General features: G+C 32.7%; 2 protein-coding genes, 1 non-coding gene and 1 pseudogene across 4 annotated transcripts; 2 read left to right on the forward strand and 2 right to left on the reverse strand.

Annotated features, from left to right (window-relative positions):
* The first annotated feature begins 35,828 nt into the window (after positions 1 to 35,828).
* Positions 35,829 to 37,383, forward strand: LOC139901243 (inactive leucine-rich repeat receptor-like protein kinase CORYNE; annotated as a pseudogene).
* A 922-nt stretch (positions 37,384 to 38,305) lies between these two features.
* On the forward strand, positions 38,306 to 39,297 carry LOC139897592 (light-regulated protein, chloroplastic-like). Its single transcript, XM_071880286.1, has 3 exons — positions 38,306 to 38,552; positions 38,857 to 39,015; positions 39,100 to 39,297. Exons 1-3 carry the CDS (start codon positions 38,365 to 38,367, stop codon positions 39,167 to 39,169), a joined length of 417 nt encoding a protein of 138 aa, XP_071736387.1. The 5' UTR covers positions 38,306 to 38,364; the 3' UTR covers positions 39,170 to 39,297.
* Positions 39,298 to 43,426: 4,129 nt separating this feature from the next.
* LOC139902813 (uncharacterized) lies at positions 43,427 to 48,046 on the reverse strand. 2 transcript variants are annotated; one of them, XR_011777713.1, is made up of 10 exons: positions 47,987 to 48,046; positions 47,725 to 47,854; positions 47,311 to 47,455; positions 46,733 to 47,221; positions 46,555 to 46,641; positions 45,957 to 46,027; positions 45,728 to 45,868; positions 44,236 to 45,158; positions 43,648 to 43,769; positions 43,427 to 43,560 (listed from the first exon to the last, which is right to left on the reverse strand). XR_011777713.1 is itself a non-coding variant. In XM_071885458.1 (7 exons), exons 4-7 carry the CDS (start codon positions 46,883 to 46,885, stop codon positions 45,835 to 45,837), a joined length of 345 nt encoding a protein of 114 aa, XP_071741559.1. In that variant the 5' UTR covers positions 46,886 to 47,221; positions 47,311 to 47,455; positions 47,725 to 47,854; positions 47,987 to 48,046; the 3' UTR covers positions 45,168 to 45,834. The 2 variants fall into 2 exon arrangements, 1 of the variants encoding a protein (XP_071741559.1); XM_071885458.1 differs by lacking the exons at positions 43,427 to 43,560; positions 43,648 to 43,769; positions 44,236 to 45,158 and having other exon boundaries at positions 45,168 to 45,868.
* Positions 48,047 to 62,247: 14,201 nt separating this feature from the next.
* On the reverse strand, positions 62,248 to 62,354 carry LOC139903182 (small nucleolar RNA R71). The gene has a single exon (XR_011778024.1). It is a non-coding gene; the product is annotated as a small nucleolar RNA R71 (small nucleolar RNA).
* Between the last annotated feature and the right edge of the window lie 9,735 nt (positions 62,355 to 72,089).

Below are 72,089 nucleotides of genomic sequence, written 5' to 3' on the forward strand. Positions count from 1 at the left end.
AATGAGATGCAAGAAATGCATAGGTTTATAGCTTCTCAGGAATACGAAAATGCTAGACAGAGAGCATTTGAAGATTGGCAAGTTCATCAGAACCAGATCATAGCTCATTGCCAACATATAGGTAGAAACTATATTCCTACACCGAAACCCATCTTCCCTCCTTGGTCGATAGAGATGCAGCCACCATATCCTACGTATGACCCTGCCGAAGCATTCTATAGCACTTATGGTTATGCCTGGAACCCCTATTGGTACCAATTTCATCCTTAGTTTACTTATTATTTTTTATTATTTTGTAATTTGTAATTATTGATACGTTTAATACTTTTGTTAATATTGTAATCATTTTTATAATTATCTAACTTTTATTCTTAGACTTTAATAATTTTTGAATGTGGGGTAATATACCAAACTTCAAAAATATGTATATATGTTTGCAGTTTATCTTATGTACACAACAGGGTAAAACAACGCATTTTCAAAGACTGGCATTAAGTTCAGCAAAAGCAACTAATTTTGACGACAAGATGCAAAATATATGTGAAATAACAACAAGACGGAATGAACAAATGATGTGCACCATTTATCATTCAGCAAACAAACGCCAATATATTTGGAAACTTTGGTAAAATTTAATCATTTTCACACAAATCACCCTCAATAATTTAAATTGTTACTGATTTCTTGCAAATGAGGGCATTGCAAGATCTTAAGTGTGGGAAGGGGTTAAATTCTTTCGGATTTTAAAATTTTTATATTAAACACTTGGTTACCATTAAAAATACTAGTAAAGCAGTAGTTGTATTAGAATCTAGTGCTCTCTGATAAAAAAGAACAGCCCTAGTCTTATATACTGACTACCCAATTCTAGTAAAATTTTTCAAAATTTTCAATTAAATGAATTCAAAATCATGTTTATACATATTTATGAACGATAAAACTAGGTTTTAACACCGAAATTATTGTTACCTCGGAAAGGACATAAATTAAGAAACAAACTAAAATGTTAAAATTCATTTAAAATGGAATAGAGGACGATAAAAAGGAAAATAAAAGCCAAGTGTGGGAAAATTTACCAAGTTATTTTAAACATATGTCACATATATCTGTAACAAATAACTGAAAATACTTTTGCTTTGGACTAAACTAAACTGTTTTACCCGATGAAAGAAAAGAAGAGATGGATCTACACGATGAATTAATTCCATCATTAAAAGGAAGTAAAGTCTTCTGAAAAAGATACGCGCTTCTTGATTTAGGTCATGAAGTTGTCGTCCAGACCAGCTGTAGGTTGACGAAAAATCTAGAAAAGTCATCACTAAAATCAGCAGGAAATCCACGGACCTCAGCATTAAACAGGGTCGCCAAGTGGTCAGATTTATCCTAACCATGAGAAGGATTTATCTCGTACAATGGGGGGGGGCACCATGCAAATTAGCTGGATAAGACTAATGAATCAGATCCCCAGAAAGGATAATCTCCTTAAAGATTAAAAATCAGCTTTTAAGACTGATATTACTCAATCCTAGAGATTGACCTTAAAGATTGAGAATTACAAACTCATGGAATTCGATGATATCTAAACTCGAGCTTAAACGAGAAAATATTTTGATCAAAATTATAAACCGATTTGTTTTCTGAAAACCCTATTTTCAATGCGTTCATTACCATTGAACATAAAATCCTAGGAATTCACCTGGAATTCATTAGGTCACCTGAACTAAATCGGGTGTCAACCGTAAGAACGGTGGTTGCATAGCATGGTCAAAGACAGGACCTTGTGCCAGGCCGAAAAATTATAAGGGTGAGCTTTACTATTGCTCCTACCAAGGATAGTAATTGCGTCCGACACGTTATAGACCATAATCAAAAGCATGTCACGGGACATTGCCTTAACAGTTGCTTGTTCAACGCTTTCCTTTCAATCGGACGGTAGTTTACCGAAAGGTAATATACGGGACAAGTAAACTGGACGTGTTGCTTTCCAAATACAAGGTTAGCAAGTGGGTGACACAAAACCGCAAGTTTTGAGCTAAAATTTTCAAATCTGAAACCCACCAAACCCACAAAAATATTTTGCAAACACCGGTAAAGGGTTATTCCGGAAAACTTATCTAGGGTAAAAACTAGATTTCAAAAAATCAAATGTTTTCATAAAGATCCAATTTCCTTAATGGATCTAAATTTTTATAGTCATGTGGGACTGTAAACCATATCGTTACTACCATTGTTTATACCGCCGTATAGAAATCACTGATGTACAAAGTGTGAAGAATAAAGAAGTGATTCTAGTATTTCAAGACAATATTGCTTGAGGACAAGCAACGCTCAAGTGTGGGAATATTTGATAATGCTAAAAACGAACATATATTTCATAGCATTATTCCTCAAGAAAGACAAGCTTTTAGTTGCAATTGTTCTATTTACAAGTGATATTCGTTTGTATAATAAAAGGTGAAGACAAAAGACAGATTCGACGAATTTTAGACGCAAACGACCAAAAAGCTCAAAAGTACAAAAGACAATCAAAAAGGTTCCAATTATTGATAAGAAACGTCTCGAAATTACAAAAGTACAAGATTCAAAACGCAAAGTACAAGATATTAAATTGTACGCGAGGACGTTCGAAAATCCGGAACCGGGACCAGAGTCAACTCTTAACGCTCGACGCAACGGACTAAAAATTACAAGTTAACTATGTATATAAATATAATATAATATATAATTAATTATATTAATTATATATATATTATATTTATAAATAAAAAACCGTCGGCAGAGAAAAACTCCAAGGACTGAGCTGTAAAAGTAACCTCCGCGACTCGTGGAGTTTGAAGAGGTTTTCATCGCGAGTCGCGGAGCCCCAAAATTGAAAACTGCCTATAAAGCCAACCGAATTCTGATCAAAATCATCATCTTTTTCTTCCTCATTCATACGTAAAATTTATATTTATATTTATAATTTATATTTTAATTTTAATTATAATTCTAATAATAAGGGTATGTTATCGAATATTGTAAGGGTGTAAGTCGAAATTCTGTCCGTGTAACGCTACGCTATTTTTAATCATTGTAAGTTATGTTCAACCTTTTTATATTAATGTCTCGTAGCTAAGTTATTATTATGCTTATTTAAAACGAAGTAATCATGATGTTGGGCTAATTACTAAAATTGGGTAATTGGGCTTTGTACCATAATTGGGGTTTGGATAAAAGAACGACACTTGTGGAAATTAGACTATGGGCTATTAATGGGCTTTATATTTGTTTAACTAAATGAAAGTTTGTTAATGTTAATATAAAGATTTACAATTGGGCGTCCCTATAAATTACCATATACACTCGATCGGACACGATGGGCGGGGTATTTATATGTACGAATAATCGTTCATTTAACCGGACACGGGAATGGATTAATAGCTACTAGAATAATTAAAACAGGGGTGAAATTACATTCAAGGGTAATTGGTGTAATTGTTAACAAAGTAGTAAAACCTTGGTTTACACGTAGTCGATAACCTGGTGTATTCATTAAACAAAGTATTAAAACCTTGTTACAATTCGAATCCCCAATTAGTTGGAATATTTAACTTCGGGTATAAGAATAATTTGATGAGGACACTCGCACTTTATATTTATGACTGATGGACTGTTATGGACAAAAACCAGACGGACATATTAAATAATCCAGGACAAAGGACAATTAACCCATGGGCATAAAACTAAAATCAACACGTCAAACATCATGATTACGGAAGTTTAAATAAGCATAATTCTTTTATTTCATATTTAATTTCCTTTATTTTATATTTAATTGCACTTCTAATTATCGCACTTTTATTTATTGTTGTTTAATCGCACTTTTAATTATCGTACTTTTTAATTATCGCAAGTTTACCGCACTTTTATTATTCGCAATTTCATTATCGTTATTTACTTTAAGTTTTAATTTAAGTCTTTTATTTATTTAATATTTTACATTAGGTTTTAACTGCGACTAAAGTTTTAAAATCGACAAACCGGTCATTAAATGGTAAAAACCCCCCTTTATAATAATAATATTACTTATATATATGTTTGTATTTTTATAAAAGTAAACTAATATAGCGTTGAGCTTTGTTTAAAGATTTCCCTGTGGAACGAACCGGACTTACTAAAAACTACACTACTGTACGATTAGGTACACTGCCTATAAGTGTTGTAGCAAGGTTTAAGTATATCCATTCTATAAATAAATAAATATCTTGTGTAAAATTGTATCGTATTTAATAGTGTTTTCTGCTAAAATTAATAACTATTTTATATACACCTCGCATAACATCAACAAGCATCCTATTTTCTCGAGCACTAGTCAGGGATACATTATTAATATGTAAAAATTAATTTACGAGTACTCACGTATCAATATTGAGGTTCAATATTGTAGGAAAGGTACGTAGACGCAACGGAGATGATAAACACTAAATTGACCTCGCGAGCATACCCGTAATCCATACCCATGACCTCCATAGTTATAACCCATAATTTTCTTAGCCCTATCCTACTCAAAAAAACTTATTTTGAAATTACGCGGGCAGGACCTCGTCATAGTATTTTATGTATAATACTAGTATTATTACTCCTAACAATACTAATACTAATAATAATAAGATTAATAATCTTAATAATAATAATAATAATAATAATAATAATAATAATAATAATAATAATAATAATAATAATAATAATAATAATAATAATTTAAATAAAAAATAATATACGGAGTATGTAATTTAGATAGAAAGATATAGATTAGATAGGAAGATAAAGATTATATGTGTGTGTGTTGTATCCTCTAAAGTTTAATACGTTTTATAGAAATCTGACCACTCCATCCATTCTATTCCTCCGTGATTTGTGGTTTTCAACTTTTACATCACATATGAATAAAAAAAAGAAAAAAAAACGTGGAATGTGTTCCGTGATTTGTGGCTAAAGTTCACATCATAAATAAAAAGAACGTGTAATGTTTTGCATAGTTTATATAATATTTAATATAATATATTATTTAATTTATATAATTACTTATATATTATATTATATTTATGTTCATGGTAAAAATGTAATTTTTACTCAAATGACTCGTACGTTGTCACTCGACTCATGTACCACTTTCGGTTTTTCGAGCGCACTTTCGTACGTTTAGAAAACTAGCCTTTTACGTTATGCGACGTGTACCTTTATTAATAATTAGACTTAAATTAATGGAAAACTAACCCACATAAAATGTAACTTAATCTTTTGAGTGTTTTGGCCATTTACTTCTATGAATCAAAGTCTCGTTAGTTATCAAAGCATAACTAATAGTATTTGTTTAAATCAAAACTTTTTTGCCTCAAGGTTAATATTATATTTTATCATTTTGTAAAAATATATAAGTATATAAATATTCATTTAGAAATATAACTTTATATATATTATAATTATTTATTGAATAATAATACCTTTAGTTTTTCAAATACTAGACACACTTCAAAGTATAATTTAAGATCGTCTATATAATTGAAAATATTATTTCATATGATGTTTATGCTTTTAAGAATATATTTCCTTTATGCGCCAACGTTTGTTTTAATATCCTTAGGCTTTCTAAATAATATATCTTGATATCAATCGAATCGAATGACAAGTGCTACTATCGTTTACTTAACTAATTTGAAATAATAATATATATTTAATATACATAACCACGTTGTAGACACACGTTGCACGTTATTTATATACTTAGCTTTACAATTACCATTTCGACCTATGTATATATTCAATTTACGTTATTTAAACAAAACCTTTTTAAATAACAAATTCTATCCTATCGAGAAACGTCTTCGTTTAATAAAGTTAAGTCACCTAATGCATAAGTCATAATGGTTCCCAGTTTCTAGATGAAAGTTCGTAAGGTTAAGCCTCAAGGATAATCAAACGTATATAATTATTTTAATGTAACGTATCGAATGGGTTTATCTAGTCGACGAACCTTATCTCAATTATTTCTTCTATATGATCAAGCATTATGAAAGTTAAATAATTAACTTAATAATAACACGAGAAAATTATTGTAAGATACGTATTAGAGATCAAACAGAAATTTCCACTAAATTTTGTCCAACTCTCGTTATGTGACACCTTGTTCTTACTTGTAAATTACTTTACCATTTATTCCGAATACCATTAAAAAAGAAAGGTTTCCTAGATCAAAGTGGACCTCATAACAGAGACTCGTAATCATAATTCAATGTATCTGATAATTCAACCACTTGATATTATCTTTTAATCTCGTCGATAAACTTACATCGAACAAATACGTTCATGTAAAGTATTATTCATTCAATACCTTGATAGCATTTCCAAGTTCATAAAATAGATCTCATAGCTTATATTCATATCAACTAATCCGTTCAATGTTTTATTAATATATATCTCAATTTAATAATCATTCAATTGTATATGTATACATAATTGTTCGTGAATCTTTAGGCATGGTCAAAGGGTAATTGATTACATGAATATAGTTTCAAAGCTTTCGAGACTCAACATTAGAGATTTTGCTCATCATGTCGGAAACATATAAAGATTAAAGTTTAAATTTGATCGGAAATTTTCGGGTCATCACAGTACCTACCCGTTAAAGAAATTTCGTCCCGAAATTTGATCGAGGTTGTCATGGCTAACTATAGAAATGTTTTCATGACGAATCTGAGTTGATAAATAGAGTTTTATCATTATTGAGTAATGTAGATAAAGCAATTTGATTACGCGAGGAGTATAAGTGAAGCTATCGCAAGATAATGAAATGAGTAAATATAGAATTGTTTTAGCTGATGACGTAGTTATGATTGATTTCCGAAATTCAAGGGATTTAAAAAAAATCTTCGTAATAAGATCTGGTTCTTCGGCGATTTAGGAAATCGGGATCTTCTTTGAATAAATGCAATAATCTATTCTGATTTCTCTGTCGTATATTTCACTATAAATCCACCCCTTCATTTCTTTATTTTCCACAACTCACACCTTCCATTCTTTCTCCTTAATTTATACTTTAAGAAATTCGTCAATATGCTCTATCCCATTCTGATCCTTGATATACTCTTAATTTTCACATCTATCATTCTTCTCTTTCATCTATCACCGGAGGATTTTATTTACTTCTACTATTATCTTGGGGTTATAGTGTTATTAATTTTCCCGTGCCTTTACGTGGCAATACGTATTGATATGCATGGTTTGTAATTTCTGGGTTGTTGTTGGGTTTTATATCTTTCCTTATATTTCGGTGTCCCTACTTCTGTCTCCCCTAATCATTGTCATCCACAGTTAATGCTCTCTCCTATTTGCTGCGATTTATACTCCAATCTCTATTTCGGAGTTTTTGTCCTTTCGTTTCTTCTTCTTGTGATTAAGCACCGCTTGTAATGGTCCAGAATTCACAGATATGAATTTCGAAATGAACATTGTTAATGTTCTAGGAAGGGAATCGTAATGGTACGATCTTGATTTGTCAAATTACTAGAATATCCCGGGAAAGACCGAATCATCAAGAAAAATATTTTCTTGATATGTTTAGAGATTAAATAGAATATAAGAGTCGTATAACATGGCACATGATGATGTTATGATCTGTGAATCATCACATTCCATTTAGAAACTCAGCATGACTTACTGTAATATAATCACGTTGATCAAGTGTCATTATATTATACTAATTCATGCTTCAGTTCCCAACACTACTTCAAAATATTCCTATTTTAAACTTGAATGTTTCAGAATTTAGAAACTAAAATAGTTTCTTTTATGATGTAATACAGATAGCACGAAGAGGTAAATGATTTCAAATAAGAAAAATTAAGAAAATATCTTCAGAAATATGGAGGATATTTATAATGAAAGATATGATGATATTTTAGAATTTCTAATATCAGAGGATGATGAAGAATATTATCCGCAGGGGTTTAGAGTCAGGAGCAAGGTATTCGTTAATGACTTCAGCAGGTACTGAATCATTTGGATCCTTTGAAGTCAGGTTCAGTCTTTGTAATTTGTCTACAGCCTCCTTCTTACTTTGCTCAATCCGTTTTCCAGTTCCAAAACTTCTCTTTTTCTGCGCTTTGCCAGCACACTTCATCATTATCATCCAGCTTTTACCGTTTAAAGTCGTTTATAGTTTTTGCTGCTTCATCAGCATTTTTTTTTATTTTCGGAGAACCAATTCGTAGTTCGGAGTGTTTTTCAGAAACTTCACATTCAAATTAAGTCCAGAAGATAGACGTTATATATACACATATAACTGTTGGCGTAGAAATGCTGCGAGATTTCAAAATACTGATTGCTAATTCCCAATGATTCGTATGGCAATTCTCATTACAAGATGAGAATGAGTAAATGATGGGGTTTCAATAAATAATTATAATGACTTTTTGGAGAGGCTAAAGTCAAAGGGTAATGAAGTTGTTGGTACATCTGCTAATAATGTGGTGGAATGTAAAAGGTTCCCTGGTAACGATGGTGTATATCTCAAGATTATAATAAGGTTAGTCTGACTAAAAAGTCAAAGTTGACTTGCTGGAGCTGTGACAAAACTGGCTACTTTGAATAGGAGTCGCAAAGTTATTTTTGCTAATAAATTCCAAAGAATCTGACGCGGATACGTTGTTTAAACTTTTACTTTGGTTTCAAGAGTTTTTTGGGTACATAGCTGTGGGTAACATGTGATTGGATCATCATCTCGATTGCTCATCATTCGAAGTGTCTTCAGAAATTTTCGAAGGGTTTGAACACAGATTATAATCGTTAACATACATTTGATGTTCTAACACAGTTTTGAAGTCAAAATATATAGCTTGTGAAAGATGTAAGGATCTAAGAGTGATGATTTTGGTCATATCTCGAGTTGAATTTTGAGATTTCAAAATCAGAATATGTAATTAAATTTTGGATGAGTATGGTTGTTTTGATTTCTATAAAAGAATGTATATTGTTGTGAAAGTAGGGAGTATAATGGATGATTTGCTGAATCAGATTCGAAGAATGTAACATATTATTTGTGAATTTATATATCTCTCGGGTATTACCTACCCGTTAAAAAAAATTCACAATTAATATTTTGTACAAAAGAATTTTATTACAGTCTTTATGAAAATATATATATGTATATATTCTCCTCAGATGTAACATAGATTTTAATGAGTTAATACTAAATTAAACTCATTCGATTTACGGTTGGAACTAGAATTGAATAATCCCTTGAAGTCTTTAAAGATTACATAAGTATTTCTTCAATAATATTGAAATTATGAATCAATACTTCGTTATTTGTTGAGACGTGATGTTGGTTTTCATTAAATTCTTGTGAACTTCGCAAAGTACAAATGATGTTATCTGAAAAGTTTCGGGTACATCGATGATGAAAGTGTAAAATCAAATATATACTTGATTTATTATGAATTGGAATTTGTTGAATTGAGACAGAGATTGTAGTTAACGCTGGTTAAGTTGCGGCTGAAGGACGTACATTATTGCATATTTGTAATATGAATTAACCGAGTAGTTAAGATTCACACACAATAGCTTAGCACAGAAAGATTTATTTCAAAATATATATATATATATATATATATATATATATATATATATATATATATATATATATATATATATATATATATATATATATATATATATATATATATATATATATATATATATATATATATATATATATATATATATATATATATGTATATAATATACATATAATTTCTTTAGAGGGAATGAGTTAATTCTTCATAACTCGTTGATACAATATACACGTTATTGATTCGTAATGATGTCCACAGTGATTCTTGAACTGACGGAGTTTGTGATGTTATCGGTGTTGTTGATTCGGATGTTGACTGTACTGACGATGCTGGTAACGCTGACGGTACTGTTGATGCTGTTGGTAAAGCAAGTTTAGCTTGTAAATCACACACCATTTTTGTCAGGGTTTCTACTCTTCCTTCTATTATTTTGGTTCACTTAACTGATTTATGGTTAGGGCTAGATTAGATACTCTCTAAGACTTTAGAGATTACATAATCGCCGCGGAATGTTTCTCCAATGAAATTATGAATTAATACTTCGTTAGTTATTGTTGTTGGTACTCCTTGGTATCTATGGTGCGTATGACGTTGATGCTCGTGGGACAGATTGTGAAGTTGAGGTTTACGACGCGGTTGTGGTTGGAGGTGGTCATGGTACTGTTGGCATTGATGATGGTGGTACTGGTTATGCTGCTGATGCTGCTGCTGGTGTTTGTAATCTCTGCACCATATTCTCCAAAGCCACTACCCGAGCGCGAAGCTCGTTGACTTCTTCTATTACACCGTGGTGATTGTCGGTTCGGACGAGCGGATAAATAAAATCTAAAATTAGATGTAATATATAATCGTGAAGAGATACTCTGGAAATGAGCGAGAAAATGATGTTTCGGACAGGTTCGTCGGTAATTGCTTCAGGTTCTTCGTCAAGAGGGCAATGTGGTGGATGGAAGGGATCACCTTCTTCTTGTCTCCAATGATTGAGGAGGCTATGAACCCATCCCCAATTCATCCAGAATAGGTGATGACTGATTGGTTAATCTATTCCGGTCACACTGCTTTCGGAGCTTGAATGGGATTCCATTTCAGAATCTGAGTGACTTGAACTGATGACGAATTCCATTTCGTACGATTGGATAAAGGATTTTTTTTTTTTGATATGAAATGATTTTGGCTAACGGATGGTATTCTAATTACATAGAATATATATATGTATATATATATGTATATATATAGATCAAAAGATTTCGTAGATTACGGAGGACTTTGCGGGATATGTCAGGCAAAGTTTAAAGTAACAGATACGATAAGATATGATTTAGCAGATATGCTAAGATATGAATTTTTGTCTATACACTATTCATGCAATCAATGCAGCAAGACGTGTCTTAGACTAAAAATGATAAGCAGGTAATTTCCTGAAGATGATAAGTAGTTAATTTTCGACACAAAATGATAAGCAAAACTTTTGACATGCAGACACGGTCGAAGTCCAGACTCACTAATGTATCCTATCGACTTATCAGTTAGACACACTAATGCAGATCTGGTTCCCTAAGACCACCGCTCTGATACCAACTGAAAGGACCCGTTCATATACATTATAAACGATTCATAATAGTTGATTACATTGCGAGGTATTTGACCTCTATATGATATATTTTACAAACATTGCATTCGTTTTTAAAAGGCAATCTTTCTTTACATTGAAAATTGACAGGCATGCATACCATTTCATAATATCCACTATCCAACTATAAATTGATTTAATAATAATCTTTGATGAACTCAATGACTCGAATGCAACGTTCTTTGAAATATGCTATGAAAGACTCCAAGTAATATCTTTAAAATGAGCAAATGCACAGCGGAAGATTTCTTTAACACCTGAGAATAAACATGCTTTAAAGTGTCAACCAAAAGGTTGGTGAGTTCATTAGTTTATCATAATCATTTATTTCCATCATTTTAATAGACCACAAGAATTTCATTTCCAGTTCTCATAAATATACGTCCCATGTATAGAGATAAAAATAATCATTCATATGGTGAACACCTGGTAATCGACATTAACTAGATACATATAAGAATATCCCCTATCATTCCGGGATCCTCCTTCGGACATGATATAAATTTCGAAGTACTAAAGCATCCGGTACTTTGGATGGGGTTTGTTAAGCCCAATAGATCTATCTTTAGGATTCACGTCAATTAGGGTGTCTGTTCCATAATTCTTAGATTACCAGACTTTAATAAAAAGAGGCATATTCGATTTTGATAATTCAACCATAGAATGTAGTTTCGATTACTTGTGTCTATTTTGTAAAGCATTTATAAAAGTTGTGCATGTATTCTCAGCCCAAAAATATAAAGGGTAAAAAGGCAAATGAAACTCACCATACTGTATTTCGTAGTAAAAATACATATAACGTCATTGAACAAGTGCAAGATTGGCTTCGGATTCACGAACCTATATTAATTATATATATTTATATGTTGGTCAATATTTGTCTAACAATTTAAGTCAAGTCATAGTGTACCACAATCCTAAAGCTCGAGACTAATATACCAAAGTTAACAAAAGTTAATTTGACTCAAAATGATTTCCAAAATTTGTACATGATTATTATATAGTTTAAATATCATCGTTTATATTTTTAAATATTTTTAAAAGATTTATTAGAGTAAATAATATAATTTATTTATAAATAAAACTTTATATATATAAAAATATACTTTTATATCTTAGATAATAAAATTTATAAAGTTGATTGAATATCATAAAAATGTTATGATAGGTTTTATTAAGGTAATTATATTATTTGTATTACATTTTTATTTAATAAAATAACATTGATAATAATAATAAGTAAAAGTTGTATTATTTTGTATTGATAATTATTATTATTCTAATAATAATAATAATAATATTTATATTTACGAAATTGGTATTATAACAATATGATAATTCTTATTAATAATGAAATTTTATATTATCAATGATATTCCTATTAAAATAATAATTTATGTAATGATGATATTCTTAATATTTACAATGATACTTTTAATAATAATAGTGGTAAAAATAATGAAGAATGATAATTTTATCTAGATCAATATCTTTAATTTTCATCATGATACTCATACTCATTATTTCCTAATTAATTTGTTAATAGCTTTTAAATCGTCTTTTATATCGCGTTCATTTTAATGATAGTAATAGTAATCATAATACTTAAGTGTTACTAATATTAGTTTTAATAATACTAATAATAATATTATGATAAGGATAATACTAATAACTATTTTAATGATAATAATAATAATAATACTAATTAAAATTTTAATGATAATAACGAGGGTTATAATAATAATAATAATAATTTATTCTTTTTTTAATACTTTTATTGATGATGATGATAATAATAATAATAATAATAATAATAATAATAATAATAATAATAATAATAATAATAATAATAATAATAATAATAATAATAATAATAATAATAATAGTAATAGTAGTAGTAATTGGATAAAAGTTAGAACGACGATAATAACGACGATAATAATAATCATTTTTACAAAAATTCAATTGACAATAACTTCTAATCCGTTCATCGAATCCATTCGATATCTAAAGGAAAAGTTCTTTATTTTTCACTAGCTTTCCAAGGACATGCATATCTTATACCTTATCTCAACCGCAGGTGTAACTAATTCAAGATTCAACAAAACCTATCTAAGGGCAATATCAAAAGTACAAGCATCCTATTTTCTCGAGCACTAGTCAGGGATACACTATTAATATGTAAAAATTAATTTACGAGTACTCACGTATCAATATTGAGGTTCAATATTGTAGGAAAGGTACGTAGACGCAACGGAGATGATAAACACTAAATTGACCTCGCGAGCATACCCGTAATCCATACCCATGACCTCCATAGTTATAACCCATAATTTTCTTAGCCCTATCCTACTCAAAAAAACTTATTTTTGAAATTACGCGGGCAGGACCTCGTCATAGTATTTTATGTATAATACTAGTATTATTACTCCTAACAATACTAATACTAATAATAATAAGATTAATAATCTTAATAATAATAATAATAATAATAATAATAATTTAAATAAAAAATAATATACGGAGTATGTAATTTAGATAGAAAGATATAGATTAGATAGGAAGATAAAGATTATATGTGTGTGTGTTGTATCCTCTAAAGTTTAATGCATTTTATAGAAATCTGACCACTCCATCCATTATATTCCTCCGTGATTTGTGGTTTTCAACTTTTACATCACATATGAATTTAAAAAAAAAGAAAAAAAAAATGTGGAATGTGTTCCGTGATTTGTGGCTAAAGTTCACATCATAAATAAAAAGAACGTGTAATGTTTTGCATAGTTTATATAATATTTAATATAATATATTTTTTAATTTATATAATTACTTATATATTATATTATATTTATGTTCATGGTAAAAATGCAATTTTTACTCAAATGACTCGTACGTTGTCACTCGACTCATGTACCACTTTCGGTTTTTCGAGCGCACTTTCGTACGTTTAGAAAACTAGCCTTTTACGTTACGCGACGTGTACCTTTATTAATAATTAGACTTAAATTAATGGAAAACTAACCCACATAAAATGTAACTTAATCTTTTGAGTGTTTTGGCCATTTACTTCTATGAATCAAAGTCTCGTTAGTTATCAAAGCATAACTAATAGTATTTGTTTAAATCAAAACGTTTTTACCTCAAGGTTAATATTATATTTTATCATTTTGTAAAAATATATAAGTATATAAATATTCATTTAGAAATATAACTTTATATATATTATAATTATTTATTGAATAATAATACCTTTAGTTTTTCAAATACTAGACACACTTCAAAGTATAATTTAAGATCGTCTATATAATTGAAAATATTATTTCATATGATGTTTATGCTTTTAAGAATATATTTCCTTTATGCGCCAACGTTTGTTTTAATATCCTTAGGCTTTCTAAATAATATATCTTGATATCAATCGAATCGAATGACAAGTGCTACTATCGTTTACTTAACTAATTTGAAATAATAATATATATTTAATATACATAACCACGTTGTAGACACACGTTGCACGTTATTTATATACTTAGCTTTACAATTACCATTTCGACCTATGTATATATTCAATTTACGTTATTTAAACAAAACCTTTTTAAATAACAAATTCTTTCCTATCGAGAAACGTCTTCGTTTAATAAAGTTAAGTCACCTAATGCATAAGTCATAATGGTCCCCAGTTTCTAGATGAAAGTTCGTAAGGTTAAGCCTCAAGGATAATCAAACGTATATAATTATTTTAATGTAACGTATCGAATGGGTTTATCTAGTCGACGAACCTTATCTCAATTATTTCTTCTATATGATCAAGCATTATGAAAGTTAAATAATTAACTTAATAATAACACGAGAAAATTATTGTAAGATACGTATTAGAGATCAAACAGAAATTTCCACTAACTTTTGTCCAACTCTCGTTATGTGACACCTTGTTCTTACTTGTAAATTACTTTACCATTTATTCCGAATACCATTAAAAAAAGAAAGGTTTCCTAGATCAAAGTGAACCTCATAACAGAGACTCATAATCATAATTCAATGTATCTGATAATTCAACCACTTGATATTATCTTTTAATCTCGTCGATAAACTTACATCGAACAAATACGTTCATGTAAAGTATTATTCATTCAATACCTTGATAGCATTTCCAAGTTCATAAAATAGATCTCATAGCTTATATTCATATCAACTAATCCGTTCAATGTTTTATTAATATATATCTCAATTTAATAATCACACAATTGTATATGTATACATAATTGTTCGTGAATCTTTAGGCATGGTCAAAGGGTAATTGATTACATGAATATAGTTTCAAAGCTTTCGAGACTCAACATTAGAGATTTTGCTCATCGTGTCGGAAACATATAAAGATTAAAGTTTAAATTTGATCGGAAATTTTTGGGTCATCACAGGATAGTGGAAGATTGAATCTCATAAAGACTCGATTGATCTATTTAGTTTCAAACGTACAAAAACGTTTTCAGTTTAAAAAGAACTTTATTATTAAAACGTATATAACTTTTATAAATATCTAGAACCACTTTTGACAACTCATTACTTAACTAGTATGATAAAGATAACGATATTTATATTTTATTTTATTAAATATATATAACGATTTAAATTAATATTATATATATTTATACGCGTATTATACGTACATAGTTTTATACTTTTACTATACTTAAACTTTACCTTTACTTTATTTTTACTTTACTTTAACTTTAATAATTCACTTTAATAATTCATACTTTAATAATTTACTTTAATAATTCATACTTTAATAATTCACTTTAATAATTCATACTTTAATAATTCACTTTAATAATTCAAAAATCTAGTTAATGTCGGTTACCAGGTGTTCACCATATGAATGATTATTTTTGTCTCTATGCATGGGACGTATATTTATGAGAACTGGAAATGAAATTCTTGTGGTCTATTAAAATGATGGAAATAAATGATTATGATAAACTAATGAACTCACCAACCTTTTGGTTTACACTTTAAAGCATGTTTATTCTCAGGTGTTAAAGAAATCTTTCGCTGTGCATTTGCTCATTTTAAAGATATTACTTGGAGTCTTTCATAGCATATTTCGAAGAACGTTGCATTCGAGTCATTGAGTTCATCAAAGATTATTATTAAATCAATTTATAGTTGGATTGTGGATATTATGAAATGGTATGCATGCCTGTCAATTTTCGATGTAAAGAAAGTTTGTCTTTTAAAAATGTAACATCCCGTTTTTCCCGTACGTATCGAAAGGTACATACCTAATCATTTGTACGTATGTAACTCGTTGTTTATGCGTAATTGTGTAGATATATATATATATATATATATATATATATATATATATATATATATATATATATATATATATATATATATATATATATGTACTTGTTAATGTGTGCGTAAATAAGTCTTAAAGGAGTTTCGGTTAGTGTTAAGTCTTGTGAGACTTAGATATGAGAGTTAGACGTGTATTGGAAGCTTGAACGAATTTAATGTTGTGTAAAACGATTTTTGTGTTTAAGATGGTCGAGCTGACCAGATCGTGCCTTAGGCCGCGCCGCGATAAATGGGTCTGTGCCGCGGCAAAGCAAGCAAACCAGGATCAGAAGTTGAGTTAAGAAGGGTCAATTTTTATGTTATATGTCGTGCCGCGACGAACTGGCCGCGCCAAACTATGAAATTTTCGAAAAACACCCCAAACTATGAAACTAGTTCTCTGAAATTGGAACAATGCTGATGAAGCAGCAAAAACTGTAAACGACCTTAACAGTCAAAAGTTTGACGATAAAGAATAGTATGGTGGTAAAGCTGAGAAAAAGAGAAGGTTTGAAACTGGAAAACGGATTGAGCAAAGTATGAAGGAGGGCTGTGGATAAATCACAAAGACTAAACCTGCCTTCAAAGAATACAAATGATTCAGTATCTGCTGAAGTCATTAACGAATACCTTGCTACTAACTCAAAATCCGTTACGAACAAATCTTCTTCATCATTCTTCGATATTAGAAATTCTAAGATATCATCGTATCTTTTATTATAAATATCCTCGATATTTCTGAAGATATTTTCATAAGCATTCTTATCTGAAATCATTCATCTCTTCGCGCTATCTGTATTACATCATAAAAGAAACTATTTTAGTTTCTAATTTCTGAAAATTTTGAAAAATGGATGTTTTTGAAGTAGTGTTGGGAACTGAAGCATGAGTTAGTATAATATAATGACACTTGATCAACGTGATTATATTACAGTAAGTCATGCTGAGTTTCTAATGGAACGTGATAAAGGTTCACAGATCCCACCCTCATAATGAACCATGTTACATAACTCTTTTATTCTATTTAACCTCTAAACATATCAAGAAAATATTTTCTTGATGATTTGGTCTTTTCCGGATATTCTGGTAATTTGACAAATCAAGATCGTGCCATTACGATTACCTTCTTAGAACATTAAATATGTTCATTCTGAAATGTATACCTACGAATTCTGGACCATTATTCGCTTGATTTAAAGTCGGGAAGATAAAACAAAAGCATGAAGCTTCAAAATATCAATGAGAGTATATATAAGTAAATTGGAGAGAGTATTAACTGTGGATGTCAATAATTATGGAAAGACAGAAGCAGAGACATCGAAATATAAGGGAAGATATAAAACCCAACAACTACCCAGAAATTACAAACCGTGTATATCAATGCGTATAGCAATATAAAGACACGGGAGAATGAAAAATACTATAACCCCAAGGTAATGGTAGAAGAAAATAACTTCCTCCGGTGGTAGATGAAAAAGAAGAATGACAGATATGAAAGTTAGGAGTATATCAAGAATCAGAACTGGATGAAGCATTTTTTTTACAATCTTTTGAAAATAGGAAATGAGGAAGAAGATGTAAGAGTGATGAAAATAATGAAACGGAAGAGGTCAATTTATAGCGAAATATCAAACATAGCAATCGAAGCAAATTACGCATTTAATCAAAGAAAATCCTAATTTCCGCAAATTTCGAAAAATCAAATCTTATTTAAATTATGAAGATTTTCTATTCCTTAAAATCCGGAAATCAATCGTTACTACATCAAGAGATAAGACGCATCTCTATTCTCCATTTCACTTGATTACGATAACTTCTCTCATACGCTTCGAGTAATTGGATTATTTTATCCATATTATTCAAACATAGATAAAACTCTATTATCAACTCATATTCGTCATTAAAACATTTTTATTGTTAGCCATGACGACCTCACTCAAATTTCGGGACGAAATTTCTTTAACGGGTAGGTACTGTGATGACCCGGAAATTTTTGACCAAATTTAAACTTAATCTTTGTATGATTAACATTTTCGACACGATAAGCAAAGTCTGTAAAACTGAATCTCAAAATTTTTGAACTACTTTTATATATTTAAATACCCTTCGGTTAATTTCGACGATTCGCGAACAATTATATGTAAATAGATACATATATACTATAACTTGAAAAGGTAACAATGTATTAATTATTTGATACCGTACATTAAATTTATTGGTTTAAATATCTATTTGAATATATATGATAAGTTGAAATATTTATTATTAAAATTTATTTATAAATAACTTCCAATGTGTATTTAAAAACTGATTTATGTATATAAAAAAAAAATATACATATATATAATTTCAAGTTATTTAGTAAACGATAGTAACATTTTCAAATTGCTACAGTACCCAAAATGCTACAGTGTTTTCGAAAATCACTATTTGCTACAGTGAAATTGACTTTGCTACAGTGAATTGCTATAGTAAAAATTGACTTTGCTACAGTAACTTTGCTACAGTAAACACTATTTTAAAATGTATTTCAAAAAAATAGTGAGACGATGATTTATAGAAGTAAATGACCAAAACACTCAAATGTATAAGTTATATTTTGAGAGGTATAATTTAGGGATAATCTAAGTCTATATTTTGACAAGTGTACGTGTTACAAAACGTAAAATGCTAGTTTTCTAAGCGTACGAAAATGCGTTTGAAAATCCGGAACCGGGACCCGAGTCAAGAAGAAACGCCCGACGCAACGGACCAAAAATATCTAGTCTACTATGCACAAGAATAAAATATAATATATAAATAATTATATTAATTATTTATATATTTATATTTATTTTATATTATGACGACAAGCTAGGAGCCAAAACAATGTGAGCTGTCCCTGGTCCTCATGCGAGTCGCATGGCCAGAAGGCCATTTCCATGCGAGTCGCATGACTCCAGATTTCAGGCCAGGTTCTATAAATTGCAACATTTTCTGCCGAGTAAAGAAAGAAAAAAAAAAACACACATACATATATTACTCCGTATTTATTATTATTATTATTATTATTATTATTATTATTATTATTATTATTATTATTATTATTATTATTAAGATTAATAATAATCTATTATTATTAGTATTATACCTAAAATACTACGACGAGGTCATGAGCGTGTCACTTTCAAAATATGTTTTCAAGCGGGATAGAGTTAAGGAAATTATGGGTTATTGCCATGGAGGTTATGGGTAATGTTCGAGGGTATTTTTGTGAATCAAACCTCGTGTTTATCATCTCCGATGCGTCTACGTGCTTTCCTACAATATTGTATATCAATATTAAACAGTGAGTTTCATATGATCCCTTTTACTCAATATATTTTTGGGCTGAGAATACATGCGACTGTTTATAAATACTGAAAATACTAGATTTATATGCGTGAGTTTCATATGATCCCTTTTACTCAATATATTTTTGGGCTGAGAATACATGCGACTGTTTATAAATACTGAAAATACTAGATTTATATAGTTTCATAAGATCCCTTTTACTCTCTACATTTTTGGGCTGAGAATACATGCAAATGCTTTATTAACCGATATACAATATTTATATGCGTGAGTTTCATTTGCTCCCTTTTTAATTGCTTTTGCAATATATATTTTTGGGCTGAGAATACATGCACTTTATTTTAAACGCAATGGATACAAGTACATACTAAATTCTACACTGAGTTTGAACCAAAAATCCCTTAGCTTTGGTAACTAGTAACTGCCAGTTATAAGAACTGGTGGGCGCGAGTAGTAGTATATGGATCCATAGGGCTTGATATCCCCGTCCGAGCTAGAGCGCTAGCCTTTTAACGGACGTATGCTATTTGAGAAGCGTACACGTTGGTTTGCGTGTATTATTAAGATGATTATACAAAGGGTACAAATTATATAAACGTTAAAGTTTAGTTACCAGGGTGCTCAATTTTGTAGAACCGATTGATAAACGTTTCGGATGAAACAACTGAAATCTTGTGATCCACCTTTTATGTAAAACCTATTGATAAACGTTTTGAATAAAACAACTGAACTTTTGTAATCCACATTGATATACGGATTATGTGTAATATTAAAACTATGAACTCACCAACCTTTGTGTTGACACTTGAAGCATGTTTATTCTCAGGTTTCTAGAAGTCTTCCGCTGTTTGCTTATATGTTAGACAAGCTATGTGCATGGAGTCATACATGGCATTTTTTTCAAGGAAACGTTGCATTCACCAAATCATCATCATGTATCTTATTTTGACTGTACTGTCAACGGAAGTACTATTGTAAACTATTATTTACAGTGATTGTCTATATGTAGAAATCATCAGATGTTGAAAACCTTTGATTTAAATATTCATTTATGGTGTGCCTTTTCAAAAGAATGCAATGTTTACAAAACGTATCATATAGAGGTCAAATACCTCGCAATGAAATCAATGAATGACGTATTGTCCATATGGATTTGGAGCGATCGTCACAGATTCCGAACTTAGATCTTTTTGAGGAGTTTTAAGGGGCAAAATAGTAAATTGACATGTGGATCTGATGGGAGCATTAACTCTCCACCACATATTCATTTAATTCATTTCTTTTTCTCTTTTCTCTCCATTTTCTCTCCCAAAACTTAAAACCCATTTGAATTATAAGTGAGATTTGAGAGTGAAGGATTGAGGGTTGATCTTTGGAGCGAGATTTAAAGTTGTTCCTTGTGTCTCTAGCTACGCGTTGATAGTCTCGGTAAGTTCTAACTCTAAGTTTTGAGTTTTAATTGGTTAATGACTAGGGTTTTGGGTACTAGAGATTTGTAAGACCCATTTGGTGGTAAAATGGGTGAGTTTGGGTTATGTTGTTGTAATGAAACCCTAATAGCCACAATCTAGGGTTTTGGCCTTGTGATTTGGAGTTGTAAGTGCCAAATGATGTTGTTAGTCACTAATGCACTTTAAGATTTATGAAAGAAGTGTAAATGGATAAGTTTGACTTGATTGTGAATCTAAGAAATATAAAATGGGTCAAAATGTACTAGTTGACCTAATTAGATGAAATGGGTATGGATTACCCTAAGTTTTGTGTTAATTGAAGTTAATAGACTTTAATTCACTAGTCTTAGTCATTAAAGTCGAGTCTTGGCCATTTATGGGCGGTGGTGTGTAGTTGAGTTATTTAATGCAAATTGGGTCATTAAATGCTCAAGTGGGAGTATTGTGGTTAATCCCACTAGTTGTGAAATTGAATGTGCACTTAATGATTTAGGTACATTGCGTTGAAGCTCGGAAGTGCTAAATCATCATCCTTGTGACAAGGTGAGTGGAATAATTATATATGCATGTATATGATTTATTTGCTTGTGGGGTATGGGTTAAAGTTCGATGTTGGCGATACCATACCCTAGTGTATTTGTTGATGAGGGTTTAAAGTTCGTTGTTGACAATACCTCATACGTATGGAATTAAAGTTCGATGTTAACGATGCCATACGATTATTGTAGTGACGTTGATGAGGGTTTAAAGTTCGTTGTTGACGATACCTCATATGTGGGTTTAAAGTTCGGTGTTGACGATACCACATTAATATAGGCGAATGGGATTTAAGTTCGATGTTGATGATACCATTCGTTGGGCTAGCCTTGAGATCTTGAGTACTACGGATGTTGTGAACATCATCGTTATACTTGTGTTTTAGCATATTGTATTGTTGTGATATAAGCTATTGTTATACTAGCCTTGTTATCGTGATACTTAGCGTTATACATGTGAAAGGTATGCTAATTAGGTAACTAGTATGTATGCGGATTTGGTAAGTGTTTGCAAGTAAGTAGGTTATATATATGTATGTATAATTGTTGCACTCACTAAGCCTTGCTTACCCTCTCGTTGTTTACTATTTTATAGGTTCCGGCTTGGACAAGGGTAAGGGCATACGTTTGGACTAGTGGTCTCCCGCTTATGTTGTCGGTGGTGCTTTTGGTGTTAGCTTTTGAAGTTGGCCTAACGTTTTGGGTAGTTTAGCCCCAAACCATGCTCGAGGTCGTTTGGATTATAAACTATCCTTGTAGTGGGTCAAACTTGTATTAAACTTAATTAATGGCTTTCGTGCCTTTTGTAAACATTTAAATTGATGTACGTTTAAATGAAACTTATGGAATGGTTTACATATTTAATTGGCGCATAAATGTGTATTATAAAAAAAATTATCGTATGGAATACGGGTTGGGTTGTTTCAAGTGGTATCAGAGCATGGTCTAAGGGATTTAGGCGACTTGAGATAGGTGCCTAGACTTGGGCTTTATTGTGTGAGCGCTTTATACGGGACTTGTAGGACTTTGGGTCTAATCGAGAATTGTTAGTGCTTTGGTTTATGTGAACTAACCTTGTGCTAATTGTTTGTGTTGTGTTTAGCAATCATCAAGCAAGACGGACGTTGTACTAGCGAGTTAATGCGACGTGCTCGCGTAACAACGATTAGCTACCGTTGTTACGGGTGTAAATCATGTCAAACAAGTAATGTACGACGATTGTCGAGCGAAATGGAGTAGTGTGGTGTACATGTATATACTTACATGTTATGTCTTTTTGTTCTTTGTTTAATCTTTTCCGTTTTATAGAATGAAGACGAGAAATGGACACGATAATGATAACGGTGGTACGAGTGAGGATGTTGAACTCACGGCCAAGGTTGAGGCCATCTTTAAAAAGTTAAAGAAGGATTTTCTTGACGATGTCCGGAAGGTCTTCCAAGAGTCGGTCGATGGACAAGTGACCGAAATGATCAACGATCGAATAAAAGCCACAATAGAGGAGGCTTTAGAGGCTAGAAATATTTATCCTCAAGGCGAAGGGGGTGAAGGTAATGGTGGGGGTGGAAGGCGGGACTTCCACTACAAGAATTTCAAGGATACTCAACCTCCGATGTTTAATGGGGTGAGGGATCCATTGAAAAGCACTTGTTGGATTTCCAATATCGAGGGAGCTTTCCGTACCGCAGAATGTCCTCCCGAGAAGAAGACGAGATATGGGTCTAGCATGTTACGTGAAGAAGGCAAGTTGTGGTGGGACGATAAAATCAATTTGTATGGTGAAGAGCAATGCATGAGCTTGACATGGGAGGAGTTTAAGAAGGAATTCTTCCAAGAATACCGAACTTCTTCTGACCTTGATAGAATCCGGGATGAGTTGCATCATTTGCAACAAGGTTCGATGGACTTGGTTACTCTCAAGTCTACCTTTTTGGCAAAGACTCGTTTTTGCCCGGAATATGTTGGTGACGATCACAAGCTAATGAAAGATTTCTACCATACCTTGAACGATGAGTTAAAGGGTAAGATTAGTCGGGGAATGTCTAAGTCTTTTGAAGAGCTATTCGAGTTGGCTCGGGGTTTTGAACCGGAGGTTCCGAGGAAGAGTGATTTCACTTTTTAAAAAAGAAAGTTTGAAAGTTCGAGTTATTCGAATTTTTCAAATAAAAAGAACAAGAACAAAAAGGGTTCCGAAAGTGTCAATAGTGTGAAGAAGGACGCTACCGGTGGTTTTGGGAACTTTGTCCCTACTTGCTACAATTGTGGGGTACGTGGACATATGGCTCGAGATTGCTCGAAGCCAAATTCAACAAACAAGCTCACGTGTTTTAATTGCAACAAAAAAGGACACCGAAAGTCAGAGTGTCCCGATTTGAACAACGATAATGTTAAAAGGCTAGAGAAGGCGGCGGGTACGGCTCAAGGTCGAAACTATTTTATGACCAATGATGAAGCCAAACAATCGAACGAAGTTGTCTCAGGTACTTTCATGGTTAATTCTAATCCGGCAAGGATTCTTTTTAATAGCGGTGCAAATTTGTCGTTTGTGTCTCCAAAATTTGTACCTAAACTTGATAGACCGTTAGCTAAGTTAAGTCGTCCGGTAGAAGTCGAAATAGCGGACGGCAAGACGGTGCTAGTGGTTTATGTGTGTAAGAATTGTGATGTCGTTTTTGGTGCCGAAAACTTTAAAATTGATCTCATCCCTATGACTTGGGCGATTTTGATATCGTTGTTGGTATGGATTGGCTCGATCAAAATAGAGCCGATATTGCATGCCATGAAAAGTTTATACGTGTGAAGACCCCAAGTGGGGGAGAGTTGATTATTCATGGCGATAGACGAAGAAGACTTGTGCCGATATGTTCTTTTGCAAGGGCACGTCGTTTTCTTGTTAGCTTGGCTTTTCTTGCCCATGTTGTTGATGCTCGCGATGAGTCACCACCTATTCGTGAAATTCCGGTGGTTAGTGAATTCGAAGACGTTTTTCTGGACGAGTTACCGGGTGTTCCGGCGGAAAGACAAGTTGAATTTCGCATTAAGTTGGTTCCGGGAGCTACTCCCACTGCTAAAACTCCTTATCGTTTAGCACCAACGGAAATGCAAGAGTTGTTAAATCAAACCCAAGAGTTGCTTGAGAAAGGTTTTATTCGACCGAGTGCTTCGCCATGGGGCGCTCCGGTTTTATTCGTGAAAAAGAAGGATGGTAGTATGAGGATGGGCATCGATTACCGGGAGTTGAATAAAGTGACGATCAAATATCGTTATCCATTGCCTCGGATTGACGATTTGTTTGACCAACTCCAAGGTGCGACGTACTTCTCAAAGATTGACCTACGGTCCGGCTATCACAAAATGCGGGTCCGTGAGGAAGATATTGAGAAAATGGCTTTTCGAACGCGTTATGGGCATTTTGAGTTCGTAGTTATGCCTTTTGGTCTTACGAATGCACCGGCGGCATTCATGAATCTTATGAACCGAGTGTGCCAACCTATGTTGGACAAGTCGGTGATTGTGTTCATTGACGACATACTAGTCTACTCGAAAAGTATGAACGAGCATGAACGTCATTTGCGTGAAGTATTGAAGACGTTACGAAAGGAGAAGTTGTATGCTAAGTTCTCCAAATGTGAATTTTGGTTAAGGGAAGTTCAATTCCTTGGTCACATTGTGAACAAAGACGGTATTCAAGTAGATCCGGGGAAGATAGAGACGGTGAAGAGTTGGAGACAACCGACTATGCCTACGGAGGTCCGAAGTTTTCTCGGATTGGCCGGTTATTATCGTCGGTTTATCCAAGACTTTTCTAAGATCGCTTCTTCATTGACGAAATTGACAAGGAAGAATGCGAGATTTAATTGGGAGAACGAGCAAGAAATTGATTTTCAATTGTTAAAGGAGAAGTTGTGTCAAGCTCCGGTGTTAGTTTTGCCAGAAGGGGTGGAAGACATGACTGTTTATTGTGATGCCTCGTTAAATGGACTCGGGTGTGTTCTAATGCAAAGAGGTAAAGTCATCGCTTATGCCTCTCGACAATTAAAGGAACACGAGACGAGATATCTGACTCATGATCTTGAGTTGGTGGCGGTTGTGCATGCGTTGAAAATTTGGCGCCATTACTTGTATGGTGTCAAGTGTATGATTTATTTGGATCATAAGAGTTTGAAACACCTCTTTAATCAACGAGATTTGAATTATCGTCAACGTAGGTGGATGGATGTGGTGAAAGATTACGATTGTGAAATACTTTATCATCCGGGCAAGGCGAATGTGGTCGCGGATGCGTTAAGTCGAAAGAGTCATTACCCGGCGTTACGATTGGGATTGTTACGTATGATTATTACTAACGATTTTCTTGAAAAACTCGGCGTGATTCAAATAGAGGATTACGTTCACAACAAGCATGCGGAACGAATTGTGGGACAATCGGAGTTCATTACTATGGGCTCACGGGGTTTGTTGTCTTTCTAAGGAAGAGTGTGGGTGCCTAGGATGGGAGATTATTGACAAGTGCAACTAGATGAAGCACATAAGTCAAAGTATTCCATTCATCCGGGCGCAACGAAAATGTATCTTGAATTAAAGAAAGATTATTGGTGGCCGGGCATGAAACGTGATGTTGTGAAGTATGTTGAGCAATGCGTCACGTGTTTGCAAGTTAAGGCCGAGCACCAAAAGCCGTATGGTAAGTTACAACCGTTAGAAATCCTGAAATGGAAATGGGAGCACATTACCATGGATTTCATTACAAAGTTACCTAAAACGGCGAGAACCCAGTTTGATTCGATTTGGGTTATAGTTGATCGACTGACGAAGAGTGCTTTGTTTCTTCCCATTAAGGAGGCGATATCGTCGGAGACCTTGGCTAAGTTGTTTATCAAGGAAGTCATCTCTCGACACGGCGTTCCTATATCGATTGTTTCGGATCGAGATACTCGTTTTACATCTCGATTTTGGGAAAAGTTTCATGAGGATATGGGTACACAATTGAAATTGAGTACGGCGTATCATCCTCAAACGGATGGTCAAACCGAACGTACGAATCAAACTTTGGAAGATATGTTACGCGCGTGCATTATCGATTTTGGTGGTAGTTGGGACGAGCACTTACCTTTGGTGGAATTCTCGTACAATAATAGTTATCATACTAGTATTGGGATGCCACCTTATGAGATGCTTTATGGGCGTAGGTGTCGAACCCCGATTTGTTGGGGTGAAGTGGGACAAAAGGAAATCGAGAGTACCGAATTGGTTTTAGAGACGAATAGCAAGATTGATGTGATTCGAGAGCATAAAAGGCTCAAGATAGGCAAAAATCTTATGCCGATAAATGTAGACGAACGATCGAATTTCAAGAAGGTGACATGGTGATGCTCAAAGTTTCACCATGGAAGGGTATTATTCGGTTTCAGAAACGAGGAAAGTTAGCTCCTCGGTTTATTGGACCATTTAAGGTTTTAGCTCGTGTTGGTGAAGTCGCGTATCGTTTGGAATTACCCGAAGAGCTTGCGGGGATCCATAATACATTTCATGTTTCCCATCTCCGTAAGTGTCTTGCAGATGATTCATCTTGGGTGCCATTAGACGAGATTGAGCTAAATAATAAGTTAGAGTATATCGAGGAACCGATTTCCATACTTGATGAGAAGGTCAAAAGGTTGAGACATAAAGAGGTTAGGACTTTTAAAGTTCAATGGCGTCGTAGTAAGGGTTCTGAGTTTACTTGAGAGCCCGAAGAGTTTGTGTTGGTTTATCTTCCTTCTTGTCATGCGGCTTGGATCGCGAGGACGCGCTCCGATTCAAGTGGGGGAGAGTTGTAACATCCCGTTTTTCCCGTACGTATCGAAAGGTACATACTTAATCATTTGTACGTATGTAACTCGTTGTTTATGCATAATTGTGTATATATATATATATATATATATATATATATATATATATATACTTGTTAATGTGTGCGTAAATAAGCCTTAAAGGAGTTTCGGTTAGTGTTAAGTCTTGTGAGACTTAGATATAAGAGTTAGACGTGTATTGGAAGCTTGAACGAATTTAATGTTGTGTAAAACGATTTTTGTGTTTAAGATGGTCGAGCTGACCAGATCGTACCTTAGGCCGCGCCGCGACAAATGGGTCCGTGCTGCGGCAAAGCAAGCAAACCAGGATCAGAAGTTGAGTTAAGAAGGGTCAATTTTTATGTTATATGTCACGCCGCGACGAACTGGCCGCGCCGCGGCAATTCTGCTGGACAGATTCCGAACTTAGATCTTTTTGAGGGGTTTTAAGGGGCAAAATAGTAAATTGACATGTGGATCTGATGGGAGCATTAACTCTCCACCACATATTCATTTAATTCATTTCTTTTTCTCTTTTCTCTCCATTTTCTCTCCCAAAACTTAAAACCCATTTGAATTATAAGTGAGATTTGAGAGTGAAGGATTGAGGGTTGATCTTTGGAGCGAGATTTAAAGTTGTTCCTTGTGTCTCTAGCTACGCGTTGATAGTCTCGGTAAGTTCTAACTCTAAGTTTTGAGTTTTAATTGGTTAATGACTAGGGTTTTGGGTACTAGAGATTTGTAAGACCCATTTGGTGGTAAAATGGGTGAGTTTGGGTTATGTTGTTGTAATGAAACCCTAATAGCCACAATCTAGGGTTTTGGCCTTGTGATTTGGAGTTGTAAGTGCCAAATGATGTTGTTAGCCACTAATGCACTTTAAGATTTATGAAAGAAGTGTAAATGGGTAAGTTTGACTTGATTGTGAATCTAAGAAATATAAAATGGGTCAAAATGTACTAGTTGACCTAATTAGATGAAATGGGTATGGATTACCCTAAGTTTTGTGTTAATTGAAGTTAATAGACTTTAATTCACTAGTCTTAGTGATTAAATTCGAGTCTTGGCCATTTATGGGCGGTTGTGTGTAGTTGAGTCATTTAATGCAAATTGGGTCATTAAATGCTCAAGTGGGAGTATTGTGGTTAATCCCACTAGTTGTGAAATTGAATGTGCACTTAATGATTTAGGTACATTGCGTTGAAGCTCGGAAGTGCTAAATCATCATCCTTGTGACAAGGTGAGTGGAATAATTATATATGCATGTATATGATTTATTTGCTTATGGGGTATGGGTTAAAGTTCGATGTTGACGATACCATACCCTAGTGTATATTTGTGTTGTTGATGAGGGTTTAAAGTTCATTGTTGACGATACCTCATACGTATGGAATTAAAGTTCGATGTTGACGATGCCATACGATTATTGTAGTGACGTTGATGAGGGTTTAAAGTTCGTTGTTGACGATACCTCATATGTGGGTTTAAAGTTCGGTGTTGACGATACCACATTAATATAGGCGAATGGGATTTAAGTTCGATGTTGACGATACCATTCGTTGGGCTAGCCTTGAGATCTTGAGTACTACGGATGTTGTGAACATCATCGTTATACTTGTGTTTTAGCATATTGTATTGTTGTGATATAAGCTATTGTTATACTAGCCTTGTTATCGTGATACTTAGCGTTATACATGTGAAAGGTATGCTAATTAGGTAACTAGTATGTACGCGGATTTGGTAAGTGTTTGCAAGTAAGTAGGTTATATATATGTATGTATAATTGTTGCACTCACTAAGCCTTGCTTACCCTCTCGTTGTTTACCATTTTATAGGTTCCGGCTTGGACAAGGGTAAGGGCATACGTTTGGACTAGTGGTCTCCCGCTTATGTTGTCGGGGGTGCTTTTGGTGTTAGCTTTTGAAGTTGGCCTAACGTTTTGGGTAGTTTAGCCCCAAACCATGCTCGAGGTCGTTTGGATTATAAACTATCCTTGTAGTGGGTCAAACTTGTATTAAACTTAATTAATGGCTTTCGTGCCTTTTGTAAACATTTAAATTGATGTACGTTTAAATGGAACTTATGGAATGGTTTACATATTTAATTGGTGCATAAATGTGTAGTATAAAAAAAAATGTATCGTATGGAATACGGGTTGGGTTGTTTCAAAAATCGAATGCAATATTTGTAAAATGTATCATATAGAGGTCAAATACCTCGCATTGTAATCAACTATTGTGAATCGTTTATAATATATATGAACGGGTCCTTTCAATAACGACTCGTCAAACTCAAAGCTAACGAGACATCAGGTCTAGTACATAACATGGCATACATAATGGATCCTATAGCCGAAGCATACGGAACACATTTCATTCGTCTTATCTCATCAGGTGTGATAGGACTTTGAGACTTGCTCAAGGTTATGCCCTTTTGCACGGGCAATGCTCCGCGCTTGGAGTTTTGCATGTTAAATCTTCGCAAGATTTTGTCAATGTATGTACTTTGACTCAAACCAATAAGCCTTTTGGATCTATTTCTATAGATCCTGATTCCAAGAATATACTTAGCTTCTCCAAGATCTTTCATGGCAAAACGTTTTCCAAGCCAAGATTTGACATCTTGCAAAGTTGGAATGTCATTTCTAATAAGTAGTATGTCATTAACATACAAGATCAAGAAGACAACTTTGTTCCCACTAGCTCTAATGTAAACACAGGGCTCATCTTGGTTTTAGAAAAACCAAACTCTTTAATTTTCTGATCAAACTTAAGATTCCAGCTCCTGGATGCTTGCTTTAATCCATAAATGGATTTTAGAAGCTTGCATACTTTAGTATGATGCTTAGGATTCACAAACCCTTTCGGCTGAACCATATGTACGTCCTCGCTTAGGTCACCATTTAGGAAAGTGGTTTTGACATCCATTTGCCATATTTCATAATCATGAAAAGCAGCTATGACAATAAGTATCCTAATTGATTTAATGCTCGCGACTGGTGAAAAAGTTTCCTCATAATCAATTCCTTGAGTTTGAGTATAACCTTTTGCCACCAACCGAGCCTTAAAAGTATTTACATTACCGTCCATGTCAGCCTTCTTCTTGAAGACCCGTTTACTGCCAACTGTCTTGCAATTGGGTGGAAGATCAATCAAGTCCCATACTTGATTATCTTTCATGGATTGCATCTCTGCCTTCATAGCATCTCACCATTTGTTAGATTCTGGATCTGACATGGCGTCACCGTAGCTAGAGGGTTCATCATAATCCCCTAGATGAGGTTCATCTGAATTAATCAGAAGATTTAACCTCTAAGGTTGATGAGGAGTTCTACTAGATCTACGAAGTATAGGTGCAACATGTTCTGGCTCACTAACAGTGTGTTCAACTTCAATGTGCAGTTAGCTAGTACCTTCAGAAGGTGTGTTACTTTGTGATTCTTGAATTTCCTCAAGATTTACTTTTCTCCCACTGACTTCTTGTAAGAGAAGATCTCTTTCAAAGAATTCAGCAAACCGAGCAGGAAACACTTTGTTTTCAGCTTGGTAGTAAAAATAGTAACCCATTGTTTCCTTTGGGTATCCCACAAAGTGACATTTGATACCTCTGGGTTCTAACTTGTTTGAAGTGTCACGTTTCACATACGCTTCACAACCCCAGACTTTCAAATAAGACAACTTAGGACTCTTTCCATACCATAACTCATATGGTGTCTTTTCTACCTTCTTGGTTGGAACCATATTGAGTATGCGTGCAGAAGACTCTAATGCATAACCCCAAAAAGACATTGGTAGAGTAGTTAAACTTATCATAGATCGAACCATATCAAGTAAAGTTCGATTCCTCTGTTCCGACACACCATTGTGCTATGGTGTGTAAGGTGGAGTGAACTGTGAGACAATCCCACAATTCTTCAGGTGGTCCAAAAACTCTTGACTCATATATTCCCCTCCCCGATCAGAGCGAAGGGCTTTAATGGTCTTTCCAAGTTGATTCTCTACTTCATTTTGGAAGATTTTGAATGTTTCAAAAACTTCATGTTTATGTTTCAGCAAGTAAACATAACCATATCTACTATAATCATCAGTAAATGTAACGAAGTATGATTCACCATTTCTAAACATAGTTCTAAAAGGGCCACATACATCAGTATGTATTAGTCTTAAAAGATCTTTAGCTCTTTCACCTAAACCGGAGAAATGAGTCTTTGTCATCTTTCCACATAAACATGACTCGCATACATCAAATGACTCAGAACCAGTTGATTCCAAAAGCCCATCAGATTGGAGTTTTGAAATGCGTTGTTTGTTTATATGACCAAGACGACAATGCCATATATAGGTATTATTCAAGTCTTGCTTGACTCGTTTGACAGTACAGGTATATACAGAATTATTATTTGAAATCACACCATGCATATCAATTTCAAAAATACTATCACGTGGAATAGTATTAAAATAAAATACATTATTCTTAGAGACTGAAATACCAAAGTGCGTAAATGTAAGTTCAAAACCAACATTTTTCAAAAGATAAACTGAAATTACATTGCTCGTAATACTAGGAGCATAATGACATTGTTCCAACAAAACAATAAGACCACTAGGTAGAGTAAGCTCATAGGTGCCAATAGCTTTGACAGCAGCTCGAGCCCCATTGCCCACTCTTAAGTCTAGTGTGTTGTTCTTCAGTCTCTTACTTCTTCTCATTCCCTGCATATTGTTACAGATGTGAGTACCACAACCAGTATCAAAAATCCAGGAATCACTAGAAAAAGTATATAACTGTATATGAAATATACCTGATTTGCTGGTCTGGCCAGCTTTGTCTTTTCTCAACTTAAATAGGTAGGAAGGACAGTTCCTCCTCCAGTGGCCAACTTTTCCACAGTGGAAGTATTCGGCATCTTTCGGTGGGTTTTCTTTCTTGGGAGGTGGTGGAATCTTTTTCTTAGCAATTGACTTGCCTTTTCCTTTTCCCCAAGTTTTTGGCTTATTCTTTTTCACCTTACCATCCCTAATCATCAGGACACCTGGATTGGAAACCTTATATGGAATATCCTATTCAGCAGTTTTGAGCATCGAATGCACCTCTGCCAGAGATTTCTCCCAACCTTGCATATTGTAATTCATCACAAATTGGTGATACGATTTTGGTAGTGAAGCCAAAACTGTGTTCACAACCAAGTTAGGCGGCAAGGTAGTTCCAAGTTTTTCCAATCGGTCAATATAGCTTTTCATTTTTAAGACAGGAGAGCTCACTGATTGACCCTCATCCATTTTGCATGTTTGAAGAAGCTTATAAGTTTCATATAACTCTTGACTAGCATGTTTCTTAAACATATTTTTCAGCTCAGTCATCATATCGTATGCTGTATGATCTTCCATTTTCTTTTGGAGATCAGAAGTCATACTAGCAAGCATGATTAAAGCTATCTTCTCTTGCTCATCAAACAACTTCTGATAAGCATTCTTTTGAGCAGCAGTAGCTGTCTCAGGAGGAGCTTCGGGTAAGGGTTCTTCAATTTTGTTCAACTTTCCTTCATATTTGAGAACAATTCTCAGGTTGCGGTACCAATCGAGGAAGTTTGAACCATTGAGTTTCTCCTTCTCCAACAAAGAACGGAGGGTGTTTTGGTTTACGTTTTGATTGTTTGATATCTACAAAAGAACAAGGTTCAATTTTAGTATTTTCGATATAATACTTTAATAAATTAATTACCCAAGTTTTAATATATTAAAAAAAAAAAAATTAATTTACGAAAGCCTAAGATCCACATAGAGGTTCCATAACTACATTTGTTGATCATCTAGCAGTTATAGAGTCCACTGGTAGGTAGCGAGTACCAATTGCATCACAGGTGCAACTCTTAGATCTTTATGGGACCTTGAGATATGCGTAGTCTAACAAACCACTATTATATATTGGCATGTTTGTCCCATCCTTGCCTCGAACTCAGGTCTCACCGTGAATACGATTAAGTCGTCCAATTTGGAAACAGTAGAAATTCAGCCTAGTCTCACTCGTAACTGAAAATCCACCTTGTGGCTATAATTCGATTAGGTTTCACCGTAATCAAAAAAATAACGAGGAGTGTTTGCAAACTCATTGGATGGCATGACTTAAATTTGACGGGTATTTTTTAAAAGGTTTGTGTTATCGAATAATGCATGCACACAAGATTCGCTACATTATTTGTTAAAAATCATTTTAACCAGTTTTATATATGACGATCGTGTTTATGCGTCTAGTTTGTTATTTTATTTTATATATAAAAGTAACAAATACACAAACGTGTATGGTTGTGTTTTATATTTACGCATTTATATTTATGCTAGCCCACAAATGTAAAACACACACATAGCCTAGCCCAAAAATCTTATGCTTGATCCCATGAGCCGACATGGGATCAAGAGGTCAAACTAAGGGTAATATCGTAGCTCCCACTTGATTCAAGAATCAAGTTAAAACTTGACAAACGCCATCGTTGTCAACTTGACATGTTCGCCATCTTCTAAGCCAAAAGCATGTTGTATTTTATCTTCAATCTTCATCTTGTTACATTTATTTAAATTTAAAAATACAACTAAATTAGTACTTTTACAAATTGAAATAAACTTAAATACAATACTATAAAAATGAAAAATAAATATAATACAACTTTGGCTTCAAAATGGCCTTTCTAATAATACAAATAATCAACATGACATAATATTGCCGTAATCAACAATCACAACAATCATACATAGGTCGGGGCATTATGAGCTATGTGTGCAATCACAATTTTAATAACTACATTATTAAAACTTAAATATGGCTTGTCCATGGTTACAATGCATGTGTATAACCATGGAATAAAACAATCAACAATTATAATAAATATTCAAGCCATAACAATTAAATCTACAATTTAAAATAGTGATATTCTTTCAATCATATTTGTGCGTCATGAGGTTAAGTCTAGATCAACCGAGTTGACTTTAAAAACTAAAAAGGTTTTGACTTTCACCAATATACCACAAAGCTAAATCTAAAGAATAGTCACAAGACAATTAAGATGGTGTAAAAGCGGCTCTGATACCACTGATGGAAAATCGTGTGTATTTTTAACAATTCAGATTAACGCAGCGGATAGTTAAAATAATAATCTTTTATTATTTTATGAACAAAATTTTACAAGATTAAATATTCACTTATTTAATGAAATATGCACACGATTAATCTTTTCCAATGATCCAGTTATACCATAATAATTGTCATGAATATAAAACAAATGAGGAGTTAACGATATACCTTTCTTGGAGAAATTGATGAGACGGAGAGAAACTTACGATCAAAAGTATGACCGTCTCTTTGGATAGTCCACACTACACTTCAAACGACCGTCAATGGATACTAGTCCAAACCCAAGTAATATTAATCAACCTTTGGTTAATATTATGAAACCAAAATATGTAATATGTGTTTTTTTTAGTTCACCGAAAGAATGAGAGAGATATTAATATTTCTTGCACCAAATATATATAGATATTTTTTTCAAAACACCCGTGAACCTTTATGAATTAACCCGTGAATCCAAATTAGACCAAATATATATCATAAAGTCGTATTTCTCAAATAGTTTAGGGGTATATTATGTAACTTATAATTAATAATTTCTATCATGTCGCTTTCATGTGAATAGTAAATTAATTAATTTCGATTCATTTACTATTAATATGAATAGTAAATGAATTAATTTCGATTTACTATTTTGTTATTTGAGTAATATATATACATCATATATATATTTTATTTGACGTCTCGGTGTATATGTGTGTGACCCCGAATGCTCAAATGAGGTTGGCCGTATAGTTATATGTTGTACCTTGCACATTAATCCTACAATTATAGATCACGATATTGAAATGTTTGATGTTCATGTACACGCATATGTCCCACATGATATATAACGAGGTGTGGTCATGTGCGTTGTCGCTGCACATCAACCAAAAGACACTGGTAGTTTCTCAATTTGTTGATTATATTGTTATTGAGTTTCGTTTTCATTCAAGGTCTAGCTCTGAACATGCTGCTATTTGTTGGCATTAAGAATGCAAAAAGAGCTTGAGATACTTGCTAGCTTGAGTCATAGGCATTTGTTGACTTTAAGAGAATATGTTGTTAGTGATCGTAGTTTTGTTTGGTTTATGATTATGTTTCAACTGGTAGTCTTGAAGATGTAATTAGATAAAGGAGAGATAGTGAACTGAAAATAGGGTGGGATGTGAGGTTACAGATTGCTGTTAGGATAATTAAAGGCTTTCAGTATCTTCATTATACTTGTACACCTTCAATTTGCCCTTGTAACTTGAAGCCTTTAAATGTGATGTTAGATACCCACTCTTAGCTCAGTTTGACTGATTGTGAGTTAGCGAAGATTATGCACAGTTTTTACTCATCATTATCACCCTGTTATTTTGCTCATAAACGTCGTTTCCCTAATTTCAGGTATGTGATTTCAAATTACAATACTTGCATACCCTAGTAATTACATCAGTGTTACAAAAGTTGCAAGTAGACCTAGAAGGCTGACTCGGTTTGGTGACTAGTTCGACGTGTTTTGTCCAAAAAAGCTAAAAAAATTCGGTCAACACTTAAGTATTCGGTCAAAGTCAGGCGGATTCGGTAAATCTCGGTCAAAGTTGATCAAAGTCAAAGTTGGTCATAATTTCAATATGTTTTAAGAGTATATTTTGTGAGCTATATTTATGTTTGAAATATTTTAACGGAGATAAGCGGATCAAAATATTCTTTAATAATTATTAATTTAAAAGAATAAGCATTTAAAATAAGTAGGTTGATACATACTTATTTTTTATTCAGATTGGGACTTAATATTAAGTAGGTTGACACACGCTTATTATTGAGCCATATATGCACTTCAAATATTAATTAAGCAACCAATGAGCAATACCTGAACTAGTACTCGTTACCTTTAAAGTCATGGCCCCATGTGGGGACGCACCTTCGAGTCCCGTGGGGACGCATGTTCGAGTCCCGTGGGGAACAAGTATTTTCCTTTGACTTCTGGGCCGTAATCAACCTACTTGCAAAGGTGATCTTCATATGGGCCACAGCAACTTGCTTGTAGATCTGATCACCGGATACGTCGGGTACTATACTTGCCACTCGGAGTAAGCCTTCGGGATAGACTCGTATATGCCACTCATGGGATATTCAGTACATGTAATTCACAGGGCATCTGACTCTTAAGAGGTGGATTTGGTAGGTTTGCGTGTCTTTGACGGTCTACATGTTTTGAGAAATACAATCACTACTTAATCATGTATGTATATATTAATAGTTTATGTGCTGTTGTTGGTTAACTATGTAGCAGTGTATTTGGTACTCGTGATTAAAGCTAGCTTTGGAGTGATACCGGGGATCCTGTTACCGGGTTGAGATCCAAGCGTTCCGTTATTTGGGGATGTTGTCTAGACATATTGTGGAAATAGGGGACGCTCGAAAGGCACTTGATTAGAGTCTACTGGGACAGTAAATGGAGGAAGATGAGATGTTGATGGCTGTTAGAATAGCTGGAGTTTGTTTGTCCGATATTCCTGAGATGAACTTGTTCCAATGCTCACCCAACTCCTTAGTTTTTGAACATTACTTAGCGTGTAGCCTTGTAAGTATAACCAAGCCATTCTACCTACCACACAATTATCGTTAACTATTAGTATGATGTATAAACATTATGATTGTCTACATCTTACCTCCCCATACCTCACTTTTGTGGGATTGAGTTTTGTTGTTGTTGTTGTTTTATTAGTATAATGATACGATTGTTACTATTAGACCCTGAATTTGGTCCCTTGTAACTTCTTTTAGATGATATCAAGTTAGTTGCTAAAGTGGTCCTTGAAACCATCTCATGATTGTCCAATGATATATCCTCATTACAGGTCTCAGGGTTAAACGTCATTAGTAGCACATCTTGGGGTGACAAGAGAAATAGTTAGAAACGGTACATATGAATAAACATACTCGCTCTCCCTGGTTATAACTTGAACAAGGAAAACTTCAACCTCCTTTTACTTTTATAACTTGAACAAGGAAAACTTCAACCTCCTTTTACTTTTTTGTTAAAATGGTCCTTGAAATATGTGGTTCAGAGTTCAAATCGTTGTAGTGGCTTTGCAAGTTTGAACATTTAGTTTATTTCTTGTTTGACCCATGCCAACTGTGTTGTGATGATTGACTTGATCCAATTTGGTTGGTCAAACTGTCATATATCCTGTCATTCTGTTTAATCTTGTATCTTGGTTGCAGTACAACAGGTATGATCAATCTTTTGTGAGCCATGCCAATTGTGATTCAATCTTTTCACCTGTAAGGTACAATTACGGAGTAGTTTTTTCTTTTTCTTTTTTTTACTTTGATTGAAATAGGTCTTTTAGTTTGTTGGAACATGGTTGTGAGGGGGACCAGTGAAGAAAAATCTTCCACTAGAAACAAACCAAACCTCATCCTTATCCCTCTCACCTTATCTCTTTTCTAAAGCCTTGCATATATATATATATATAACAACATCTGTTTAATAGTATATACTAACATATTTTGAACATACCGACGATCATATCGAAAATGCAGGCATCTATTCACTTATCTTCATCACCAGTCCTCTCTTTTCCATCTACTAAAACCTCAAGTTTCTCAACCATATTACTTCATACTAAACATCGTCATCAAGGATCACGTACGTCATCAATTTGTATCTCAATTAAAGCAGCCTCCGACAACTCTCAAGTCGATTACAGCTCCATGGCCACCTCGTAAGTTTTCTTCCAAATAATATAATAAATAAGGTGCTTAAAAAACTAGTACGTAGTGTTTATGTTTACTTTAGATGGCGGTTATTGAAAATGTACAAGAATTTTAAGCATCTTAACGATGGCCCTAATAGTTGTTGTTAGAAAAGTCCATATATATATATATATATATATATAACACTACTTTTTATTTTTTTTTTTTTTTTTTATTTTGAAAAGCAACTTAATTTTATTGATAAGGAAATGATACAGGATTACAACACTACTTTTTATAAAATTGTCGTTTGTTGGTTTTTGTTCAACGCAGAGTGTTTCCAGCAGAAGCATGTGATACTGTTGGTGGTGATGCTTGTAACGTTGAAATGTTCCCTGAAACCAAGTTTACACAACAATCACCCGATCTGGTTCCTGCTGCGGCTTCAAAACCAGTTGACAGAGAGTATATTCAATACGACAGTCCCAAAACGTAATATCTGTAATTAATTCAACTATTTGGGATGTTTTAGGCATTTCAGTTTCGATAATCATAATAAGGTGATATTTTGTACAGGGTGTTTATTGCAGAGGCATGTGATGATCTTGGAGGAGAATTCTGCGAGCCATCGTACCAGAGTGGATGAAAACTTCTAATTATATCATATGCTCATCTTGAATCCAACCTTATATATGTTAATTGTATGTAAATCAAGTATTTAACTATGAGGTTTGTGAGTTATAATTAGTATATGGATATGGATGGATTCGATCATGTAATACCTTGAGTGATATCTTCACTTGCCCAAATTGTTATTGACATACACCAGATCAGATCAACATACATAAAATCAAATCAAAAAAATCATAAAAAGAAATATCATGTAATATATAATTTCTTTATAAGCTTTATATATATATATGGAATGGAATTGGGCCGCGTTTTCTCCTGAGTAACATTTGGGGCCGGGTTATGCAATTGCAAAGTCCACTAAGTGATTCCAAACTGCTATTAAAAAAAAAAAAAAATGTTAAATAACCATAAATAATGGCAAAAATATCTAATGATGTATGAAGTTTCTTGCTTTAAGGTGTTGCATACATGTTACTTGCAGCTGTTTTCACTTAAACTAACACAAATTGTACCTACACACTAAATGAGGTCTCAATTTTTGCCGTCCCCTCAAACCAACACGACATTTCAAAAACATTTACACATTTCCACACATTCACCCCTTAAACTTACCCTCTACGTATACTTTTAACCCTCTCAAATCAAAAAGACATTCCAAAAACATTTAACCATCCACCCCTTAAACTATGTATAACTAGTTTAATACCCGCAACCTTGCGGGTTCGAAATAGAAAAAACTATCTGAATCGTCATTATGGTAACATATATATAGACAAGTAACACATTGTACCCACATTTAGGTCTCAATTTTGGTCGTCCCCTCAAACCAACACGACATTTCAAAAACATTTACACATTTCCACACATTCACCCCTTAAACTTACCCTCTACGTATAGTTTTAACCCCCTCAAATCAAAAAGACATTCCAAAAACATTTAAACATCCACCCCTTAAACTATGTATAACTAGTTTAATACCCGCAACCTTGCGGGTTCGAAATAGAAAAAACTATCTGAATCGTCATTATGGTAACATATATATAGACAAGTAACACATTGTACCCACATTTAGGTCTCAATTTTGGTCGTCCCCTCAAACCAACACGACATTTCAAAAACATTTACACATTTCCACACATTCACCCCTTAAACTTACCCTCTACGTATAGTTTTAACCCCCTCAAATCAAAAAGACATTCCAAAAACATTTAAACATCCACCCCTTAAACTATGTATAACTAGTTTAATACCCGCAACCTTGCGGGTTCGAAATAGAAAAAACTATCTGAATCGTCATTATGGTAACATATATATAGACAAGTAACACATTGTACCCACATTTAGGTCTCAATTTTGGTCGTCCCCTCAAACCAACACGACATTTCAAAAATATTTACACATTTCCACACATTCACCCCTTAAACTTACCCTACGTATAGTTTTAACCCCCTCAAATCAAAAAGACATTCCAAAAACATTTAAACATCCACCCCTTAAACTATGTATAACTAGTTTAATACCCGCAACCTTGCGGGTTCGAAATAGAAAAAACTATCTGAATCGTCAATATGGTAACATATATATAGACAAGTAACACATTGTACCCACATTTAGAAAAATAGGAATCAATCCATATGTAACTCATATAAAAAAAACATTGGTACCAACCGTAATGCAACTGCATAAGATGTTAGTAGTTGACAAATACAATAAGACTAAAATTTCAAGATTTTTAGCCAAGATATCCAAATAGTACTTGATGCATTAACCTTTGCATGACATGGTTGGAACGTTCTTGAAACCAACTCATGAATGTTTCGTCTCAGATTATATAAAGTCAATAAATTTTATCAATAAGAGCACATTCATAATCTCTGCTCACATTATATAAATTCATTTAAGTGTTCCAATTAGAACACATTTACAGTATATAATTAGACCAATCTACTTTTCTACATTTGGAAGACATTCATAAATTTAATTAGAGATTACCCACACACGGGGTGCACTATTTACATATATAAATTATAGGGAAAATATCAATATCAATATCAATATCAATATCAATCGTGCTACTTCCCACTATTCATGAACATCATTCTGCTAATAAATCAGCATGTAGCGAAAACTTAGGTCTTCATTTTTCCAATCTTATAAAAAAGACTGCTAGCTCAATCTTTTGAAATATGGTGTTTCAAGTTAGATACGACTATGCACCTTTAGCATCATAACTTAGAAGTACATGATCCATAGCCTACAAAGATCGTATACACAACTTAAGTAGCAGATAGTTGCAAAACATATATAGCATAATTTTTTACCTATATTAAAGTAAACATGGACCAATTACTACAAAGACTCAATCTTTACCATGGGCAAAATTGTTAAGGTTAATGCCTCAAAAGTCATTAAGATGCCAAATAGGTATAACTGGTTATATAATTCGGTGGTATTTGGGTTTATCGTATAAAGAAATTCGAGCAGCTCCTTTTGGGGTCAAAATACAATAACACATCATAAAAAATATGGACCCCAAGTTGTCAGCTGCTAGCTGCTATCGTTTTTTTTCTGTTGTAAAAAAAGTAACTTCCTTGCAATAATAAATCAGAACAGACTATATGTACAAGAGTTTTAAAATCATTTGCCAAATCAAATGTACTAAGAATTTACCTTTTCGCCTTCTCATTGTCAGAAACGGAAGTGAGACCCTAATAAGCCAATTCTCTACCACAATCCGCTTCAATGTTAGTAAAGTGAATGAGCAATGTACATACCAAAGAATAAGAAGAAACTTTACCATCAAAAAATCTTCTTGTAGGTTGATCTCTTATAAGTAGGCCGAAAGCATTTTGGATCATCACAAACCAAAAGAACAAATTCAGAATGTCAGTATCCACAAATTCAGTGGTATATTTCTAAATAATCATCAATATGGCTATCTCATCATACCCGCTATCTCTTTATACATAGTATTAGTATTCTTTTGTGATACCTAAAACAAATAACATGGGCAAATAAAATAAACTGTAATATGAAATATAACGTAGTATAATGGGAAAGTCTGATCCTTTAGAGTAGTATACAAATAGGATTACCTTACCATTCAAAGTTATGAATCAGGACCACTCCCTAATTGGTGTTGTGTTTATGATTTGAGATGGATATCAAACAATTTTCTAGCATGATGTGCCCAAAAGGCACACCTGATCTAGTCTGATTATTTAATTTTTTTCCCCATGGATATGTGTATGTCATAACCTTTTAGGAAGAAATTCGGATATGAAATCAAGGATCCCAGATTTTTTGTTCTGGCGTTTTATACTGCATCGATCTAACAATCTAGTGACGAACTTGTTGATCGGCGTTAAGAGAAGAGAAAACGAGTTTTTTACCAAGTTCAGAAGATAAGGACCACATGAGTAAAACAAAACTCCATCAACCCAAAACAAATGAATCTAAGGAATCAAACTCAAGGTTGATTAATATCAAGGTTGGTATTATAGATACCGAATATCAAGTAAAGCTTTCATTTTACTTCCACACAGCTAACTCTACAATACACACACACACGTGAAAAACATAGGAGATAAATCTTTAACAAACAAACTTTCAAATTACAATTACAAAGTCGATAATAACAATTATTTTAGGGAAAACAAAAACTCTAAAACGTATCATACACCTATGTAAATTAGAAACAACTTTTGAACTTGCATATCAGTTGCCTATTCATGTCTTTGATTAATGATATAAATAGTTGTCTGAAAATGCAGGTGTCATAAATTTTGCAAATAAAAAACGCAAGGCACCCAATAGTCAGTCAAAGAAAGAGAATGATATAAGAAACAAAAGCAGATTGAAAATCATTTTAGAAACAAAATCAGTGTAGTTTACCTGATATCCAAGAATTCCAGTCTCAAAGTACGCTCACCTTGTTTTCACTGCAATATCTCGAATACTCCTCCATGGTAGCTCTTCAAAGAGACATGCCATTCTCGTTGCTATCAGTCCTTGAACGCAAGTACCTAAAATGAGCCAAACATGGCTCGTGACACATTTCAAACCACATCCTTTATTGACACTAAACCTACAAGATTAGATGTTTGAAAAAATCAGTCTAGTGTACATACCAAAACAGAATGACCCGATTTTGAGATCAAACCAGCCATAATAGTCTAAGACATTCCAACAAATCATTAATACCTTATACCCGTGACCCATTCAGCATGTTGTAAGTTTTGACACACTGCGTATTGACATAATAATTTATCAATAGGATTGCCATCTCACTAATAAAATAAAAGCTAAGAACAGCGGACTTTGTACAGAAAGAAACATAGATTATGCCACTTATGAAGTGCAACACCTCCTTATAGATCCAGAGTTTAGAATGATACCTTACCCCTGCACCCAATCAAGATAACTCAGCTTATATTATTGACCATTAAGACATCAAAATAACATTTTGTCTGAAATTTCTTGCAGACTCACCGAAAACTACAATGATGACTACCTTTTTTTCTCCAATCAAGATCACCCAGCTTAATGATTTCGACTATTAAGACATCAAAATACCGAACAATTTTGGTATAGAGTCTGGAATATGTAAATACCTGAATATGTAAATGAACTATATAGTAAAGTTATGGACAAAAAATTTAAAATTCATATTGAAGTATTTTAATTAAAAACTATCACTTTCAACTATTCAACTAAGATTATAAACATATCAAACGAATAAATCAAAATCGTTTAATATTAGAAAAAACTTAATATTTGGGATATAAAATTAGATGCCATCGAAATAAGAAAAGACCTACCCTTTCCATCAATGAAAGGGTATAACAGTAAAATGTTGTGTGTATTAGCATACGAAAGACAATTCTTAGCTAAGAAAGAAAATGAATGGTGAGGTTAGAACTAAAAAATTTGATCTGATGGCTGATATCATATTAAGGAAGAAACATTAACTAATTATGTATTTGTTTTAGTAGGGAGTGAGATGAGAAGTAAGATTAGAAATTCTATTATATTATTGACGAAAATTAAGAAAATAATGTTAGTTATTTGTCAAATTACCTCTTACTCTCCCCCATATTGCTCATCTAGTGCCCTCTACATGTCTTCTTTGGTTGCCCGTTCATCATCAAATTTCAGCCGACAAGAATTTCAAAGCATTTAACAAAGTGAGAGCAACGCATAAATAAGAAGTCATAAAACGTATTTGAAGATCAAGAACCAAAATATAGAGAAAAACAACTGAAATATCACATAAAATTAGCAATGATATAGAGAAAAAAACCTTAAATAGTGAGTCATCAGATCAAGTGCTAATACTTTTTGAATTATCATTCATAGGCGGGATTTTTAATTGGATCAAGAGATGAAACTGATTATGTATTAACCGTTGTTTTAATGGCGGGTTTAATTTTGTTATCAGAAAAAATGGTTTTGTGCTTTGACCATAAGTAACTTAACTAAATCCTGTATATTAAATATAAAAATTGTACATTTACCTTGAAACTCCATTGTATTCCAATAGATAATTGATGATGATCAATAATCATACACAACTGCAAATTTTTAATAACGGATATTTACAAAACAAAAAATATTTATAACCAACAATTTCACGGGTAATACATTTAAATAAATAAAAATCATACAAAAATCAGTCAGCAAAAAGAAAATTAAACAAAAAACATACAATATGCTATGCAGTCTTTAATCAACAGAAGCATACAGTTATAGTTAATCCGATTAAACGATGTTGTATAATAAAACATACCTGATATGCTTACAATCGGTCTACGAATCCAAAAGCTAATTCGTTGTGCGATAATCCATTTGGACATATAAGCTTAAATATGGAATTGCTAAGATGAATAAACCTTTAGACCTAATTAAAAATATAACGAAAGATTCCTGCATCGTCAAAATCTATCTCACTCAAAAAAAAGTCGATGTATCATTGATTTATCAATTTTTTCCTCAATGAAAGTCTGCAAAAAAAAATTGAATTTGGGTTTGGATTGAGAACAATTTAATTTAGGTATTGGATTTCAAGAAATACAGAATCAGAATCAGAGATAGTATTCTGACATCAGATAAATGTGGTCCATTGGATCAATCAATAATATACTCTTTTAAGGGTGGGGATCTGCTGTGTTAATGGATTATATTAATATCTGACTCAAATATGGCTTTGCTTTAATATATAGAGTAGATTGTGAATCAGTTTCTTTTTTACCTTGTGGTACATTATTCAAATTATTCCGATTTTCAGAATTCAAGAGATAGGTAAAATCAATGAATGGTTATCTCATTATAAAACTTTGCTAGTTAATCAAGGAAATGTAAGGTTTGATTTAAAATTTTTAACAGTCCTACGGTATGTAGGGCAAGTTCTTTTTTACTTTGTTTAAATGTGAGTAACATGAAAGAATTTAAAAAAAAAAAAAAAATCATATTGACTACGACAAAAGAAGGCTCTTATGAGACCCTACCATGTATTCACAAACTATGAAAAACTGAAGCAATATATTATAAACCATTAGAGTGAGACTAATACCTTGATAACTTTGACGTAGACATTGATTTACTTGGTGGCCTACAATTAAGAGGTACAGGTCAGGTTCACCATCATTAATATTTTCATTCTTATGTTCTTGCCCTATCTCATCGGGTGGTTGCAGTCCCGGTAAAGAAAGACCTAAATCATTTACTCTACACGTCACATGAAATATATAAATGCAGGTAGAGATGAAAAACATATACTCATAACTCATTGTATTGTATACTCATAACTCCCGTTTCTGAGCTCATCAAGGGGTAACGTTTCACCTTCTTTCTCTTGTTTATGTTGCAATACCTGAAAAATACAGAGTTATGGATTCAGATTAATGGTTATTGAGTTGCTAAGTAACAGAAATGGGTAACCCTGATAACGGGTAAAAAATGTGTGATTATATTATTTCTTAGTCTACCTCATTTTACCCGCCCAATTCTTTGAAATGGATGGGACTGATAATGGGTCAAAAGCTTCATACAACTTCAAAACTTTTAACCCATTTCTTATATATTTAAGGTTCCTCATTTTACGAGTATGACACTTTAAAATGGGTTGGACTGATAATGGGTCAAAAACTTCATACAACTTCAGGACTTTTAACCCCATATCTTATATACCTAAGGTTCCTCATTTACCCGTATGACACTTGAAAATGGGTGGGAATTATAATGTGTCAAAAACTTCAAGACTTTTTAACCCATTTCTTATTTCTCATATAGCTTAATTTCCAGATTTTACCTGTCTGACTCATTGGACAACAAACATCACCCAAACTGACCGAAATGGGTCAAAATGCCTATTTATACTTTTATGAAGAAAAAGCTAACCAGATTATTCAATTTCTCAATCTCTGCTACTTGTTCCATGCAACGATTTTTCATCTTTTTCAAGGTTTCTTCAACAACCTGAGAGGGCTAAACATTTAAACTAAAATAATTTTATATGTTACAAAAGTCGTTTAAAAATAAAACACTTAAAAAAAATAAAAATGAAATCGGTGCTTACTTTCGTTCTTTGATTCATTCGAGTTCCCGAGAATATTCTTTCCAACAATCCACGCCTTAAAGCTCTCTTGTACATCATCATTCGATGCTCTTTGCTGACAACTCGAGGATACATAGTTGCCATTCGTTGACCCATCAGTTTGAACAAATGCATTATTCGTGTTAGCCAAATGATCAAACGATTTCGCAACCAACGATTTATTTAACACAGAGTTTCGCTAATGGTTGTCGATAATCTCTAAACCTCTGCGAAGACTGGAAGCCAGTGTATCAGAGGGACGCCCAAACACCATACTTGATCTCAAAGAAGACCTAATCTAATCGCTTATCTTAACTTATTCGCGGGTCATATTTTCTTGAGCAACAGACATATGGGTCGGTGCAAAAACAACACTTTTCTTTAAAAGACCACTTTGTAATATCGATCATTTGGTTATCGTTGAAAAAGGGAGTCTCTGAATACCTTGCAAAACAGCCCATGTCGATGAACCTGCATTCAGTTTATGGAAGACAATTATATAAATTGGTATATGCCATATTTATGCAATTTTGGAAAAAACTCGCGCTAGTATTTTGTACACTCTGTGAAACCGCTTACGTTGTTGTATTTTCATTTGCGGTTTGCCTTGTGGCTGCAACATAGAAGTTTGATGTTTCGGAGTAGCAAGTCTAATAACGACTGACTTAGAAAATGGGATACTTGCAACTTAGTAGTCGACAACACCTGTACCATTCAATAAAAATGAAAAAAAAAAAAATAAATAAATAACAATCGAAAAATTAATCAAAACAATGATCAATGATGCATCAGTTAACAATCTAAATAGCTAACACTAAGCATCAATAAATTATAATCCGTACAATTGAATAAATAGTTACGGTTATTGTTTAAACTGTGATCTAAATAACCGTACAATGAAATCACAAATTGACATAACTTGAACGATAAAAAAAAAAAGCATATAATTGTAGAATTTAGAGAAGATTAAGAACCTTTAATTTATGGGACGAATCTTCAGCAAATCAATCGGATTTAACAGTATGTTTCCAGTGTTTCCAATTAAGAAATGAATCGTTGTCGTCGGGAAATGAAGAACTGTGAAAGACAATTTGTTGCAGTAGTCTGTTCAAGCAACCAAATCAGTGTATTTTCTTAGAAAAGTAAGATTGCGATTGTAAAGAAAAGTCATACATATGGACTATAGCAAACACAAAAGCAAGATGTTGATCTTAATAAAGAAAGAGGATTACGAACCGCTTCGATTTGTTTTTATATAGATTAGGGTTTTTTGCTCTGGACGATGATGGGTGTTTCTTATTTTTATTACGTAGTTTTGTGATAACAAAGACTGAATAAGAATCGGTTTTTGTTTACCATTTTTAGAGGGGTAATTTAGGAAGCACACTTAAATCTAACATCAGTTGATGAATTCTGACCTCAGATAAATGTGAGCCTTTGGATTAATCAAGAATATTCTATTTTAAGGGTGGAGATCTGTTTTTGTAATGGATTATTTTAAAGTCCAACTTGCTTTAAATATAACTTTGCTTTAATATATAGAGTAGAAGAGTAGAAGTAGATAGAAGATTTTAACCCCCAACAAATGGGGGTAAAATGTAAACCTAAAAACTAATTAACAAACTGAAAGAAAAACTTCACCCAAATTTTTAACGAGTCGTATCTTTCTACTCGCTTCGAGTTAAATTTTTTCGACTTCACCATTCAACTCGAAATAATTTTACGAACACAACGCAACTAGCTATGCGCAAAACGGACTACTTTTTAAAAACGTTAAATATTTCAGACTACTTTTTATACATATACATACACATATAACAAACAACCCAAACTAACCACCTCATATCGATGGTTCTGTTCCATCTGTTACACGATTTTTCTAGCGTAAAAAATGCGCAGTACATTAGCCATACTAAGTAATAACCACGTGCTTTCAAACATACCATATCAACGTGTTTTAAATTATGTAAATGCATAACATTACGTTAAATATGAATATACAACCCGAAAGGCTTCGCCGTATCGCGCGGGCCGGTGTTTTTCTAGATTCTATCATTAGTGTGCTATTTAGGCCCGAAAATTTGAATCTGGCAACCCTAATAATCGGTCCATACCAAACTGACTTAGGTCTATCATGAAGTCACTTAATGAGCATGAAGGTTGGAACACACATGATCAAACTATAGAACATATCTCAGAGGTCAATTGACAGTACACAGAATTTTTTTTTTCTTTTCATTTCATTTCAAATGAATAGCATCATTACTTTTACTTGCACATTAGAATTGTTGAAAAAAGCAAGATGAAGGAATTATGAACTAGAACGATCAGATATAGAAGAGACCAAGATGGTATTAGTAGTCGAGTTATAGCAAACAACAGTAATAATTCAACTTGTGGATTTACCTTGTCAGTTTAAAGCGTCAACATACCCTGTGTAATAACTATATTGACTCCAATCCTTTTTTTTTTTTCCCGATATGGGCTGAAATATTAGCAAAATATCTCTGTCTTTGTATGTTGATAAACGGGCAAAGTTAATTAAAGAAAATGTAAAGATGTTTAAGAGTCAAAGACATAAGCAGTTCAAACAACTGCATCTGAGTGGGAATTGAGATGGAAGAATGGGTCTGCAGAGTGCTTAAAAAGTAGTATAGATTCTCTAAGGATTAGTGAGTCAATAAAGATTAGATTACTTCTCTGTTAATAATATGGTTTATATTGGTTTGTTAATCTCTAGCCTAGTGAGTCATGAAAGATTTTGCTTTAGATGAATTTGGGCGAAGTGCATTCGGTTCATATGTGTCCTTTGGTCAGCATTTGGTAATTTGGATCATATAAAAAATTACTCCTCTTCCGCTAATAGCCTGATCATGGAAATTTTATCCGTTTATTCATTCTACTATGATTTTCGTCCGTGATCCATACAATACTAAGCTTAAGTAGAACATCACAAAACATATTTACATGTTGAGTGTAAGAGTTTGAACAAAGGAAAAGAAAAAAGTTGCATGTGGCACCTCATCACGTCGTAGATCGCGAGGTTTGTACTAGAATGCGGACAGAACGTTTGGAATGCGACAATGTGCGACGAAAGATTGCTGGTATTCATGAAAGAAGTTTGGCACTTGTGGTTTTAAAATGGGTTAACCAAAGTCTTTGGTAGGATATTCCAAAGTATTTGGAATATGCAGGCTGGTTTGAGCTTCTCTCACTAAGGAAGATAGTTTTAGAAGGGTGTCGGGTAGAATGCATTTGCCATGTGCTTATGTTTTGGATGATGGTTGGTTCAACGAAACGGGCGGTTATTCGGGGTGACAAATTAGGAATCTTTAGGTGATGGTAGGAGTTGATAATCATGAATGTTCTGAAACTCAAGCATTCTGGATATTGTTGACGGTATCGGGAACTTGATAGGAGTATGGTAACCAACGAAAGTATCAGGCTAGTGGGAGTTATGGAGATGGTTGTGGAATGTGTGTCTCTGTTTATCGCTAGATTAGTGCGTTGATTCCGGATTACACAAGTGACTCAATTACTTGTTTTTATCTTCCAATGAAAAAGAAATTTGCAACTAACTGGTGGTATGAACCATATTCTTCTCGAGTAGCCGCAATATTATTTCTTACTCGTATAGTGGAAGCGTGTGGGAATGAGAAGATGTGTTCATAAAATTCATAGCTACGAGGATGGTTTAGTGTACTAGCGTGAAAGTGAAAAGTTGAAAGGTGTAGATTTCATAGTGACTGCATTTTATCCCTATATACTAAAACACGCACCAGATTTCGTCGTTTCAGTTCTATCAGATTATCGTTTTGAGTTTGCGTTCACACTACAAACGTGTCACAACCCTGATTTTTTCGTTACTTCCGTTAACCTTCCGTTAGTTTATTTAACGGCGATTATTTAACTTTTATGCGTTTATGTGTATTAAATGCGTACTTGATCTTCGGAGGGTTTCAATAATTAATATGGGTTGATATTAATTCAAATAAATATTTCGGATAATGAAATACGATAAAAACGATACGATTTTGATAATAGCTTTTTGAGCAACGAACGCTCGGGTTTATTTTAATAATTAATTTTATTAATTATTAACTTTTTAAAATATTTAATTTATTGGGTATTTAATAAATTAAACAATTGGTTGCGTTTAACGATCGGGTTAGCGTTCCGGGCCTTCAGTATGACTAAACGGCACTTAAAACGGACCACGATTACACGGGATTTCAAAACGAGAGCCCGGGAACCCATAGAGGGCCCCATTCGGCCGACCCCCTCCCCCCTCCCCTTTATTTTGTTAAATGTTGAGGGACTTATGTGTATTTATCTATATTAGGGCTAGATATAAATACTTGTGATTAACCTAAACTAATTAAACCCTCACACAAAAAAAAACTGTAGTCGATCCCCTCCCTCCCTCTCTTGTTCGTCGACCACCACCACCAACAATACACCTTCAATTTTCAATTTTTGATAAAAACCTCAAGAACAAACGTTGTAATTCGCGTTATCCTCTACGTATTGGTGTGCTTTGATTGTTGATCTAAGGTATATTTAGCTAAACCCTAATCCTAAAAATCTTATTTTTATAAGAGTTTCATAGTTATGTTGTCAATTGCTCAAGTCTATACGCGTACGTGTTAATTGTAATCGTTATTTTGATTGTTTGATGCGCTAGGGTTTAAAAACGAATTTGTATTTACTTGATCAGAAAAATTAAGTTTTTCAAATGTTAATTATTATGTTATAATCAGATTCCTTGCGAAAAACTATTGAGTTTAGGCTTTGGATTCGCTTGATTTCGTTTCCGTATGATTAAGTTATGTCGATTTGAATTATCGTTGTGTGTTTGTTGCTTGATCAGAAATCTGGTATTGATAGAAAATGAATTGGCATGTGAGACTTATACCACTCGAAAGATAATTTAAAAACACTCAATTTAGATTAGGATATCATGTTGTTTGCTTATGTATAGCTCGAGATATGCTTGAATTAGTGTAAAAGTAGTTTTATACAGCACTTGCATGAAAATAACCTTGTATGATAAAATGTGTTTACTTCTGTGGTTAAGGCTTTGCATATTTGAAAATTAGACAAAAATTACTTCATCTTTCATGTGGATATCATAGGCTAATTGTATCTAGATCTTCGGATAATCGCGTGCGAATGTGACTAACTAAATGAGAATCGAATATGTAAATTGAACACGATTTTGTACTCTGTGAATTGTGTTTATTGATTGAGCATGTATGCTTCTGGAAAATGAAACTTAACATGATATGTGACTTATTGTTAGTTTATGTCAATCTCTGAAACCTTATGCATTGGGCACAATAGGGCCGTACTTTATGTGAATTCTGATTTGAGTTGAAAACTGAATGTTTAACTTGCACGAATAAACTGTACAAACTGGCTAAACAAAATTTGTTAGATTTTTGATATGTGTTACTTTGATTTGTCCTTGAACTATGGCCACTAGTCTTGTATCAATTTCATGTTCCTAACTCCGGTTATAGCCAAAATGAAATCAGTGCGCGGTCAGAAACTGACTTGGCAAACCTCAAATGTATCCCTTCTGATTCCTGACTTTTAATTGTTGTATGAGTCCCTGGCTGGACTTTTTGGAATTTATTTTAAGTATATTTATGATCTGGAGTTTGTTATATTTACTTGAATTTTTTACTATGAGATAATGTGCTAAGTATGCTACGTGTTCATAAACTTTGTGCATGACGATAAACTGAAATTGTGAAAATGACCATTCATGACCTAAAACGTATTGTTTGACTTAGGCTTGACATGTTGGCCAATATTTGGCATGGACCTATTGATGTTGACTTTAGTTGACCACATTGACCAATTTTGACTTTCGGTTTGACTTCGGTTGACTTTGTTTGACTTGCATGATATAGTTGACTTTTACTTTGAAACGCGTCAAGTCGAGCAATAAGACAACGTACACTATGAAACCACACTTATTTAAGATACATATATTGACCAACCTAAATACGTATACCTAGGTTACATTACTTGGGTCTAAACCGTACAAGTCGTTTGTCTTTCAATCTGAGCTTTATTCAAAGGTGAGTCTACAGTCCTGCTTTTTACATGTTTTCAGGGATGAGAATACAAGCTGTTATATTTACATTTTCAAATACTTTGTATTGACATGAGTACTACACATATGCATAATGAGTTTGTTCAAAAAGCCTCTAGCTTGAATACTTTTAATACCATCGGTGTAAGCACAATTTAGATGGACGGATCCGTTAGGTTGACAACCTCACTCGCTATAAAAACTGTGGTGCATTTACTTTGAACATTAAATACATTTGAACAAGTGTATAACATTTTACGAGGTAAGGCGGGTATAGTGGCTTCTATACTCGGGTCATTGCTAGTATTCAAGTGCTCGGTTTATGCAAACGATAGAATCTCGTGGTCAAGGAAACTAAACTATTTTTCTGATAACTGTTTTTCAGATACTGTTACATTACTTTAAACCTGTAGATTCACCGACATTATTTGTTGACCTGTTTTTGCGTGTTGTTATTCTCAGGTCCTTAAGAGGTATGCTTCCGCTGTGTTTGCTGCATGACTGGCCGTGGAGTCAGAATTTGATTTTAAAGAACATTATTTACTTTCGCATTTAAAACTTTTATACTGTTTAAATACTGTTGGCTTATGGTTACGATCACAACAATGTTTCTATTTTGGGAATTATTGACTTATGTTTTTGAAAGTTAATATTTTTAAATAAAATTAAATGCGATTGCTTTAAACGTCTCATATAGAGGGCGTAACTATTAACTGTGGGACCTGGATTAACGCGCCGTCAAATGGTAATTTGGCGGGGTGTTAAAGTTGGTATTAGAGCCAGGTTCGTAGGGAAACTAGGACTTGCATTAGTGTGTCTGATTTGGTCATTAGGACACCTTGATGAGTCTAGACTACGACCGGAACTTAGTCATTACATGAGTACTTTGTGACTAACGTTATTTACTTGACTAATCTGTTTCGTTTGTGTTCTTGTACTATGAGTTAGATGTCACAGGATTCAGGAAGCAGTGACAGCGACTCCAGTGTGGCTGAGGTGAATGAAATGTCCCGTTCTTATTGATTAAAAACGTTCCATATTAATTGATTTCGTTGCGAGGTTTTGACCTCTATATGAGACGTTTTTCAAAGACTGCATTCATTTTAAAACAAACCATAACCTTTATTTCATCAATAAAGGTTTAAAAAGCTTTACGTAGATTATCAAATAATGATAATCTAAAATATCCTGTTTACACACGACCATTACATAATGGTTTACAATACAAATATGTTACAACAAAATAAGTTTCTTGAATGCAGTTTTTACACAATATCAAACAAGCATGGACTCCAAATCTCGTCCTTATTTAAGTATGCGACAGCAGAAGCGCTTAATAATCACCTGAGAATAAACATGCTTAAAACGTCAACAAAAATGTTGGTGAGTTATAGGTTTAACCTATATATATCAAATCATAATAATAGACCACAAGATTTCATATTTCAATACACATCCCATACATAGAGATAAAAATCATTCATATGGTGAACACCTGGTAATCGACATTAACAAGATGCATATATAAGAATATCCCCATCATTCCGGGACACCCTTCGGATATGATATAAATTTCGAAGTACTAAAGCATACGGTACTTTGGATGGGGTTTGTTAGGCCCAATAGATCTATCTTTAGGATTCGCGTCAATTAGGGTGTCTGTTCCCTAATTCTTAGATTACCAGACTTAATAAAAAGGGGCATATTCGATTTCGATAATTCAACCATAGAATGTAGTTTCACGTACTTGTGTCTATTTTGTAAATCATTTATAAAACCTGCATGTATTCTCATCCCAAAAATATTAGATTTTAAAAGTGGGACTATAACTCACTTTCACAGATTTTTACTTCGTCAGGAAGTAAGACTTGGCCACTGTTGATCCACGAACCTATAACAATATATACATATATATCAAAGTATGTTCAAAATATATTTACAACACTTTTAATATATTTTGATGTTTTAAGTTTATTAAGTCAGCTGTCCTCGTTAGTAACCTACAACTAGTTGTCCACAGTTAGATGTACAGAAATAAATCGATAAATATTATCTTGAATCAATCCACGACCCAGTGTATACGTATCTCAGTATTGATCACAACTCAAACTATATATATTTTGGAATCAACCTCAACCCTGTGTAGCTAACTCCAACATTCACATATAGAGTGTCTATGGTTGTTCCGAAATATATATAGATGTGTCGACATGATAGGTCGAAACATTGTATACGTGTCTATGGTATCTCAAGATTACATAATATACAATACAAGTTGATTAAGTTATGGTTGGAATAGATTTGTTACCAATTTTCACGTAGCTAAAATGAGAAAAATTATCCAATCTTGTTTTACCCATAACTTCTTCATTTTAAATCCGTTTTGAGTGAATCAAATTGCTATGGTTTCATATTGAACTCTATTTTATGAATCTAAACAGAAAAAGTATAGGTTTATAGTCAGAAAAATAAGTTACAAGTCGTTTTTGTAGAGGTAGTCATTTCAGTCGAAAGAACGACGTCTAGATGACCATTTTAGAAAACATACTTCCACTTTGAGTTTAACCATAATTTTTGGATATAGTTTCATGTTCATAATAAAAATCATTTTCTCAGAATAAAAACTTTTAAATCAAAGTTTATCATAGTTTTTAATTAACTAACCCAAAACAGCCCGCGGTGTTACTACGACGGCGTAAATCCGGTTTTACGGTGTTTTTCGTGTTTCCAGGTTTTAAATCATTAAGTTAGCATATCATATAGATATATAACATGTGTTTAGTTGATTTTAAAAGTCAAGTTAGAAGGATTAACTTTTGTTTGCGAACAAGTTTAGAATTAACTAAACTTTGTTCTAGTGATTACAAGTTTAAACCTTCGAATAAGATAGCTTTATATGTATGAATCGAATGATGTTATGAACATCATTACTACCTTAAGTTCCTTGGATAAACCTACTGGAAAAGAGAAAAATGGATCTAGCTTCAACGGATCCTTGGATGGCTCGAAGTTCTTGAAGCAGAATCATGACACGAAAACAAGTTCAAGTAAGATCATCACTTGAAATAAGATTGTTATAGTTATAGAAATTGAACCAAAGTTTAAATATGATTATTACCTTGTATTAGAATGATAACCTACTGTAAGAAACAAAGATTTCTTGAGGTTGGATGATCACCTTACAAGATTGGAAGTGAGCTAGCAAACTTGAAAGTATTCTTGATTTTATGTAACTAGAACTTGTAAAATATATGAAGAACACTTAGAACTTGAAGATAGAACATGAGAGAGATCAATTAGATGAAGAAAATTAAAGAATGAAAGTGTTTGTAGGTATTTTTGGTCGTTGGTGTATGGATTAGATATAAAGGATATGTAATTTTGTTTTCATGTAAATAAGTCATGAATGATTACTCATATTTTTGTAATTTTATGAGATATTTCATGCTAGTTGACAAATGATGGTTCCCACATGTGTTAGGTGACTCACATGGGCTGCTAAGAGCTGATCATTGGAGTGTATATACCAATAGTACATACATCTAAAAGCTGTGTATTGTACGAGTACGAATACGGGTGCATACGAGTAGAATTGTTGATGAAACTGAACGAGGATGTAATTGTAAGCATTTTTGTTAAGTAGAAGTATTTTGATAAGTGTATTGAAGTCTTTCAAAAGTGTATAAATACATATTAAAACACTACATGTATATACATTTTAACTGAGTCGTTAAGTCATCGTTAGTCGTTACATGTAAGTGTTGTTTTGAAACCTTTAGGTTAACGATCTTGTTAAATGTTGTTAACCCAATGTTTATTATATCAAATGAGATTTTAAATTATTATATTATCATGATATTATCATGTATGAATATATCTTAATATGATATATATACATTAAATGTCTTTACAACGATAATCGTTACATATATGTCTCGTTTAAAAATCATTAAGTTAGTAGTCTTGTTTTTACATATGTAGTTCATTGTTAATATACTTAATGATATGTTTACTTATCATAGTATCATGTTAACTATATATATATATCCATATATATGTCATCATATAGTTTTTACAAGTTTTAACGTTCGTGAATCACCGGTCAACTTGGGTGGTCAATTGTCTATATGAAACATATTTCAATTAATCAAGTCTTAACAAGTTTGATTGCTTAACATGTTGGAAATATTTAATCATGTAAATATCAATCTCAATTAATATATATATATAAACATGAAAAAGTTCGGGTCACTACAGTGAATGCTCCTACCCCAGCACCAGCACCTGCTCCGCATCAGATACCTAACCATCCCGTGAACCTTTATGCATTGGATTTGGTTCATACTAACTGTAACAGGGATATTGTTGATTGTGTTAACGCTTTGAGTGATATTTCTAGGACATATCCGCACCCCGATGATCTTGAGAGGATGGAAGAAAGAGTCACAGGTATAAATACTTATACGTACGAGGCTGAAGCGAGGTTCGTTGAGATGGCGGGATTGATAGCAGCCTTGACTGCCAGGGTTGTTGTGCTAGAGGCGGAACGTAATAGGCCGAGGAATGATGGACCTGCCTCTCGTACCCGACAAAAGAGGAAGTGAAGGGTCGCTGACCATGAGCTTCTTTTCCTTTTTCATCCGCCATACTTTCTTTAATTGATTATATAAGACTTACCGGGTGCTATAAACTGGGCTACAAGCACATTATGTTTATTGTTTGGTTTACTACTTTGGAATTTGATTTATCACTTTCGGATTTAATGGTGGATTATGCTATTAGTAACTATTATCTTTTATTGCATGCGGTATTATTCTATATTTAGTAACTTTGTATGATCATAATACTTGTGTTATGTTATACTACTACTATTGCCATTAATGTTACTACTTAGTGTTACTACCACTACTATCACTACATGACACTAGTACCACTACTACTACCACTAGTTTTACTACTATCACTACTAATACTACTTACGCTACTTCTCATTACCAGCGAATCTTTTCGTACTATTATTTACTAGTCTTCAACACTCGTCGCTATTATATTTTTAATAACTCTGTTTTTTTAATTGATCTTACTTCGATGTATCGTTTGTGTAGAAGGAGACCATGTTTACTACAGAAATGCTCGAGGCTCAAGTTGAAGAACTCGTTAACCAACGTGTGACGGAAGCTCTTATAGCTGTAGGTTTTGATTGCACGATTGAGAAATACTGTCCCAGACGAGAGCGGATAAGGTGGGAAAATGAACTTCTGAACTTAAGGGTTATTGTAAACGACATTGCTAGTTACACTAACCGATTCCGGGAGCTATCGTTGCTTTGCCCACATTTGGTCTCATCAGCGGAAAGAGCAATAGAGAGGTACATTGATAATGCTAAAAATGAACATATATTTCATAGCATTATCCCTCAAGAAAGAAAAGCTTTTAGTTGCAATTGTTCTATTTACAAGTGATATTCGTTTAAATAATAAAAGGTGAAGACAAAAGACAGATTCGACGATTTGAAGACGCAAACGACCAAAAAGCTAAAAAGTACAAAGTACAATCAAAGTGGTTCAAATTATTGATGAGAAAGGTCTAAAAATTACAATAGTACAAGCTGTGAAACACAAAGTACAAGATATTAAATCGTACGAAAAGGCGTTCTAAAATCCGGAACCGAGACATGAACCAACTTTCAGCGCGCGACGCAATGGACCAAAAATTACAAGTCAACTATGCACAAGAATATAATATAATATATAATTAATTATATATAGTATTATATATTATAATTATACGCAGCCCACGTTTTGGATTTAATCTATGAGCTGGATTCCAGACCTCCGCACTCGCGGAGCTTTGATGAAGAAAACCTCCAAACTCGCGGAGCTCAACAGTGAAACGTGGGCCTATAAAAGGCCGCGCATTCTGCTCGATTCATTACCTCTTTTTCAATCTCTCTCTCACGATATATATATATATATATATATATATATATATATATATATATATATATATATATATATATATATTAATTTTAATTTTAATTTAAGATTAATAATAATAAGGTTATGTTAGCGAATGTTGTAAGTGTGTAAGTCGAAATTCTGTCCGTGTAACGCTACGCTATTATTAATCATTGAAAGTTATGTTCAACCTTTTTAAATTAATGTCACGTAGCTAAGTTATTATTATTCTTATTTAAATCGAAGTAATCGTGATGTTGGGCTAAATATTAAAGACGGGGTAATTGGGCTTTGTACCATAATTGGAGTTTAGACAAAAGACCGACACTTGTGGAAATTGGACTATGGACTATTAATGGGTTTTATATTTGTTTAACTGAATGATAGTTCCTTAATTTAATATAGAGATTTACAATTTGACGTATCTATAAATAACCATATACACTCGATCGGATACGATGGGCGAGATATTTATAAATACTAATAATCGTTCATTTAACCGGACACGGGAATGGATTAATAGTCAATGGACTCATTAAAACAGGGGTGAATTATGTACAGGGACACTTGGCGTAATTGTTAACAAAGTATTAAAACCTTGTTACAGTTTAAGTCCCCAATTAGTTGGAATATTTGACTTCGGGTATAAGAATAATTTGACGAGGACACTCGCACTTTATATTTATGATTGATGGACTGTTATGGACAAAAACCAGATGGACATATCAAATAATCCAGGACAAAGGACAATTAACCCATGGTAATAAATTAAAATCAACACGTCAAACATCATGATTACGGAAGTTTAAATAAGCATAATTCCTTTATTTTATATCTTATCGCATTTTTAATTATCGTACTTTTTAATTATCGCATTTTTAATTTATTGTCATTTTATTTATCACACTTTAAATTATCGCACTTTTATTATCGTTATTTACTTTACGCTTTAAATTAAGTTATTTGTATATTTAATATTTTACATTAGGTTTTAATTGTGACTAAAGTTTTAAAATCGACAAACAGTCATTAAACGGTAAAACCCCCTTTTTATAATAATAATAATAATACTACTTATATATATAAATATATATATATATATATATATATATATATATATATATATATATATATATATATATATATATATATATTTAAACAAATATAGTTTTAAAAATATAGCGTTAAACTTGGCTAGTTCCCTGTGGACGAACCGGACTTACTAAAAACTACACTACTGTACGATTAGGTACACTGCCTATAGTGTTGTAGCAAGGTTTAGGTATATCCACTCTATAAATAAATAAATAACTTGTGTAAAATTGTATCGTATTTAATAGTATTTCGCAATAAAAATATAACTATTTCGTATACGCTGCTGCACACATCAAGTATTTTTGGCGCCGCTGTCGGGGACTCTCTTAAATTCCGAAGCAAAACCCTATATATATATATATAAAAAATATATTAGTTTTTAAGATATCTTTGTAAAAATATAATATTTCTCATTTTGTAAAAATATTTTGTTAAAAATATAAAAATATAAAAAGAAAAACAAAATATATATATTTTTAAGAGTTTGTTTAAAATATATAAAATTATAAAGTATTTTTATTTCTATTTTAGTTTTTAAAATATAAGGTCTTAATTTATTTTATATAAATATTTTATATAAATTAAAAAAAGTAAAACGTAAAAAAAAATTAAATTAAAACAGAACCTGCGATTTCTGGCCTGCATCTCTTTTGAACCTGCATACTTCGCACTCGCGGAGCTCCTGGGCAGAAAATATCCGCACTCGCAGAGCCTATTCTGACACGCCAGGTTTCAACATCGTACAACATTAATTAGGGAGTATTATTAATTATTATTATTAATCAACCCTAATTAGGGTTTAATTATTTAATTAGTTTTTAATATTAGTTTTAGTATTATTATTTAATTTATAATATTAAGTTTTAATTAGTTTTATTAATATATAAATTAATACTTTTATAAAATAATAATATAAAAATAATATTTTTATAAAAATTGTATTTTTATAACTTTAGTTTTATTTTTAAATTTTGTATCTTTTAATCGTTTAATCGTAATTTGTATATTTATCGTTTGTAAATAGTTTTAAGTGTAGTATTTTGCCGTAGTTATTTTTATTTCTAAATTTTTAGGCTTTGCCGTAAAATCCCTTAAGTGTTTTTTCTTTAGATTAAGACTTAGGCGCTTTAGAATTTTACGACTTCGCTTATTGCTTTAGTATTTAAATTTTTGGTACTTTTTAAGTTATTGCCTTTTTGGATATAGAATTCCTTTTAAGCTTTACTACCTTTAGACGTAAGTTTTAATTTTTAGTTTTTAGACTTTTAAGTTTCGACGCTGCATTTTATTATTTTTCGACGCTTAATTTTTCGACCTTTTATTTTTCGACATTTTTCGACGCGCTCTTTTTCTTTCTTATTTCTCGACGCTCTAGTTTTTAGGACATAGAATTTTCTATTTCTTCTCTAAAATTCAAAACGAAAAATTATTTTAAGTGGTTAAATTGATAGACATCCAAAATTTTCTGGTTCGTAGTAATAGTTGGATTTGTTAGTGGTGAGTTGTGGGCTTCCGATTTAAAGGGTCCTGGCTACCTGCTGCATCTATTGGCTATTCGAAACGTGGGCAAAATCAGAAAAGTCTATTAATTTGATAACTTATATAATTTTTATCTTTATAACTAATAGGATATTCAGTTAATGCACCGAGCAAAACGTTCACCAGCTTTCATACGTTCACCACCTGTAACTCGATCAAGACATCTAGCCAACATTGTCGCCGTTGATTTTTCTTTAGAATCATCATCTAGTCAACCAAGTACTCCAATTCAAATTTCAGATAATCCATTTTTTAAACCCGACCTCACAATTGAGAATCCGGAGGATATTCAGGGACAATTCAGAGATCATGAACCACTAATCATTCCTCCTGAACCACAGCTTACTCATCCAGAGATTGTCGAGGAAGAAACCATTAAATCAGAATCCTCTAGTGATTCAGATTCAACAAATTTAATCATGAAAAATCTGGAACCTCTAAGTATGGAAGACCGAATGAGAGCTAAACGCACTGGCCAAGGTCACGCAATTACTCAACCAGACATTAATGCACCAGATTATGAAATCAAAGGACAAATCCTACACATGGTAACTAATCAATGCCAATTTAGTGGTGCGCCGAAGGAAGATCCAAACGAACATCTTCGTACCTTTAATAGGATATGTACTCTATTTAAAATCCGAGAAGTGGAGGATGAACAGATATATCTCATGTTATTTCCCTGGACTTTAAAGGAAGAAGTCAAAGATTGGTTAGAATCGTTACCTGAAGGGGCGATTGATACATGAGATGTTTTAGTTGAAAAATTTCTTAAACAATTCTTTCCAGCATCTAAAGCCGTGAGACTTCAAGGAGAAATTGTTACGTTCACGCAAAAGCCAAATGAAACATTATATGAGGCATGGACAAGATTTGAAAAGTTGTTAAGAGGATGTCCGCAACATGGTTTAGACACTTATCAAATAGTACAAATATTCTACCAAGGATGCGACATCACTACAAGAAAAGACATCGATATAGCAGCTGGTGGTTCCATTATGAAGAAAACCGCAACTGAAGCTTACAAAATTATTGATAACAATGCTTCCCATTCACATGAGTGGCATCAAGAAAAAGATATCGTTAGATCATCTAAAGCAGCTAGAGCCGATTCTAGCCATGAATTTGATTCCATGTCCACAAAGATAGATGCTTTTGAGAGACGAATGGAAAAGATGACTAAGGATATTCACTCAATACGAATTAGTTGTGAGCAGTGTGAAGGACCATATTTGACAAAAGATTGTCTCAGTATTGAACAAACAATGGAACAAAGAGAGAATGTTTCATATATAAACCAAAGGCCTGGAAATAATTATCAGAATAATTATCAACCGCAAGACCAATCTACAATCAAAATCAGAATTATAACCGAAATGTTCCATACAACAACCAACAAGGTCCTAGCAATCAACAAGTATCCAATAATACTTAAAATCAGCAAAGACCTATTTTTCAAAATAAACCACCACAAATCGATGATAAAAAGCCAAATTTAGAAGACATGATGTCGAAGCTAGTTGAATCACAAACTCAATTTTTCACATCTCAGAAACAAACCAATGAACAAAATACCCAAGCATTTAGAAATCAACAAGCTTCTATTCAAATTCTGGAACAATTAGTAAGTAACCTAGCAAGGTTGATAGGTGAAAGAAAACCGGGAAGTCTACCTAGCGATACAAATGCTAACCCCCGGAATGAAACAGCTAAAGCCATTACCACAAGAAGTGGTATTACACTTAAACCACCGAAAATACCTGTAATTTCTGAGGACTCTATCCCTACTCCACAAGAACCACAATCTGATCAAGAAAAGGAAACAGACTCGGTAGTTGAAAAGGTTAATGAAGATAACACAGTTAAGGCCAATCCTTATGTTAAACCATACCAACCACTACTTCCTTACCCGAGTAAAATGAGAAAAGAAAGACTTGAAGCTGAGCAATCCAAATTCTTGGATATGTTTAAACAGATAAATGTCAATATTCCTTTCATTGATGTAATTTAAGGAATGCCAAGATATGCTAAATTCCTGAAAGATCTAATCACAAATAGAAAGAAAATGAAAGAACTTTCGGCTGTTACTATGAATGCTAATTGTTCTGCAGTGTTGTTGAATAAGATACCAGAAAAACTCTCTGATCCATGAAGTTTCACAATTCCATGTTTTCTGGGTAGTCTTAGTTCAATAGAAGCATTGGCCGATTTAGGTGCTAGTATAAATTTAATGCCGTATTCACTATACGCTAAACTAGACCTTGGAGAATTGAAACCAACACGAATAAGTATACAATTAGCAGATCGATCAGTAAAATATTCTAGAGGGATAATGAAGAACATGCTAGTTAAAGTTGGTACTTTAGTATTTCCAGTAGATTTTGTTATTCTGGACATGGAAGAAGATTCTCAAGTTCCTCTTATATTAGGAAGACCATTCTTAAACATGGCTAAAGCAATAATAGACGTGTTCGGTAAGAAACTGACCCTAAGTATAAAGGACGAGAGTGTTACCTTTTCTATTGATAGAGCCATGCAACAACCGCAATCTGCAGATGATACATGTTATTATATTCAAACTATAGATTCACATGCAGAATTGTTAGAAGAATTTCCAGAATTACAAGGAACAGGAGAATGTTCTTTAGGAGAAGGAACTGAACCAATTGATGAAGCTAAAATGTTAGCCGCACTATGGATATGAACCAACAACAGAAGAAATTCAAATGCTAAAAGAAGAAGACAGATATCGATACAAATCATCGATAGAAGAACCACCGACATTCGAGTTAAAGCCACTTCCAAACCATTTGGAATACGCTTATTTACATGGTGAATCTGAATTACCTGTAATAATATCGTCTTCTCTTACGAAAAATGAAAAATCTCAACTCATTTCTGTGTTAAAAGCTCATAAACCAGCTATTGCATGGAAGATTCATGATATTAAAGGAATAAGTCCTTCGTATCGCACACATAAAATCCTTATGGAAGAAGGTCATAAAACCTACGTGCAACGCCAACGAAGACTAAATCCTAATATGCAAGATGTTGTTAAGAAAGAAATTATTAAACTACTAGATGCAGGTTTAATTTATCCAATCTCTGATAGTCCATGGGTAAGCCCAGTTCAATGCGTACCTAAGAAGGGTGGCATGACTGTCATCACAAATGAAAAAAATGAGCTTATTCCTACTAGGACTGTAACAGGATGGCGTGTTTGTATTGATTATAGAAAATTAAATGACGCCACCAGAAAAGATCACTTCCCCTTACCTTTCATTGATCAAATGTTTGAAAGATTAGCCGGGAATAGTTACTATTGTTTTCTTGACGATTTTTCCAGATACTTTCAAATTCCAATAGCACCCGAGGACCAAGAAAAAACCACGTTCACGTGCCCTTATGGTACTTTTGCTTACAAACGCATGCCATTTGGACTTTGCAACGCCCCTGCAACCTTTCAAAGGTACATGATGGCGATTTTTCATGACATGATAGAAGAATGCATGGAAGTTTTCATGGATGACTTTTCAGTCTTCGGTGATACTTTTGAAACATGTCTAGTTAATCTTGAATAAATGCTTATTAGATGCGAGCAATCAAATCTAGTTCTTAATTGGGAGAAATGCCATTTCATGGTTAGAGAAGGCATCGTTCTTGGTCATAAAATTTCAAAGGAAGGAATTGAAGTAGATAGATCTAAAGTAGATGTAATTGCTAAACTTCCACATCCCACCAATGTTAGAGGAGTTAGGAGTTTTCTAGGGCATGCCGGTTTTTACCGACGTTTCATAAAAGATTTTTCTAAAATTGCCACTCCTATGAATAAACTCCTAGAAAAGGATGCTCCATTCATCTTTTCAGATGAATGCATCAAATCTTTTAATATTCTTAAAGAAAAACTCACTAATGCGCCGATCATGATAACTCCAAATTGGAATTTACTATTTGAACTCATGTACGATGCAAGTGATTTTCTAATGGGAGCCGTTTTAGGACAAAGGATTGAAAAATGATTTCAACCTATTTATTATGCTAGTAAGACGTTACAAGGAGCACAAACGAATTACACAACTATTGAAAAAGAACTCCTTGCTATTGTCTTTGCTTTTGACAAATTTCGTTCATATCTCGTTCTAGCTAAAACGGTGGTCTATACCGACCATTCTGCTCTTAGATACCTATTTTCAAAACAAGATGCTAAACCACGATTAATACGTTGGATCGTACTCTTACAAGAATTCGATATTGAAATCCGATACAAAAAGGGAGCAGAAAATCTCGCAGCTGATCATCTTTCTCGTCTTGAAAATCCTAAATTAGAAGTTCTAAATGAATCGGCTATACAAGATAACTTTTCTGATGAATATCTTTTGAAGATCGATTATAATGAAATTCCATGGTTTGCAGACTATGCAAACTATTTAGTATGTGGATTCCTTGAAAAAGGGTTGTCGTACCAAAAATGAAAGAAATTCTTTAGTGATATAAAACACTATTTCTGGGAAGATCCACATTTGTTTAAAAGTTGTCCCGATGGAATAATACGCCGATGCATATTCGGAGATGAAGCTAGTCAAATCTTAAACCATTGTCACACAGGACCAACATGAGGGCATTATGGGCCTCAACTTACAGCAAGAAAAGTCTATGACTCTGGATTCTATTGGCCTACAATTTTCAAAGACGCACACCTTCTTTGTAAATCCTATGATGCTTGTCAAAGTGCTGAAAAAATAAGTCAACGTGATGAAATGCTACAAAATGTCATTCAAGTATGTGAAGTATTTAACATTTGGGGTATTGACTTTATGGGTCCATTTCTAAAATCTCATAATAATCTCTATATTCTCGTTGCCATTGATTATGTATCTAAATGGGCGGAAGCACAAGCTCTCCCAACTACCGATGCACGAGTTGTAGTCAACTTCTTAAAACGTCTTTTTGCTAGGTTCGAAACACCGAAAGCTTTAATAAGTGATCGGGGTACTCATTTCTGTAACAATCAACTTGAGAAAGTTCTCAAAAGATATGGAGTAACTCATAAAATTTCAACCGCTTATCATCTACAAACAAGTGGACAAGTTGAAAATACCAACCGAGCTTTAAAACGTATTCTAGAGAAAACTATAGGATCAAATCTAAAGGAATGGTCCATGAAATTGGAGGATGCACTCTGAGCTTTTAGAACAGCCTACAAAACTCCAATTGGAACCACACCTTTTAAACTCGTTTACGGAAAAGCATGTCACCTTTCAGTAGAAATTGAGCACAAAGCATTTTGGGCTTTGAAGACATGTAATCTTGATTTACATGAAGCTGGACGTCTACGGTTAAGTCAACAAAATGAATTAGAAGAACTAAGACATGAAGCATATGAAAATTCGTTAATCTATAAGGAAAGAACGAAGAAATGGCATGATAAAAGAATCAGAAGTTCAAAAGAATTTAAAGAAGGAAATAGAGTTCTTCTTTTCAATTCACGATTCAAGCTATTTCCTGGAAAATTGAAATCAAGATGGTCTGGACCATTCATAGTCAAAAGATTTTTCCATATGGAACAATAGAGTTGATAAATTCAAATGGAATTGAATTTAAAGTTAATGGTCACAGAGTTAAACATTACATAGATAATCCAATGGAAGTTGAAGATGAAGTTAATCACAATTACGACGCCACAGCTAACTAAGTGTGGGAAGATTCGAATCTTTTTAGGGTAATATGTATTTCCGTTAGAGTTAGATATTCTGTTTTCGTGTAGTTTCCGAGAATGGAATCCGAATGGTCTTTCCTTAGCAGACCCTAAAGAACTAGTCTTCTCCCTCCATTCTGAATTTTTATTTTTTTTCGGTTTTACGAGATGAAGAATTCCTTTGATCTGAACCATGGTCTACTACTACACGCTATGATTACTAAACGTAATAATAACATCTTCCCGAGTGAACTGGTATCATTCATAAGAGGAAAAATGGACGAAGTAAGGAAAGAACTCAGGAAAAATCATCATAAGACACATTTTGGTAAAGGAAAATCAAAATCCGCAACAAAAAGAAGAGCACGACACCTTGAAAGATGTCATAAATGCGAAAAATGGTCACACGAAGGTAAATGTTCGAACAATCAAACATATTCAAATACCGAATTTGTTACTCTATGCAGAGAATGACCGTTCATATGTTTAGAAAAAATGTTATTGAAGAATCGAGGTTACGCTTATATAGCTATGGAAAACCAAATCACACGACTCTCCTATGAGTCGGCTAAAGCAGGTCTCTGAGAATTCTTTCTCATAGGTAAGTATGTACAGTTTTTATTTTATTTTATTGCTTTTAACATTTTGATAATAAACGATGAATCGTTCGCTATAAAGTATTAAATTGATATTCAATAAAATTAGGTATGCGAAACCGAAATTATTGATATCATACAAAAATTTATTACATCACTGCGAAATTTACCGTTTATTCTTAAGGTATAAATATCTTTAATCAATCAATCTAAAATATTTCATAAACTCGTCAGGAGTAAAACTAGGTAATATAGCCGAAATTACTTTACCCAAAAGAGGGGCGTATATTTTTGATAATATTTGATTGATTAAAGTGGGATAAAAGACCAAAAAGATTTTTAATTTTATTTTTACCTTGTTTTAAAAATTAATATATAAATATTAAATTATTATTGTAAATATTTTTAAATCAATATATTTAAGTTTTTTTATATATTTTAAAAAATTAATAGTTTCAATATAAAGTTTGTAAAATTAATGTATAAAAATATTAATAATATTAATATGAATTTTTAATTTTATGCATTTTAAATTTAAGTTTGGTGTGAATTTAAATTTTTTTTTTTACTTTATTTCATTAAGTTAAAAATTTGATATTTAAAATTCGTCGTGAGTTGAAGACTAGGTCGTTGAACCGAAATTGCTTTACCCAAGGGAGGGACGAGAAATTTTATTATCATTATTTTTAATCTTATTGATTTAAAGTATGCCAAAAACATTTAAAAAACCCAAAAATCTTTTCTTTTAAAACAATCGCTTTAAAAATGACAAAATTTGTCGAGGGACGGACTAGGTAAACATACCGAAACTACCTAAAGTAAAACGAAACAAAATTTAAAAAAAAAATTATTCATTTATATTGTTTTAATAAATAAAGGTTTTATAAAAAAAATATATAATAAAAATATTATGTATGTTTGTAGTTTATCTCATGTACAAAACAGGGTAAAACAGCGCACTTTCAAAGACTGGCATTAAGTTCAGCAAAAGCTATTAATTTTGACGACAAAACGAAAAACAAGTGTGATGTAACAACAGACGGAATGAACAAATGATGTGCACCATTTATTATTCAACACAAACAACAATATGTTTAGAAACTTTGGTAAAATTGTAACGACCCGGAAATTTTCGACCAAATTTAAACCTTAATCTTTACATGTTTCCGACACGATAAGCAAAATCTGTAATATTGAGTCTAGAAAATTTGAAATATATATATTCGGTTGATCAGTTACCCTTTGACCAAGCCTGACGATTCACGAACATTTACGTGTATATAGATATGTGTGATTATATATATATATATAGATATATGTATATATTATAATTAGAAGGTATAAAATATAATTTAAACATTAGATTTAAATATGTGAAATAAGATACAGAATAATTAAGTATATTCAAAAATGAACCTATAATATAATTTTTATGTATAATTATTATTATATCGTAATATATATATATATAATTTATAAATGTTAATTATTCAATAAAAGATATCATGTAATGTATGATTTGTAAATAATATATATACTACAAGTTAGAATATAGTTGTTATATTGATATTATTACTTTCATCATCATAAATAAAAACAATAATATTAATATCTGTATGATTAATAATAATATTATTTTTTTTTTAAACTTATTGAAATTATTATTGTTATTATTAATATCATTATAATTGGTAATAAAATTATAGTTACATTTAAAAGAATTATTAACTATTAGTAAACTTATTATTTTATTATCATTATTGGTTATTAACAATATTATCATATTATTATTATTATTATATTTATTCTTAAAATTATTATTATTATTATTATTATTAAACTAGCACTAATATTAGAAATTATAAATTTTTTTTGTTACTATTATTATTATTATTAACAAGTAATAATACTATTATTATTAGTTTCATCATTATTATTAGAAATTAATGCATGTATAATTGATAATATTATGTTTTCATTATATATTTTATATATAGATACAAATATAACCAAAATGGAAAATACAAATACAGTTATATTTTTATACAAATATTTACACAGTTATATATACATATGTATATTCGGGAGATTAAGTATCCAGTTAAAAATCGTTTTCAAACTACAGAACAATTGATTTTTATAGTCTTCAATTTGTACAAGTAATCAAGATTCAATTATAGATTTATTTAGAAATATAAATACGGATATATATAACTATAATTATAATTATATAAATATATAAATATGTAAGTAAGGATAATTACATAATACAAATGAAGGAAATCAGATAACACTTTGGAAATCGTTTTCAGCCAGCTGTTTATGATTCTTTTTTTAAAATCGTATCAAACACAGATTTAATCTCTGAATGAATCCAAGAAGTCGTTTTCTGGGTTAATTTTTATACTAATATATTATCAATCTGCTTTACATATTTTGTTCTTTACTTTATGGATTGTATACCCTATCGAATCCTCAAAATTCTATATAACAAACTGCTATTGTGAAGAGAAATCGACTGATCTTTACTCCAATATTAACAAGTAGTGAAATTATTAACAAAATTTAAACAGGAAAGCAAATGAACCCGACATGTCCCCTGTACGGGCATTTTTTGACAAAAACTCGTTTACGAATCAATTTGCAAAATGTGTAAATGCAGTCATGCTTAAAATCTCCTCATCAAACTATATGTAAAGTTTCGTAGTCCAATTAATCTGATAGAAATTCAATTTTTCGAGTCAAATTTTATAATTCAAAGGTCAACGTTTTTGTTCATCAATAAATTTGTAATTACCGTGATGTTATAAGCTAAACTAATGACCCAGAAACTTTCTAATAACTATCTTGAACCTTTTTCATTCAATGATTATAGTCTAAAATGTATTACATTTACGAAAGTAATTTTGAGTTCATAAGAATGCAAAACGGGTCTGTTGCGGTTTATTTTTTTTCTGATATAAAGCGAATCCAAATCATGTCGTGGTAATTGCAGTGTCACAACTGGCTATCTCTGTTATGATTACACGTATTAAAATTAAATCTGTAATGTTGCTGTTATGGTGTTTGGGGATACCAGTCGATGGACAGAATAAAGAAGAAGACGATATGTTTAATTGGGTTATAAGCAAACATAAACGAGTGAAAACAGAAATTGGATAACAGCCCAGCTGGTTAATAGGAGTGTCGGGGTAGCGGGAGGTCTTGGGTTCGAGTCCCACTTGTTTCAATATTTTTAGAGGATTTTCTTTCCCAAGGTAGATTTTATTATTAATCTTATTATTACTATTAATATTATGACTATAATTATAAATATTATTATTAATATTAATAGGTATTTAGTATTAATATCAAAATCATTTTGTTTTATTAACCTTATTACTATCACTTTTATCGATATATATATATATGGTATCAGTATTGTTCTTAATATTAGTATCATCATAATTATTAATTACAAACAGTTAATCCCTATATAAAAATATATTTAACTTAACTATATTAACAATTATATTTATAATGAAAAATATATATATAAAATTTATAAATCATTAAATATATAAATTACATCCCTAATAATAATATATATATTTAATCAATTTCGATTATATGTATTAATAAATATACAAATGATATAGGTTCGTGAATCCGAGGCCAACCTTATACGTGTTCCATGATGTTATATGTATTTTTACTACAAAATACAGTATGGTGAGTATATAGTCCCTTTTAAACTCTAAATATTTTTGGGCTGAGAATACATGCGCTGTTTTTTTTATAAATGATTTACGTTATGGACACAAGTGATAAAAAAAAAAAAAAAATCTACGTTGAGTTGTACCATGGCATATCTCTTTATACTTGGTAGCTAATATTTACGTGAGGAGCGTAAACGCGAATCCTGTTGATAGATCTATCGGGCCTGACAACCCCAGCCGGGCTGGACGACCAGTTTTAAACGGTTGCACAGTACTTCGTTTCGTTACTACAATTGGTACGGTGTAGGGTTTATTTAAGAATATGCTGCTGTGATTTAAATGTTAAGTATGGTTACCAAGTGCTCAATGACTTTTCCATACACTTGCGAGTGTATTATTTATATATATATGAAATCTTGTGGTCCATAGTTATAACGCTGCTAGCAACAAAACCTATATCTCACCAACTTTATGTTGACGTTTTAAAGCATGTTATTCTCAGGTACGAATTAAGTCTTCCGCTGTGCATTTGCTCATGTTAAGGACATATCTTGGAGTCGATCATCGCAAAGGAACCAAATGTTGATGATTTCGTCCAGGGGGATAAGGACGGGTCGTTACAGGTGGTATCAGAGCGTTGGTCTTAGTGAACCAGG

Source organism: Rutidosis leptorrhynchoides, chromosome 3 (genome assembly GCF_046630445.1).
Source record: "Rutidosis leptorrhynchoides isolate AG116_Rl617_1_P2 chromosome 3, CSIRO_AGI_Rlap_v1, whole genome shotgun sequence".
In the NCBI taxonomy this organism is placed as follows: Eukaryota; Viridiplantae; Streptophyta; class Magnoliopsida; order Asterales; family Asteraceae; genus Rutidosis; species Rutidosis leptorrhynchoides.

Coding starts and splice junctions, on each gene's coding strand:
- LOC139897592 (XM_071880286.1), top strand. CDS start 38,365: ATGCAGGCATCTATTCACTTATCTTCATCACCAGTCCTCTCTTTTCCA. Junction 38,553..38,856: donor TACAGCTCCATGGCCACCTC/GTAAGTTTTCTT, acceptor TGTTCAACGCAG/AGTGTTTCCAGCAGAAGCAT. Junction 39,016..39,099: donor CAATACGACAGTCCCAAAAC/GTAATATCTGTA, acceptor TATTTTGTACAG/GGTGTTTATTGCAGAGGCAT.
- LOC139902813 (XM_071885458.1), bottom strand. CDS start 46,885: ATGCATTTGTTCAAACTGATGGGTCAACGAATGGCAACTATGTATCCT. Junction 46,028..46,554: donor TTGAGAAATTGAATAATCTG/GTTAGCTTTTTC, acceptor TGTATTTTTCAG/GTATTGCAACATAAACAAGA. Junction 45,869..45,956: donor CTCAGAAACGGGAGTTATGA/GTATACAATACA, acceptor TAAATGATTTAG/GTCTTTCTTTACCGGGACTG.